We start from the raw sequence: 72,089 nt of genomic DNA, 5'->3' as shown, positions 1-72,089 counted from the left end.
AAACAGTTCCAATACAGCGTCGACATGGCCCCAGACCGCATTTCCCTTTCAAACCTGAAAAAGAAACCAAGTGAAAGTTTCAGGGAATATGCCATTAAATGGAGAGAGCAAGCGGCTCGAGTTAAGCCACCCATGGATGACCACGAGCTAATAAATGTCTTCCTTCAAGCGCAAGAGCCAGATTACTTTCAGAACATGATGTCCGCAGTTGGCAAATCCTTCTCGGAAGCAATCAAAATGGGAGAAATAATAGAGAATGGTCTTAAGACAGGAAAAATTATAAGTCAAGCAGTTTTTAAAGCTGCAACTCACGCTGTCCGGGTTGAGTCTGATAATTTTTGCGACACAAATGAGAAGATTGAAGAAATCATGATGACATCAGGGTCAAGAAGAGGTCCTATGAGAACATCTCGAAGGTATGAGCAGCCTCCTAAAGTTATCTATAAATCCCCTGAGCAATATTATCCTCCTCAGAACCCATAGCACTCTATTGTTCCGCCTCAGTATGTTGCCCGGCCACAAAAACTCCCCTCACAAAATCTCCAGAAGCCTCCACATAACTTTCAGGTGCCCTATAACCCACATCCAAGCCAGAAGTATAAAGGGGAACGAAGGTTGAAAGATAATTTTACACCAATAGGAGAGTCCTATGAAAGCTTATTCGAGAGGTTAAAGCATCACGACATGATTGCATCTATTCCTCCAAATCATCTGGACCCACGTGCAAGAAGCTTTGACCCTTCTAAAAGGTGTGAATACCATTCCAATGCCCAGGGGCACAATGTTGAAAGTTGTCGGGATTTGAAAAAAGAAATAGAAAGGATGATCCAGGAAAATCTGATTGTAATCCAAGGTAATGACACCCAGAATATCGCGCAGAATCCTTTACCTGCACATCATGATGCACACTTTATGGGGAGGATGCCTGGTAACATGGGATTTTAGAGTCATCCCGAAAAGCCGCTAACCGATGATAATGATATCGAAGTTGGAAATGGTCTGGACAATACTGCAAAGCTCAGTGGCTAAAGATGCCAACTTTGATAAAATGGGAGGACGCTCTGTTCCTTGGTTAGCAAGAGAGAAGCTTGTGGTGGCTTATTTTGTTGTCATTTCTGTTGTCCGGATTATTCTTAGGGTTGTAATCCGAATATTGTCTTGAGTCAAACCTTCTTATTTTTCCATTTTGTCATATCAGTTTGTTTAAGTTTTGTCAAGGCTGTGTTAGGATTTTATTCTGCTTGTTTTGTTTGTTTTATTATTCAAACCATTTCGCCAGTAGTCTAATACAAAAGCCGGTCTTTTATTATTTTCAGTTTTCTTTTGACTAGTCCTTTTATCATTTTTATTCAAGCGCCGATTCTAGTGACATGACATGTGCACACAGTTTGGGCCTGGTCTTTAAAGTTAATCATAAAACCCTGGAGAGGTGATCAAAGCATTTAAGGGAAATAAGAACAGTTTGAGATTATTTGAAGCCCGAGTCATGTGGAACTGGGGCAAGTAAAACTTAAAGAAAACCGTTAAATGCAAGATTCGCCAAATTGGCATGAGGGTCGTTCATGAGAATGAGAGTGTCGCCCAACGGTGCTTTAGAAATGACAAATGAAAAAGCAAGTGTTTAACATAATTGTCAAATCCAGCACCATCGGAAGAGACTATAAATCTATGATCAATTGTGTTGTTTGCATTTGGCATGTTTTGAAGACTGGAATGACGAAGGCATTTTGTTCTGCTATCTAAACACTTTATCCTTCGTTACCCCTTTTGAGCCTTATTTTATTTTCTTTCATACCCCTCGTTCGGAATCAATAGCAACGACTAGGAAATACGAGCCTAGAAGGTAAAAAAAAACGAAAAAAAAAAATGAAAAAAAAGAGGAATTGGGAACTACGTTTGACCTGATTCCTCAAAGAGGATACGTAGGCGCCTCACGGCTCGGTCATAGGGTGCATAGTGTGCATGGTGTGCATAGTGTAACAAAAAAAAATAATAAATAAATAATCCCCAAGCAAGAAACTGGGGCAAGAGTTGTACTCGTTGTAAGCAAAATTGGTTCCGAAGGTTGTAATTTTAAAACCCCAAATTTATTTTGTTTTTGAGCCTTTTAATACCCTTTCTTTCTAGCCTATCCAAAACCCGCATTACGGTCCAAAGAAAGACCTTCTGATCAGTCTTCAAAAGATGTCAAGTCAGACAAATGAGAGTCTTACCGGCGAACATAACATTCTGTTCCACAGCAGAAAGGACTCTAATCTCCAGCAGAGAGAGTCATACTGGCAACACTCCAAATCCCCAGCTAGAAAGTGATACAAATGAGAGAGTCTTATCGGTGAAAATCGTCACGGACACCATAAGGCGATGAAAGATGAGAGAAAAACCAAAATGAGAGAGACTTGATGGTGAAAACCTTTTGGGCACTACAAGTCGAATAAGATTGGGAATCAGATGGAGGATAGTCAAGGGAAGATCTTGAAAGACGATTGACGACGGAGGATAGGCCACATATGCATGTCATGACCATTAGAGTCGGTGTCTGCGTTTGATAGGTTTTTATTTATAGTTTCTTTTGTTAAAGAGTCATCTTTTTCCGTTGTCTTTTATTCTGTTCCCTTTTATCTTTTCCTTTCATAGAAATTTCCCCAGTAGAGTCTGTTTGGTCGGAACCAGTAGGAAATGACTTCAAAATAGGCCATCAGCTTTCCAAGATAAGATCTGACTAATACATCCAAGTGATATAGTCAGGAAGGAACAAGCGCGAGGCCAATGTCAAGAAAGATATCCCCAGCAAAAGGGAATTGACAAAAGGATCAATGAGTATCAAGAAGGATATCCTTGCCAAAATCAGAGGTTATTAAACCTCAAGGCCAAGGCCCATGGACAAACAAGGAGAGCAATAAGCATGATTTGAGAAATTCATGCGAGACTAAAAGGTCGGGAAAATGCAAGTTTCCGAGCCATGTCACGAAAGAAGAGGGATATCCCCAGCAGAAAAGGATTATACCCAGCAAATAATATCATCCCCAACAAGTTTTGGAATGCAGAGCAGGGAAGGAGAAAGGGAAAAGTCATCCCAGTGAAGTATCACAACCAACTACCACGCTTTAAACTAACAAATTTTGTTTGAGTTAAAACAGGTAAAGGAAATGGCATTGATGTCGGAAATGCATGCCACAAGAAAGATTGTCAAACTGGGGCAGAAAATTTTCTTTTCAGTTAGAAAATTTTCTGGAAAATCAGGTACCCATCTGGGGAAGAATAAAGATAACACCAAGGAAGTGGTCTTTGAACCAGTGTTGCCCCAACAAAATAAGTTTCAATGGAGGAAGTTATCCCCAGCAGACAGAATAAAGGGATGACGCTTGTGCTCAGAAAAGCAAAAAGCCATTATCATCCCCAGCAGCTTCCAGAAGAATGAAGCATCGATTTAAAGGGATAAAATTCCCCAGCAGCATTATCATCAACAACGTTATCCCAAAAGATAACACTTTTATCCCCGGCTGTGTTGAGAGAATATAAAAAAAAACAAATTTGAAGGAGGGGAAGAAAGGAGACTCCCACAGTGGTATTATCCCCAGCAAGCAAGAACAAAGCAGCGCAAAGGAAGGAGAAAAGAAAAGAAGAAATTACGAAGGTAAGTTTCTCAAATCATTGATCTTTACTACATTTTTCTCCTAGGATAAAAAGTCCTAGTCTGATGAATTTACCTCCCGATACAATCTTGGTCCGATGAAATTTTTCTCCCAAGATAAGATATCAAATCTTAGTCGGATGAATCTTTCTCCTAAGATCACAACAAATGGACCTAGTCTGACGATTTATCTCCTAGAGTCAAAATCTTGGTCTGATGAAATTGTTCTCCCAAGATAAAATCTTAGTCGGATGAATCTTTCTCCTAAGATCACAACAAATGGACCTAGTCTGACGATTTATCTCCTAGAGTCAAAATCTTGGTCTGATGAAATTGTTCTCCCAAGATAAAATCTTAGTCGGATGAATCTTTCTCCTAAGATCACAACAAAATGGACCTAGTCTGACGATTTATCTCCTAGAGTCAAAATCTTGGTCTGATGAAATTGTTCTCCCAAGATAAAATCTTAGTCGGATGAATCTTTCTCCTAAGATCACAACAAATGGACCTAGTCTGACGATTTATCTCCTAGAGTCAAAATCTTGGTCTGATGAAATTTTTCTCCCAAGATAAAATCTTAGTCAGATGAATCTTTCTCCTAAGATAAGATATCAAATCCTAGTCTGATGAATTTTCTCCTAGGATAATAATAATAAAAAAAATGAAAAAATTGGAAAAGAAGTCAGGCGTCCACCTGGAGAATGAGGATGAAAAATCGAAGAAGAAATCAGGCGCCCACCTGGAGAACAAGGGAAAACAGTTGAATTATCAGAAATCAGGCGTCCACCTGGAGAACAAGGAAGGACAGTTGAAATAGCAATCAGGAATCCACCTGGAGAACAAAGAAGAAGAGTTGAAATATCAGAAGTCAGGCGTCCACCTGGAGAACAAGGAAAAGCACCAAAACTGGGGCAGAAAATTTTCTGCCATTGTAGAAAATTTTCTCGGAGGAACGAGGAAATTAATTCAAGTTTTAAGAGATAGCAAGACAACACGATTCGAAGAAAAACAGTCGGAGGTAAGACAATTCCAAGATTTTGAAAATGGGATCATCCGCACTCGAATAGGATATTATGGGTTCATCCGCCCTCGAATAGGATATTTTGGGTTCATCCGCCCTCGAATAGGATCTTTTGGGTTCATCCGCCCTCGAATAGGATATTGTTGGGTTCATCCGCCCTCGAATAGGATATATTGGGTTCATCCGCCCTCGAATAGGATATTTTTGGGTTCATCCGCCCTCGAATAGGATATTTTGGGTTCATCCGCCCTCGAATAGGATCTTTTGGGTTCATCCGCCCTCGAATAGGATATTGTTGGGTTCATCCGCCCTCGAATAGGATATATTGGGTTCATCCGCCCTCGAATAGGATATTTTTGGGTTCATCCGCCCTCGAATAGGATATTTGGGTTCATCCGCCCTCGAATAGGAGATATTTGGGTTCATCCGCCCTCGAATAGGATATTTGGGTTCATCCGCCCTCGAATAGGATATTTTGGGTTCATCCGCCCTCGAATAGGATATTTGGGTTCATCCGCCCTCGAATAGGATATTTCGGGTTCATCCGCCCTCGAATAGGATTTTATTTTTTAAAGTTGTTGAAATCAGGAGCCCCCTCTGAAGAACAGAATGGCGATGTATTGGTTGAAGAGAGGAATGACATTCATTTTTAAAGTTGTTGTTGAAGTTGGGAGCCCGCCCATAGAACAGAGGCATACATTTCAGTCTTTAATTTTCAAGCATTGAACTTGGGAGCCCGCCCAGATAACAGAGGCATACATTTCAAGTCTTTAATTTTCAAGTATTGAAGTTGGGAGCCCGCCCAGATAACAGAGGCATACATTTCAAGATCAAGTCAGAGGACAATAAAACAGAGGGTTACAATAGGAATCCCCAGCAGGAAACAATAAAATTCCCCGGCACCGGGAAACAGAAGGTTGCAACAAGAGGTCACAGCACAAACTCAAGTGCATGTGTCAAAAGAAGAAAAGTATCGGAAGAAATGCAAGCAGACAAGGAAGCAAGGCAACAAAAACAAATTGTACTCTAGCCTAGCTTCTTGTTTTCTTTTAAGCACGTTGTAACAAGGAGATCGGTAAGCAGTAGTAATAGCATGCAACAACAGTAACAGTGCAGTCCAACGGTAGTCCCAGATACCAAAGTTTCCCGAACTACATTGACTTGATTCCTGTTTAGCCCAGGATATGTAGGAAACCTTTGAAGCAAAGGTTCGGTCAAATCTTTTTCAAAAAAATGCTTCAACGGAGTACGCGAATGGGCAAAAATCGCTCGCTTTATCTTTGCACGAAAACCCTTCATGTCTTCGGGCAAAGAGGGGCAGCTGTAAGCACGTGATTTTTTCCCTATATGAGAATTACGCCCAAAAAATTCAAAAAAATAAAGCAATTTTTCTTGGTGTGCAATTTTGCAATTTTGTGATATTTTGAATAATTATTTGTATTTATCTGTGCATGTTTATTTGCTAAATTAATAAAAAATACAAAAATATGTCGCATTTTGCATATAGGATTTAATTCTACAATTGTTAGTAATTAAATTTGTTTTACAAAAATTAAAAATTACAAAAATAGGCATCGTTTGCATTTTTAGCATTTAATGTCCAAATATACAATTTTATGCTTAATTAATACTTAATTGTGCGTTAATTGTTATTGGGAGTTAATTTGCGCTTTTATAACTTAATTTAGTTCTTAATAATAGTTTAAGTATTTTTATAATTTAGTTTTAGAGAAATAAAAGAAGAAAAAAGAGCGAAAATATAAAGAAAGTCGGAATTGGGCCTCTTCTTCGATTTCAAGCCATAGGCCCAAAAAATGGCCCAATCTTCCCTACGACCCAGTCCATTTCGAACTGGGTCGACCCAGTCCATAACCCAAAATACCCAAACCCTTTTGTCTTACATTTTACAAAACAAAACAAAACAAGAAGACAAAAAACCCTAAAAAAATTCTAAACAATCCGCCACCCCTTCCCTATCTTCTTCTTCTCCAAATTTCTCCAAAGCTCATCCATGGCTTCCCCCTCAAGCTCCCATGGCAGCCTCGTCCTCATCTTCTTCATCGCACCATGAACGAGCAGTCCCATGGCTGCTTCTTCTTCTTTTGAACACCAACAACTCCACCATCGCACCATGAACGACCCCAAGTTTTCTTCATCGCGCCATGAATGACGCCAAGCTCAAGCTCGTTCATGGCTGCTTCCTCACAGTCCTTTTCATCCTCTTCGTCGAATAACCAGCCTCGTCTTCCACCCGAAGTAACCCCAGTCACGCCGGAAAAAACCCTCGACCAACGAAGGAGGAACCCCATCGCTGCGGTTTCCCTCCCTCCTTCCAGCTGCCTCGCGACTGCTGCTGCCATGGCCTCCGCTTCTGCTGCTGTTCGGCATCGATCAACTGCTACTGCTTCACCAAAATATGTTGACAAAGCTCCTCCATTGCCGCAACGCTGCCAGCCCGTCCGTTACTGCCTTGTCTGTTGCTTCAACGACTTCCATGGCCATGTTTCGGTTCTTTCATTGCCATGGACACAGCTAGATTGCTGCGCACGTTGCCATTTCTGCTGTTCCTTCATCTTCTTCGTGCTTCATATTTGTTTTCAATCCGGTTAGTTTGGTTTTGAGTCTATTTCGTTTTTATATTTTTTGAAGTAAAAGCCGATAAGTATTTGATTCTTGTTTGTTTTGTTTATCGTTTGAATTAATTTTTAGTTCATGTTCATGTTGATTGTTAAATTAATTTTCAGATTTTAAAATGGAAGTTTAATTAGTTGTTTTCATGTTTGTATTATTGTTTAAGTAAGTATTTGTTAGTTTGATGTTTGTTAGATTCAAATTGAAATTTAATCAACTATTTCTTCAATTTGTTTCATGTGTTTATGTATTGTTAGAAATTGTTAATATTGTTAAGTTCAAGTTTAAGTTCATAATTGTTTCTTCGTCGATCTTGTTATTTGTTTAAAGAATTTAGTTGTATTAAAGGAATATATTGTTTTAATCGTTTAATCCGTCATGTTTGTTGTCTTAAAATAGATTCATTCATGTTCATACTTTGTTTGGATGATCTTGAATCCGAATTTTGTATAGTTTGATTTCTTGTTTACCATTTATGATTATTGCTTGAATTGTTCTCATAATCTTGTTTAAAGTTTAATATAAGAATTGTTTGTTGTAATGTTGTTAGAGTTGATTTTAAGTTCAATATGATTGAATTTAGAAATCTTCATACTTTGTTTGTTGTTGTTGTTGAATCCGAAAATAGGATTGTTTGTTGCTAAAATATTGTTCAATCAAATTTTAGTTGTTCTTTGTTGTTCAATTCGTGTTCATGTGATTTGTTGTTGAAATGTTGTTAAAATCGTGTTCATGTGATATTGTTGTTATGATGTTCATCCATGTTCATATTGTTGTTTGAACATTGTTAGAAATTGATCATATTGTCTATATTTTGGTTAAGTTTGATTAATTGATGTGTTATAGCTGATGGGTAGTTTGGTAAATTTGTAATACGTTCAGGGGTAGTTTGGTAATTTCAGTAAGGTCGGAAGGGGTAGTTTAGGAATTGTACATTTTGAAATTGTTTATTTGAAGCATGGGGGACAAAATGAAATGGGGTGGGTTGTGATATGATTATTTAATATAAAGGGGGGACAAGATTTAAATTAAAGGGGAATCTTGCATTATTTTAAATAAAGCATGGGGGACAAAATATAATGGGGTGGTGTGATATGTTTATTTAATGTAATGGGGATGAGTGGAAAGATAATGGGTTGGGTAGAGAAAAAGTATTGATTTTAATTAATTAAAAGGTTTATGAGATGTGTTATATATGTGAAGTCTTGAAGACAAAGAATGGGAACAAGAATACAGATAGAGAGAAAAAAAAACTGATAGAGAATAGAAGAGAGAAAAAATTCCGAAAAATATTTAAGTTTTCAAAATAAAAATAAAACTAAAAAAAAATCTACTGCTTTCTTTCTTTGTTTGAAATTAGTATTAATGGTTGTTGTTTCATTTAAAGCTTAAAGCTTTTGTTTTTGGGATTACTACTCCACCGGTCTGTTACTGGGTTGTTACTGTTGCTGGGCAGTTGTTGCTATTGTACTGTTATTATTGCTGCTGATTCTCATCATCATTTTCTTTTGCTTCCAATATCAGGTACATATCTGAAAATTCATGTCATGAAAAGCTTCAACATGGCAAGTAAATGAAGTTTGATTATAAGGATGTCTTCTACTCATTTAAATTTTATTAGTTTAAGTTTCAGTTTTGTTTTAGTTGGTTAATATAGTATTAAATCAATTGGTAGATTAGTTCTCTTTCTTAATAACAAATGGCTTAGTTATTTTAGGAACGCGATCAACTCATTTCTTTTAATATATGAAATAATGTCAATGATTTTTTTACAAAATATAGAGTTAACGTTTGCAAATATTCGCATAGGCAGAATATAAGAATTGGTTTATTTATCTCAAACCAATCTTCGTAAGCAAAATTAACCAAATAATTATAACTTTGGACTAAAAACAAGTATATGAGAAGGATATGGGATTTACAAGCACGAATTGCAACATTTTATGTCAAGGATATGTAGAAATAGAATTCGCATTAAATGTTCTGCAGAAACTATTAATTTGTTTATCAAATTAATTCTTTTTTCCAGTTTTATATGCGATTCAATTTTTGGATATGTTAATGTTGTATCCACGATAAAAATGGTAGTATTTTTAGTTACATGTTTGTTTCTTTTTCATATCATTAATTCTTTAAAATTTGAATAGTTTTGAGGTATATAATTCATACGCGTAAAATAAGACTTGTAGCAACGCCTAATAAATTTTGAATTCTTTGTCAAGAAATTTGGTGGCATCCCAATCGGTAATTCTCCACGATTCTTACATTTAAAAATAGATAGATGCAATAAATATTTATGGAAAATCTATACTACTATTAAGAATCTTTTGCGTGATTAGGGATGCGTTCGCGTAACCTGATTATATTTCTAAAAGCAATTCGGATTATGCGTTCGCGCAACTTCGAAAGAACATTTAATAAAAAGGGGGCTCTTCGGAGAATATCAATATTAATTTCATATAACTCGAGATGTGCGGTTCAATATTTAATTATACAAGAGCGACGAACGTTCATAATTTTATTTTAGCACAATTTCGAACTTAAGTCTTTTTTTTTATATAATAAAAAAATTTCGAAAAAAAAAAATAAATAATTAATAATTATTATATTGTGTATACGTACGCGTGACACGATTTTCACGTTAAAAAATATTAATATATAAAACGAATACACGTACGCGTGATTCGATTCGAAGAAGGGTCTTTAATTATAAACAATTTAAATAGAAGCGGTAACAATAAAATCATGCAATAAAAATGTATTTAATAAATCAAAATAATCAAGCCAAATATAACAGTTGAGCGACCGTGCTAGAACCACGGAACTCGGGAATGCCTAACACCTTCTCCCGGGTTAACAGAATTCCTTATCCGGATTTCTGGTTCGCAGAATAATAAACAGAGTCATATTCTCCTCGATTCAGGGATTAAAATTGGTGACTTGGGACGCCTTAAAATTCCCAGGTGGCGACTCTGAAACAAACAAACAAATCCCGTTTCGACTGTCCTTTAATTGGAGAAAACTCCCCTTGTAACCTCGCGGGCGCGGAAAAAGGAGGTGCGACAAGAGACAGTAAAGAAACATGTTGTTGGTGGTTCAGAAGCTTAATTAGAACATACCAGTAAGATGCAAATGCAGAGAAAAAATAAGCAAGCTTCCCACAGCCTAGCCTTGGCTTTCAGCCGGCTAGGTAAGGCAGCAATACAAGTAGCAACAGAGAAAAGAGAGAGATTTTAGTGGAGTGTGTGTTTAAACTCAAGTGTTTTATGCCTTGTATTCGTGTGTTTGAAAGAAGAGAAGGTGGGTATTTATAGTTTTGAAAGCATGTAAGAAATAAGGCAATAAATGCACATCTGGAAGTAATCAGCAATCAGAATCAATCAACCAAGTGATTCCCCTTTAATTGAGGAATCACTTTTTTAACGGGGCTAACAGGTTTAAAAGAAGGAAAGAAAATCAGTTTGTAGGTCGACTGGTTATTACCATAAAAGGAAGTAGTAAAACATTGAGTACACAATAGAGTCCAAGTACAAAGATACACTTGTTTTGGGGAAAAGATTCAGCAAGGTAATAAGTAAGGAAAGGGATCAATCACTTTAACAGGCGAATAAAATTAGAGTTAACAAAAAGAGAAGTTTTGAAATCAGTCCCAAAATTGAGAATCAATCAAAGAGGGGCCTCTACATATAAATAGAGTACACAAACGATGGACATGTGCGAGGCCAAACTATTGGCAAAAAAAACATCATGCAATAGTAGCACAAAGTTAGTAGACAGCAAACATTCGAAGAATGATAGTCACGTAGGTCAAGTTTCATTGAATCAGTAGTATAGAGAAAAGAAAAAAAAGATAGAGTATCAGAAGCATGCAAAGGGTCAAGTGCGAAAACCCTTCTGAAAAGCATAATCGAGTTTCAAAGATAGTAAGAACCCAGAATCAAAGGAATCACATAAAGAAAAGAGATGTTGAATCAAAGGAATCACATAAAGAAAAGAGATGTTGAAACAAAGGAACTTCAAATCAAGTCAGGTATTCCAACGAGCAATTTCAAACCCAAAGACATAGGTTTTTCCTTAATAACATTCAAGCTTAGAAGATGATAAACAAATAAATCGCACAAGCAGTTTCAGAAACTCGAATAGACCCCAAAAGAAATTAGGGTTTTCAACATCGATCGAGTTTAAAGATGATGAACAAATAAATCAAACAATATTTAGCAAATAGTCTCAGAAACTCGAACGAATCCAAAGAAATTAGGGTTTTTATCACCCATCGAGTCTAGTTATGATAAAAAAGTAAATCAAACAAATACCTAACAAATAGTCTCAGAAACCCCAAAAGAAATTAGGGTTTTTATCATGCTAAACTCAGAAAAGATTTTGAAAAGAAGAACTTGAAGGAAATCCCTAATCAGAAAAAGATGAAGAGTCTTTTTTCTGAAAGCAAAATAAAGAAGCTTCGAGAAGGCATTTAAAAACTCATAGCAAGCATAGATCTAAAGTGAACCTGAAAGAAGTTGATAAGCTCTTAGAGATTAGGGTTTCAGAAGAACCCCAAGTGACGAGAAAGGCCTTGAAAGCCATCGATCTAAACAGGAGAGTCAAGGGTTTGACTTGAATGACCATGGCTGGCCGGAGAAAGGTCAGAGACGACCGGAGAACAGTCATCGAGCAAAGACTGGACCAAGACCCTTTAGAATCTAGTCATGAGACCACAGAAACGAACACGTAGAAGCTATGAGAGGCTGATACAGGTCTTAGATGGTCTTGGAGAGCCATGGATTAGGGTAGATTAAGGTGGCGGCGGCCAGGGTTTGATGTTGTTGTAGAGAGGATTTAAGAGTGGGATTCAAAGGCGACATATTGTGAGAAATGGATTAGGGTGAAGGGGTCGTTTGGGTTTAAAAAGGAAGAGAGTAATGAGAGCCACTGATCTACACGATCAACAGCTGGGATTAAGTGGGAGTCTGGGTGGGTCATTTAAATGGGTAAAGGGTCGGATTTGAAGGGAATTGGGTCGGGGTAAAATTGGGTTCAAATTAGGCTATAATTGAAAGGTAATTGGGCTAGTTTTTAAATAGCCAATTATTCCCATTTATTTTATAAAAATAGCAAATTAAATTCTGAAAATAAATTAAAAATACTAAAATGATTTAACACATATAATTATCAAATTAAAAATATTGGACTTAATTTTATAGATATAAACGCAATTAAATCTAAAAGAGGCTAATATTGCAATTATATGCAATTTAGCTTTAAAAATACTAAATAAATTTGTAAAAATGTACAAAAATTATTTTACTATATTTTGGCATAAATATGAAAATCCAATAAATGAATTAGAAAAATGGTAATTTTGGAAATATTATTGGGTTTTTATGAATAAAATAGGGGAATAAATTAGTTTAAAAATCTTTAAAATTTAAAAAATTGATAAAACAATTGGACATACTTATATATACATACATATGCTATTTTGAAAGTATTTTGTATATTAAAAAATATACAGAAAAAATTGGGTATCCACAGTGGATAGGCATTTCATCAAGGAGAAGCTTGAAGAAAGAAGTGTGTGCTTGCCATCTGTGCCAACATATCAGCAACCAACAAATATTTTTACTAAGGGGTTATTTTAACCAAGATTTGAAAGTCTTGTGAGCAAGTTAGGCATGTCAGATATCTACATGCCAACTTGAGGGAGAGTGTTGATTTGTAATATCTGATTATGATTGTGTAATCAAATCAAATCAAATGAGATATGTTGATTTGTATTATCTGATCATATAGGATCAAATCATATCAGCTAGGTTAGGAAAGTTTCAGATTCTTAGGGATTAGATTAGATTGGAAATACCTCTTTGTTTAGAATCAAGGGATTATTTTCTTTTTTATTGATTTGTTTTCTCCTATAACTTGTGTATTCTTTGACAGAATAATACATACTATTTCGATACCAACACTAACAGATACAAAGAATGTGGTACTGCAACGACCCGACCGGTCATTTTGAGCATTTGCACTTCGCTCGGTTGTTTGAGGGCATGAGTAGCTCCGTATGAAGTATTATGACTTATGTGGATCGTCGGTTTTGATTTTCAGGTTATTCGGAATTCAAGTTGGAAGAATGATTCTCAGCTAGAAGCTTTAAATTTTAAAGGTTTGACCAAGTTGGACTTTTTAGTATTTGACCTCGGATTAGATTTCAGATGGTTCTGTTGGCTCCTTTAGGTAATTTTGGACTTAGGAGCGCGTCCGGATCGTGATTTGGAGTTCCATAGTGGAATTTGGCTTGAAATGACGAAAGTTGAAATTTTGGAAAGTTTGACCGGGAGTGAACTTTTTTATATCAGGGCCGGATTCTGATTCCGGAAGTTGGAGCATGTCCGTAATGTCAAATGTGACTTATGTGCAAAATTTGAGGTCAATCGGACGTGATTTTATAGGTTTCGGCATCGGTTGTGAAAGTTGAAGTTTCAAAGTTCAATGATTTCGAATTGAGGTGTGATTCGTCGTTTCGATGTTATTATGTGTGTTTTGAGGTCTCGAGTAGGTCCGTGTCATGTTATCAGACTTGTTGGTATGTTTGAATGTGGTCCCGAGGGCTCAGGTGAGTTTCAGATAGATTTGGGTTGTGTTGCGCTCGTTTTTTTATGTTTCGACGTCGTTTCTTCAAGCATAAATGGTATCACATTGAACAAATGTGCTCCGATTTCTGTTTTGATTAAAGCATTAGATCCGTATCGTAATTACGGAGACATAGCAAAAATAATTATCAAATTTAGACATCGTATGAGGATTTTATGGTCATTTTACTAAGAATTGGGATGCCAGATTTTTCAAATTAATTACGAAATTGCCACTTCTGCGTATTTAAAAATCTGCACTATTTTCAAATATTGAAACCAACATATCTCCTTCAATATAAGGTGAAATTGAGTGATTTAAGAGCCTAACTTGACTAGAATTTCACAAAGAATCCATTGGAGGCATCAAAAGTAAGTTTCGAGATCTTTTCACATAAGAAACGAGGCAGAACAGTGTTAAAACGAGTGTTTTGTGTATTTAACATATTTTGAGTTGGGAAACTCGGAATTGGGCAATTTTTCGAGACACTTTTCAGCATATGAATTGGGGTAAGTGTTCTATGCTCGGTATTAATTATATTTCATGAATCTATCTTCGATTTTAGCTTTTGGTTGATGAATTTTAAAGAAGAAATTGGGGGTTTTGGCCTAAAGTTTCATAATATGAATTTTTGAGTTTTGAATACCGATTCGGAGTCATATTTGAGTGAAACTAGTATGGTTAAACTCGTAATTGAATGGGTTGATGGATTTCATGTTTTTGTCGGGTTCCGAGGTGCGGGCCCGAATTAGAATTTTTGGACGATTTTGGGCTTTTGATTAAAGATTCGACCCTTTTCGATTGGGATTGGTTTCTTTAGCATTGTTTGATGTATTTGAGTTATTTTTTATTAGTTTCGAGTCATTCAGAGGTCGGAACACGCGTGATGGGATTCTTGGAGCATCGTTTGGCTTGCTCGGTGTCGGAATTGGCTTGTTTAAGATAAGTAACTCTTCTAAACTTAGTGTTGAGGGTATAAAACCCTAAATTATGTGCTATGTGATTGGTGTTGAGGTGACGCACATGCTAGGTGACGGGCGTGTGGGCATGCATCCTGTGAGTTGTGACTTTGTTATTTCCATGGAACTGAATAGTAGCCCTATTTTATTGATATCTGTGTTTTCACCATGTGATAAGATAAATGAGTTGTACATCACGTTTATGCTTTATGCTGATATTTTTGGGACCCCTAGCGGTCGTTTCTTGCTGTCATCTCTTTAATTTCATTGATATTTCATACTCAGTCACATTCATACATTCATATAATATCTCGGTCTCGATTGTTATTTATGGATACATTATATCATTGTTTCGGGTCAACTTTTATGACATTGTGAGCCCGTGGGTGAGACTGGAAAGATTGATGATTGAGTGAAGCCGAGAGCCTGATTATGAGAGACAGTTATGGGACCGGGCTGCACGTCGCAGCATATTTTATTGATTATTAACTAAGGCCGACGACCTGATTGATTTATGCCATGATTGGCTTACTATAGCGCTTGGGCTAAAGGAGACTCTCCGGAGTCTGCACACCCTCAGTGAGCGTGGTTGATTATATTCAGGGATAGATCTTCCCTTGGTATGGAGATGGATCTTCTCCATGAGGCTGGATTGGCATGTTTCCTTGGTACTGGGTGACTTATAGTCAGTAATGTATATATTCCGGGATGAATCTTCCCTGGACCGTATGGGCGATATACAGTACCGAGTGGTTGATTATGATGAGTGAAAGGTCTGATACAGTGAGGTGGAGTATTTTGAGAGTGCGAGCACATGATTCATCTTTGAGATACCTGGCATTGGCATGCATATATGATATACATGCGTAGAGATACATTTTCCTCATGTTGTATGGTATTCCGTCATTCATGATATTCTACACACATTGATATGTGGTCATAGAGAGGTATCTCACACTTGCTATCTGGAAAGAAAATGAAACATCTTATTTATAATGAAAAGGAGTTTTGGAAAAGAAAATAAAGTTTTTTTTAACTATCTCATATTTCACGACGTTTTCGGTAAAGAATTTGAGTTTTCACTAATACTCTTGAAAGCCAAAACTGTAGACATGTAATTTTTGACCCGCGCATTAGAATTACCCTTAATAGTCCTAGTATTTTTAGAATATTACTTGAGCTTATTTCTATATGATTTCACTTTATTATTAATTTTAATTCTATTTTTAAATGCACAAAAATTGAAAAAATACAAAAATAATTTCTTCTTTTCTGTTTAATTCAGGTATTAGGTATTTTTAGAAAGATATATTTCTTTTAACTTATTTTTTTTATATAATCTTTTAAAAATACAAAAAATAGTTTCCACTTTGGTTTTTAGTTTTATTTTAATATAATAGTTTATTAAAATTAATAAAGAGTTATTTTATATTTTTCTATATAGGTATTTTATATTACTTCATAACTAAATTAAATTTTCAGCTTTTCTTAGCCCAAATTAGTAGAATTTCAGAGCTCAATTTAAACCTAGGTCCAAAATTTAACAACCCAATACCCCTGACCCACGCCCCAAGCCCAAACCGGACTGACCCGTCCAATTAACCCGTAACCCGCCCCATAACCCATCTGACCCATCTCCCTCTTTAGTTTAATCCTAGCCCTTCATATACTTTCCATCCAATGGCTATAACTAATTCTTCAAGCCATATAAAACCACCTTTATAACATTTTACACCTAAATCCTAACCCTACAAGACACCTAAACCCTAGCCCTACAAAAGTTCACCCAGCTGCACCACCCCTCTGCCCGCCGCCGAAGTCACCGGAAAAGGATAATCCGGCGACGTGCCTCTCGCTGGTCCCCCATGGTCCCCCCTCTCTCATCTTCTCCTTCTTCCACGTCACCTACCCGTCAAACCTCATGATTCCTTAACTGATTCACGCGTTTTTCACTCTTTTTGTTTTTTGATAGAAAAATGGGATCTATATATAATAGGCTCATTTTCGGTTGTAAGGAGAAGGATTAAAAAAAACTAGGTTTCTTTCTTTGGGGATTTTCGGACTTTCCAGTTTTCTCTTTCTTTCAGATTTCAAACAAAAAATTAAAAAATAAATAAATAAAATACATTTCTGCTTCTTCTATTCCAATTTTAATGGTGATTTTCAAAAATGGAGATTTCTGAAATTTGAAGCTGAGTCGAAGTGTCATTCGAGTTCGCGGTTCCAGAATCGTTTGCCGTTGCTCTATTCGTTTCTAGTTGAATTCATCATTCAATCTTCTGCTTGTATTCTTCCTTCCACCGGACAGAAATATATTGGAAAATTTCATTTCAGGTATCCTCTGTTTTTCTCACTCTTGTTAGTCGATTGTGTTGGTCAAAGCATGACGGGAGCCTAGGATTAAATAATCAAATTATTGTTAGTAGAAGCGGATTTTTGAGAACTGCAGATTGTGCTGAATCCAATTGAAACTTCTTCATTACATGTGTTCTATTTTTTTACTCTTTGTGATGAAATGCCTTGTGATTCAGATCTGCCTCGATTCAAAGTGTCCAGTTGAAGTGTTATTTTGACTTATGATAATCTGAATTGATGAGTCCTATTTTGTACTGTTAGAACCAACTGGGATAGTTCTTTTTGCTTTTGTCAAGTGCAAAATTTTCATGTTAGTGCGCATTAATCGCTTTGGCAACGACTTTGCATAAATCAGTATATTCCTTGGATTTAAATGAAATCGAATTCATACTGCTTTGCCATTAAGGTTTCATCCTCCTCTTCTATGCTTGTTGGTGATAGCATCAGATTGGTTTGTATAAATGTCTGTTTTATTATTGAATGTTGAAAGTTGATTCGGGCTTAAGTTGATTTTATTCCTGTCAGTTTAGGTGTGAGATGACGGCTGGAATTTCTTTGAACATGTTTACCCTAACCCCTCTAAATTGTGCCACGAATTTCTTGCCTTAAGCGAGCCAGATTGGTTTTGTTTTTTGGTGTAAAAAAATAGAAAGCGTTCCAATGCCAAATGCTGTTGAGTCAATGATAGGTTTTTGCTTGGGGTTCTTCATTAGTCTTTTGATTATCTTTGTTAAAATTGAATGCTCAATCCATATCCTGGAAGCATGTTTTAAAGTCATTGTTTGAAGCTATCTTATGTTCACTATGGTTCACTGTTTGTGCGTAAGTTGTTGAACTCTTTTGGATAGATTCACTGTCAAGCAGATTAGGATATTGAATCAAATTTGGAGATATGAAGTTCATCCAGTGATATTGCTTTAAATTTTGAAATCAGCTTGTAGTTAGTATCGTGCCTCGATTAAGTTTAATAGGAAAATTGTTTTGGATTCTTGTCCATTTTTGAAGTACGTGTAAGTGCAAAAATCTTGAACATTAATTGGGTTAGATGATTTCGTATGCTTGGCAGTACAGTTTTCATTTGGTTTCAATTCTTTGCTATTTCCCTATTTGGATTTAAAATATTTGAGTCGAAATCATCTGGATAAGATTAACGTGGTATCTGATTTGCCTTGTCTAAGATTCCGAACCATGGTTTAAGAATAAGATTAATTGGGTGATGTCAATAAGCTTTAGATGGCTCTTGTCATGCCTTGATCTACCGTTTCTTGACTTATTTGTTTTTTTTGTTTTGTCAAATTGTTATCTTTCCCTCCTCTTCTATGTGTTTTATATGTTGAGTACTATCTTTGTGTGTGTAGATAATTGGAGTAAGTTATTTTGGACGATTGATTTATGGGGTCGTGTGGTAATGAGGTAAACTAAGAAATTTTACAGGAAAAATCAGCATGCTGTTAATTCATTCTCACTTAGCTTTCTTTTATCTTATTTTATTATCCTATTGTTTCGAGTGTTAGGAGCATGTTTTAGGCTGACCACATTTGGGTAGCCAAATCTTTAGGGCGTTTATGTTTTAGTTTTGTTGAGGCGAGAGGTTGTCCCTTTAGTTGATTATATTATCCGGGGAATGCTCCGAAATACTTTGTAAATATTCTGGAGGCCGTGACGAATTTGTGAAGGAAGCATGGTGTAGTATTTTGTTTTTATTCTTATTTTTATTTCTATTTTTCTTTTTATTTAGGCAGGGAAAACCTTGAAACTTTTTGTGTTCGTCTTCTTTTGTGTATTTTTACCTTAATTCGAATATTTTAAAAGCCAACTAGATCATGTATGCAAACGTACTAGTTACGGGACTCGGGGAATGCCTAACACCTTCTCCCCGAGTCAATTGAACCCCCTTGCCTGAATTTCTGGTGCAGACTTAGTTTGAAGTCCAAAGTGTTTTAAAAGGAAAATTATTTTTAAAAACGGTGACCTTGCACACCGAAACCAATGTCAGGTGGTGATTCTGAGTTATTTCCTTTTGAACACAATTTTGTCACTTTTTAATTAAAAACTCTTTTGAGCTTTACAAATCTCTTTATATATTTTAATGGGTTAAGTGAGTTGAAAAAAGGGGTGTGACAGCTCTGGCGACTCTGCGCGGGGGAGTTGTAGGTTCGAGCGGATATTTGATCTCGTTGGCTTTTAGGATATTCGGTTGAGGTGTTTGTTTGTTTTTATTTGCTTTGTTTATTTGGTTTGTTTGTCTTATTTCCTGTTTTGTTAGTTATTTGTTTATCGTTTTTCCTTATGTGTTTACCGCTTTATAACTGTCATCATATGCATTACCCGGTCAATTCTTTCTGCAACAAGTCTTTCGGAGTATGTTTGAGCTCACATGACCTTTTTGTGAGTCACCCGTGTTTTTAAGGGGGTTGGCGTGGAAGCGTGGAATGGGCGGACAGCTAGAGCAGCCGCCATCGACCACATGCCGCCCCGAATTGCCTTGTCTAGTGAACCACAAACATAGGTCAGCCTTTAGGTCATGCTTATGTGCATCATATCATTTAAACCTAGCAGAGTTCGGTCTCAGGCACCGTGTCCCATTTTAGGAGGCCTATCCAAATTATGTCAAAATGGGCTTATGGCCCAAAAGGACATTTAATCATCCATATGTGCTAAATACTTTATCCCTGAGTTACTTCTTTATTTATATGCTTTACATTGTTATGAACTGTTATTCGATATTGGTGTTGGACCCGACCTATGTTTCAGCTCATCACTGTTTTTAACCTGAGGTTAGGTTTGTTACTTTTTGAGTATATGAGATCGGTTGTACTCATATTACATTTCCTACACAGCCCGTGCAAATCCCGGATGTCGATGTTGCTATGTTCAATGGTTGCTGGATTTGAAGGCGTACCTACGTTCCTGCTGTAGTTGCCTTTTGTTCACGGTAGCCTTAGGCTATAAAATTCTGTTTATGTACTTTTTAAGCAGAATGTGTTTTCTTCATATCAGCTTTGTAAACTCTAATTTTAGAAGCTCATGATTTATACTACCAGTCCTTGGAAAATATAATAGATCCAAATAATTTATTTATGTTTAATTGACTTATTAACATTATTGGATTTTGGATCGTGACAGATACAAATGTTGCATAAGAAGATGACAGTATCTTGGGAAATAAATACCACTTGTGAGGATATTTGGAAGTTGATGAGATCTTTCGAAGGTATCAACATTATATATATTCCTAGAACTTAGAATGTGCTAGCTCGTAATCTAGCTAAATCATCTATTTCACTTTTACGTGTGGTTTCTTGGGATTCTGTTTTTTCAAGTTGGGTTGTAACTGATGCAGTATAGTCTTTTGAACATTTCAGACATGTTATGAAGTAATAAAATTCATTTGTTTACGGAAAAAACATTTGGAAGCAGCAGCTAACTGGACTCGAGAACATCTGTGCCTGAAAGATAAACAAAATCATGAATGAACTTTGACTAATCGTGTTATAGTATCAGCCAGTGACATATCTTTTTGTTGGAGACATGTAGTGGTATTCCCACACATAAACAGGAGAAAAGAGATTAATGGTGATAGCTAATCTGTTGCTGATTGTGATAAAGTTCAATTGAACAAACGCCTGTGAAATTCTTCAGGACTTACTTCTGTATTTAAATATTACTCTCGACATTAGCATATAATGATGAAATAATTTGCACTGAATATCTTCCTACTACTTGACCAAAAAAAAATTACAAATTGATTAACTGCAAGGACGTTACAGAAAGCAATCCCAGATCTTGCAACTAATTATTAAAGAACTCCTATTTATCTGAAGAGGGTCGTGGCAGGCAACTTAACATGAGTTTTTTTTTTACCAGTTAAACATAATATATCACTGAGTAATCAATATTACATTTGTCATTCCTTTGGCGTATCTTGAAAATGAGGTCATTAGGCAACTTTTAAGCATGTCTGAAGAAGAGTTGGGCTGCCAAGTAATGGCCTATTACATTACCATGTGATTCAATCATCATGGGTTATTATATCCTTTCAGTGATCAATAAAGATGTCATTCCTTTGGCGTATCTTGAAAATGAGGTCATTAGGCAACTTTTAAGCATGTCTGAAGAAGAGTTGGGCTGCCAAGTAATGGCCTATTACATTACCATGTGATTCAATCATCATGGGTTATTATATCCTTTCAGTGATCAATAAAGATGTAGATGCTGGAGTTCTACACAACACATTCTCCTCTCAATCACTACTAGAACTCAGGTGATTTTCGTCCAAGGCTTTTCGATCGAAATCGGTCGGAAATAAGAGTATTTGGTCGCAATAAGTCAAAAAAAAAGTGCCTGATAGCATAAAAATAAAATTTCCGACCGATTTCGGTTAGAAATTGGTCAAATATTTGGTCATACTTGTATATTATGTACAAAAATAATTATTTATTAAAAATTTACCAAATTTTCGACCGAATTCGGTCAGAAATTGATCAAATATTTGGTCATACTTGTATATAATGTACAAAAATAATTATTTATTAAAAATTTACCAAATTTTCGACCGAATTCGATCGGAAATTGGTAAACTATTTGGTCATACTTGTATATAATGTATAAAAATAATTATTTATTAAAAAAATTTCAAGTTTCCAGTCGGATTGTTCTTTCAAATTTTGTCATATTTCAAAATTTTCAAATAATTCGATCGGATTGTTCTTTTGGTTGTTCAATCCTATTGTTATTTGAGACCAACATTCATGGTTTTGCTCTTTCCGTTATATGCTCTCCAGTTTTAGCTATTTTGGGTTTTGAATGGCATTAGTTCAACACCTATTAACTACTAGTTTTAGCTTAGTTTATCAGTGGTAGAATCGAACAATATGCTCACTTTTCTCCTTTTCTTTTTTGTTCTCATTGATAGGAGTATTATTTAGTATGTAACTTCCTTGAGTTGAATCTCTGAAATAAAAATGGAATACTGGCAGGATTAGCATGCCACTTATTTCATTCACCTAATCAACTATGGGCAAACACTCTTATTTATAAATATAAAAACAAACGTATAATACAAAATTCATCTTATATTTGGAAAAATATTATGTTAGGTTGGGAAAAATGCCAAAGTAGCATTCAATGGCAGGTAGGTACGAATTCAAAAATAAACTTCTGGACGGAGCCATGGAATGCTTCGAACACCACAGTTAGATCTTTATTACATGGTCCTATACCTTTAGAACATACTACAAGGACTATCAACACTTACAGAGATCATAATAATTGGAAATGGGCAGAAATACCTTTTCACATTACAAACTCTTTTAAAAATGAATTCAACAGGATTAATGTACCTATCTACACAAACAAAGCGGATACTATCTCTTGGGGACTATCCAACAATGGTAAATTTACTGTCCAATCAATGTATTCACAATTACTACAGCAGGATTTAAAATTACAACAACACACATCCACTTATAATTGGATTTGGAAGATTCAAATACCACCCAAAATAAAAATATTCCTTTGGCTTGTAATGCATAACAGGTTGCCAACAAAAAAATACCTAAATCATATAGGAATCACAGTAGATGACCGATGTCAAATATGTAATATAGATCTGGAAACTATTAATCATATATTTTTAGAATGTTCTAACATAAAACATATATGGAATGACTTGGTATACCAAACTTTATCAACAATATAACTACATACTCTCATCCATCAGGTTGGTTAATGAAACTCATTATTACAAAGTACAACAACATGCCTTACCGTATAAATAGCAAAACTTTTATTTCGTACACATTATGGGATATTTGGATTAATCATAACAATCACAATTTTAATAATACACAACAACACATATCACTTAAAAAAAATTACTAACCATGCACTGAAATTTACCTATTTAGCTGCAAAGGTAGCAACAACCAAAATCCCTATAATGCAACCTATCAAATGGATACCCCCTAAACCAAACTACTACAAATTAAATACGGATGGAGCTATATCAACGTTAACTCAGAAAGCAGGTATAAGAGGAACCATACGCGATTCAAATGGAAATTAGATTATAGGTTTTGCAGGCAATTTGGACAATGCCACCATCATCCAGGCAGAACTAAAGGCCCTATTCCATGGACTGAAATTGACAAACAGATACAATTTGGTCCCGCTGGAAATAAACATCGATGCATCAGAGGTACTTACAATGTTAAAAAAGGACAACATCATTTATACTAATATATTCACTGATTGCAGGTACCTCTTGGACCAACTGCATAGTGTTACCATTGCACATACCTATAGAGAGGGGAATGAGGTGGCTGATGGTTTAGCAAAGGCGGGATGCAACATGGCCTCTAATGAAAGACCATCTATTTTTGAAGAGCCACCGGATTTTTGTGAGCACCTTTTTGCAAAGGGATCAGGAAGGAGCAACTCGCTTTAGGAAGACAACATGCACACATCAGGAACAAGAGGAGGACATGAATCATAACACTTTTGTAATCTATGACAATGATCAACGAATGACTGCTTCCAATGGAGACAATGTGGTGGATAACAACATTAGAATAGATAGTATTAATCCTTGTAATAGACAACTAGAAAACAACTATATTATCGATGCACAGGCATCACCCTCTCTCTAGTAATTTTATTTATGTTTAATGCAATATTATGTTTCGCACAAAAAAAAAAAAAGGAATAGGTGAAATCTATAGGGAATAATTTGACTGAGTTGAGATGCATAATTTCATGGCAATTCAGAAAATAAAGTTTTTATTCATGTTAGTTTGTAGTTGGGTTGGGGAAAACACAATCGGAATCCATTTGAATTATTTTTGCTGACCATGTCTTGTTAGAGTTAAAGAGGAATCTTTGGACCTTGTATTCTTTCAATCTTTTTCCCCCTACTTTGTGAAGTTCTATAATTTTTTAGATATATACATTATGCTTTCAATTGAATGATGTTAAGGTTTACGCAACAGGATTGTTTCTGGATTACTCAGTTACTAGTGATTAATTAATAAAAGAACTTTGTTTATTGTCTAAAAAAAATTTAAAAGGTTGCAAGTACATGTCACCACTTCTATAGTTTAGCAGTAGCAACTTAGATGAATAATCAAACTTTGGCATATATCATGCTCCTTGACAAACCAAATAACCATATAAAGAGAAAGAGTCACCTTCTTGTTTGTGTTATTCCTCCATCTTCAGGAACAATATATAGGCAATTTCCGCAAAAAAGAAAAAAAAATCAATACTTAGCGAACGGCTATCCACTAAGCAAATCGGTATTCATCATTTACCCAACATTTCAATTTACACAAATTCACACACATGAAATTGAATATTTAGATTCCATAAATATCACTGTAAGTTTTTTCTCATATCCTACATATATATATATATATATATATATATATATATATATATATATATATATATATTCTACTGACCTTAGGGAAAACATGCGTAATCAAGTATTTCTGATTTCTCTTTCTGGTCATGTAAATAGCAACTCTATTAGGGTGATATGATCCCCTTGATTGGTGCAAACATCTCTAGCTAGAAACAAAATGATTAAAGCAACTATCTGATTTGATGCTTGAGATGGAATTTTTTTTTTATCAGTTTCAGGAGATCATCTGGGATAAAAACCGCTGTTAGATATCTGATACTGCCTCCGTTTCAATTTATGTGCACAAGTTTAAGAAAAAAATGAAGAGTTTGTAATTTGTTGTCCTAGACAAGTCTAAATGGAGCCCAGAGTATTTGTGTGGTTATAAAAGCTTCTCATTAAGGATAAAGTTGTAATTTTAAGCTAAATTGTTACCAAATTTAGAAAGAATTCATTATTTTTGGAACAGGCAAAAAAGGAAATGAGTTCACAAACATAGAGGAAGTACGAGAGAGATTTGAAATTTTACAGGATTAGAACTCCTTTTTGTCTCTGTGCATTTTGAACCGTGTTCCAGTCGTTGGTAATCCAAGCGGCCATCGTTGGCACTCAGACTCCTCTCCATCTCTGATAAGTTTTCTTTTTGGGTATATACTACCTCTGCCCTTAAAGTTAAAAATCCTCTGTTTTTATTGATTGATCTATGAAATGAGACATGACACACTGTTTTATGCCTGCAAGTTAGACCTATGCACTTTTCATGCTCCATGTTGGAAAAATTGGTGGTTATGTATATTACTTTAATTTATTGTATAAAAGTGGGGATGGTTTTGAAAAAGTGGTACTTAATGAAGAAGATTTGGGCTTAATTATTTTTAAATGTACCCTTCTTGATGGTCTCTTGGCACTAATAGTGGAAGCTGACCCTAATTTTGGACTGTTTTTTAGTGTCAGCTTCATGTCATATGGATGATGGAGGTTTTAAATTGTAGTAGTAGTATTATTAATTTATTAGTTCTCCACTACCAAACATTCCTATGCAACTTTTATTTATTATTCCATATAGTTTTAGTAGTGTATCACCAAGATTTACATATATATCATGTCGAAACATATGGCTTAATATTGCACAAAATCCTGATTAATTGAGTGTGCTAACAAATTATAATTTATTATGTAACTTAATTCTATAAATTAATTTGAACTTTGATTAATATAATTTATTCGTTCTTTATGTAAATGGAATATCATAGTTGGATGTATAATAGGAATTATCCTAATCGTCGGTTTTTAGGGAGGAATTTATAGAAGGGGTTAAGGAATTTATTACGCATGCAATGTCACTTGAACCGTTTCGAATTGGAGGGTTGATTAGGTGTCCTTTTGCGAAGTGCAAGTGTTCGCATTTTTTTTGGATCGGAGGATGTTAAAGCTCATCTTTATAAAAAAGAGTTTACGGATAATTATTTTGTGTGGACTAGTCATGGAGAGATTGATGGTAGTGATGTTGTATTTCATAACGTAGTTGTTGGTCAAAGTAGTAGGTTGGTGGAGAATAGCGTTCAATATCCTAGATACCATGAAATGGTTGCGGATGCTTTAGGGATGCACTTCGATTTTGAAACCCATGAAAGTATTGAACAACCTCCTAACGAAGAGGCAAAATATTTTTATGAACAGTTAGAGGCCGCTAGTCATCCACTAAGACAAGGGAGTATGCACTCTCAGTTGTCTGTTGCGGTTAGATTATTAAGTATCAAATCAGATACCAATATTTCTCAAGCAGGAATGGATTCTTTCATTGGCCTTATGAGTGAACTAGTTGACCCAGCTTTCAACATACCTGAAGATTTCTATAAGGCTAAAAGATTGATTTCTAAGTTAGGATTCTCATCTATGAGAATCGATTGTTGTGAAGATGGTTGCATCTTGCATATTGTATTATAAGGGTGATGTAGATTTAGAAAGTTGTAAATTTTGTGAAAAATCTCGTTTTAAGCGGCTTTCCAGCGGGAAAGGCTGCGGTGAAGTTGATGCATTACTTACCCCTTATTCCTAGATTAAAGAGGTTGTACGCATCGATGAGTTCCGCTCATCATATGAGATGGTACTATGAAAATAGAAGGCCGCCCGGTGTTATATGTCATCCTTCAGATGGGGAAGCTTGGAAGCATTTTGATAGGACGTATCCGGATTATGCTAGTGAACCAAGGAATGTTCGGTTGGGTTTGTGTGCTGATGGTTTCACGCCATTTTCTGTTTCTGCAACACCATATTCATGCTGGCCGGTCTTTATTACGCTGTATAATCTTCTGCCTGAAATGTGTATGACTAGTCCATATATTTTTTTATAAATTGTGTTATTTCCGGTCCCCGAAATCCAAAGAGTTTGATTGATGTATATTTGCAACCTCTGATTGATGAGCTTAAACAGTTGTGGTATGATAGAGTCGAGACATATGATATATCAACTAAGCAAAATTTTAACTTGCGTGCTAACTTAATGTGGACCACTAATAATTTTCCTACGTATGGAATGTTGTCTGGGCGGATGACTGCCAGAACGTTAGCATGTCCTTACTGCATGAAAAATGGTAAAGTGTTCACTTTAAGACATGGCCGAAAGCAGTCATGGTTTGATTGTCATCGTCAGTTTTTGCCAGTTGATCATGAGTTCAGAATGATGAAGAACGCATTCAAAAAGAATACAATTGAACATGATTTTCCACCTCCAATTTATTCCGGTGAGGAAATTTGGGAGAAGGTTCAGAACTTCACTAAAGTTACTGAGGCCCCACCTTCTAGATTTCTTGGATTGGTGTTACCCATAACTGGACAAAACAGAACATATTTTGGGAGTTGCCATATTGGAAGGATAATCTTCTCCGGCATAATTTTGATGTCATGCATATTGAGAAGAACTATTTTGATAATTTATTCAACACAATGATAGATGATAAGAATAAGACAAAATATAATCTGAAGGCTAGACTGGACTTACAAGAATATTGTAGGCGACCTGAATTACATTTGCAATCTGGGAACAATGGTAAGGTGTTCCAGCCCAAGGCCAGCTACACATTCACTTTGGAACAAAGACGACAGATTTGTGAGTGGGTTACAAACCTAAAAATGCCCGAGGGCTATGCATCGAACCTGGGAAAACGTGTTGATATGGTTGAGGGAAAGCTGACTCATATGAAAAGTCATGACTGTCATATATTCATGGAAACCTTAATCCCTATTGCATTTTGTGGATTGCTTGAAAATATATGAAAACTCATCACAAAGATAAGTTTGTTCTTCAAAGATTAATGTTCTACCACATTAAGGAAAGAAAATCTATTTCAAATGAATTAGAACATTCCTGTGATCAGTAATAAGCTGGAAAGGACTTTTTCCATGTAGTTTCTTTGATGTAATGGAACACCTTCCAATTCACCTTGTACACGAGGCGCGACTTGGAGGCCCGGTTCAATGCAGGTGGATGTATCCATTCGAGAGGTAATGATCAAACCTTGATTTATTCTTGTAATTTTCTTTAATGTTATTGTCTAGTATGACAATGTGCAAGACTATCGGCAAGTGTAAACGATTTGTTAAAAAGTGGAATAGGATTGAAGGATCCATATGCGAAACCTATCTTGCAAAGGAAACTGCCCATTTTTGTTCTTACTACTTTGCCAGTCATGTGTCATGTGACATGTGCTAGAAATAGGCCCAATTGGCACAATGTGGTGATTGAGATTGATACATTATATCCACCAATGTCCATATTCAATCAACCAGGCCGAGGCTCTAAAGATTGAACAAAAAGGGGCCTAAGTAGTATGGAGTACAAATCAGCTTCAAATCATGTGTTGCTAAATTGTCCGGAAGTTTAACCATTTCTAAAGTAAGTGTTGACGTAAGATTAATTTACATGGTCTGCTATTTAATTTGGTTGATACAATTAACAAATAATTTTCAATATGTCGCTTAGTGACTTCATGAGTCAATTTGATCATGGTGTTGTATATTCTACATTTGAGGCATGGTTTAAAGAGTGTGTAAGTGCATCTTACATACTTTCTCACATGTGAATATACATACTTATAAATATACTTGCTCACTTGTGATTTATTTACCCCTATATGTAGGTCAACAATCCAAACAACGATGTTAATCAATTTTTGAAAGACATATCTTGGGGACCTGCACCTACAGTTACGACTATGTCTAAGTATTATGTGAATGGTTACAAATTTCACATCGAGGAATACTCGAAGTATAAAAAAATCAATAATAGTGGGGTGTGTGTCAAAGGTGGTGAAGACAACTAGGATGGGAAAAATGATTATTATGGTATGATCAAAGAGATTCTAGAATTGTCATATTCAGGTAGGCCAAATAAGAAGATCATACTTTTCCGATGCATGTGGTTTGACCCAACATCTAGAAGAGGTACAAATGTACACTCGCAATACAACATAATTGAGGTTAATAAAAAGAGGGAGTATGATCCTTTTATAATTGTAGAAAGAATTAGGCAAGTGTACTATGCTCCATATCCATTGCGGAGGGATAAGGCTGATTGGTTGGTTGTAATCAAAACAAAGCCTGTTGGTAGGGTGGAAGTTGAGAATGTGCTAGATGTTGCTTACCAAAACGATACCTCAAGTGTTAACCAAATGGTGAATGATCAGTTAGAAAATTACTTGGAGCATCCTCAACGCATATTAATAGGAAGTTGATATGGAGTAAATAACATTTATAGAAAATGAGGATGAAGAATCACCTAATAAAAATGAAATAAGTGAAGAGGAAGTATTTTCAGACGAGGAAGGATACGTCGACAAAGACGACTAGCATGTTAGTTTTTTCAAGCGCCCTCAACTTATATAGATTTATATTCTCAATTCTAACATTTTATTTAATTTATGCAAATGACCGGTAGGGGTCGAGGTAGGTCTAGGAAGGATAAAAGGCCTATTGATCATGATGATGGTGCTACACCCTCGTTTCCTTCCACTCCACACTTGCATCCCTCTGCTGCTGATGGCCGACAGCAATCTTCTAGGCACAGATCTATTCCACCACATCCATCTACTCATCATACTATCCACCATTTGCCCACCCAGCATTATTATCACCATTCTCCACCACAGGGCTATACCCTTCTTCCTTCTCATGATCCACCCAATAGTTACATGGGTGCATCCAGTCACCAGTCATAGAGCCATGTGGTACGCCCGTCATCTTCTCCATTTGCTTCATCTCTAGCTAGATTTCATCCATCTAGATTTTAGTCGGTCGGATCGCAACAATGGTCTAGATCGCAGCATGGGTCTAGATCAATGTAGGGGTGTGGATCGCAGCCATATTCATCAAAGACCTCATTTTCCTCTCCACGGAGTTCGTCTCCTAGCATTTCTAGACTTCGTCTTCGGGATAGTAGCACTGAGCCAGATGCCCTCCCCTTCTGCGCACGCTTCAGATTCATCGGAGGGTGATGATCCAGATGATGTGCGTTATGATGGATCATCATCAGGCCTAAGGGCAATGGGTAAAATTTATTTATTACTTCTTTATTATTGCTGAATTGTAATATCTACTCTTGTTTATTTAATGTAATTTCTATGTTGCAGGTTCATTCCTAATACTCGGGTTACAAAGATAATCACTAATATTCTTGGTGCATTGTATTTGGCACCCTATCCGACTTGGAGTGACTTTCCAAAGAGTCTCGTGCAACAGATATTCAACCAATTTAAGGTTTTAATACAATTCTTATATATTTAAGAGTTATATTAATAATATTTTTATCTAACGTTACATACTTTATCTGCAGACTAAGTGTCCCTGGGAGGACCGGTATAACCGTGAAATTCATAAAAATTAAGGGTACAAATGCCATAAGAGACTCTGTGATTCCTTCTGCTCTGCTCGAAGGGTTAAAAAGAAGCCTTCATGGGTTCTACTGGATGTATGGGTGGATCTGCAGAGTGAACAGGGAAAGAAGGCCCGAGCATTTGAGAAAGGTGGGTCCTTGTACTATTTGGGTTCAAGGAGCATGGGGGATACGAAAAGACAACTGGTAATTTCTTAAAATATTTCGGTCTATTTTTATCGAACTATATTTATATATCTCCCAGTTTTTCTTTTTCAAATTAATCATAAAATTCGGTCCACTTGACTTTATATCAACATAGTGTTATCAACATTATGGGAACAAAATTTTTGTGACGAAGCGGCAAAATCATATAAAACACTCCATGCATTTTGGTGTCTTATGAATTCTATTTACATATTTTAGTTTTTTGCTATTAATTATAATAATTAAGATTCAACAATCTTATAGAATATGTTCCAAATATTTAATTTAACTTCTCTACACGTAGCATCTGCTTATATATTATGAGATTGACAGTACTCGATATATCATCAAGAGAATCATATAGTATGTTAGTATTCGTGAACATGGAAACGATCAACATCTGGGTCCATGTCACGCTTATAATTGAATCCAATCCTTTATGTTACTTTGAATTCATGATTAATGCACACTACCTAGTTTACATGATTCTCTACTCTTATTTGCATTTTCATTTGCAACTTCTCCTAACAAGTTATAGCTGAAATCTAACAATGCATGAGAAACCGACCGTAATACATTTATTGATTAACCATGTATTTAGCTTAAATATAGGAAGAGTGAAGCTGAGGTGAGACTAGATGGGAAATGCCTAAATGCAAAAAATTCAAATGTCCGGGCTTGTTAGCAATGTGATAGAAGAAGATTTTACGCATAAAATTAAAGTAGATAAGATGGTTGAAATAGAGAAGTATCACCAGAGTGTCATGTGATAAAAGAATATATACATGCCAAAGTAAAAGACAAGTTTTATTGAACAAATGTAAGACTAATATGATATGAGAGTGAATGTTTTGGCCTTTAAAATCCAACATATCCAGACAATGAATAATTTGGTCTATTTTTATCGAACTATATTTATATATATTAATTTTGTTAACACGTTTTATTATATTTGTAGGAAAAAAACTAGGAGGAAGATGAGTCATGTTGAGTTCTTCATGGAGACTCACATCCGGAAGAAGGAGGCACCGACAGATCCAACTAGATGGGTTGAGGACCGGGCGGAGAATACACACGTAAGTTTCATAACTACTATAAATATTTATAATAATATATAGTTAGTAATTTTTTATCTTCTAAATAAAGGGTTGTTACAATATCAATTTGGAGGAGTACACTAAGAGCTTGCCACCGAATGAGCAAGCGACCGTCCATTTCAAACAAAGAAGCGTAAAGGATATGGTTGGATGTTGTCGGTGGTCCTAAAAAGGGGATAGCATACGGTCTTTCAGATAAATCATTTCAGCGCTACAGGGCAGGATTGCAAGGTATAGGGACTTCCGCCCAAGGCGAGGCGATTGATAGGTCGACTATATTGTCTATGGAACAGAAGATCGCAAAGCTGACAGCAGAGCTTGAAGAGACCAAGGCTAGAGAAAAGAAGAGAGATGAACAATTTGGTACCCTTCAAGTTCAGCTAGAAAGGAGGGACGAACAATTTAATCTCCTTCAAGGTCAGCTGACCGATCTTCTTGCTAGTGGTGTTTTTCCCATTCCCCGATCTCGTCCTCCTTCCCCATGTGCCGGCGATGAAGGTTCTAGGAGTGAAGATGGAGATGATGCTACATAAAAAACTCATTGAATGTTGTGTATTGTTAAACAAAGTTTTGAACTTGTCAATATTTTGTTCTTGTTGGTTATTTGAATGATGATTATATTGTTATTAAATATTTTAGTAGTTATTGTTGTGGTTATTAGTTGTTGTAGTTGTTATTAGTTGTTGTTGTTGGTTAATAGTTGTTGTTGGTTATTAGTTGTTGTTATTTTGTTAGGTTTTCAAATTATGGTTGAATGACAGCAATGTTAGCTGCCATTATAAGATATATATTGGTTTAAATTGGCAGGTGATGTAGCTTAAAAACAGGCATTTTCTGCCCAGTTTTTACCCAGATTTCCAATCAAATTCGGTCGGAAATTATTTTTTCCCAGAAATTCATAATTTCCGATTGAATTCGGTCGGAAATTTCAAATAAATTCTCCAGATTATTGAAATTTCCAACCAAATTCGATCGGAAATTATGAATTTATATTTATTTTTAAATAAGTTAACAATTTACAAATAAATTAATAATTTTTTTTTAATTTTCCGACCTATTTTGGTCTGAAATTTGAAAATTAAAAAAAATATTTAATAATTTCCGATCGATTTCGGTTGGAAAATAAAGTTTGACAATCAGTCAATGCATTGAAATTTCCGACCAATTGCGGTCGGTACACATTTGCGACCATCATTTTCCCGTCCAATTAAAATCAGTCGGAATTTGGTAGGAAATTATCAATTTCCGACCGATTTCGGTCGAAAATTGCGGATGGAAATCACCTGATTTCTAGTAGTGAATATCTTCATATTGCAGTTCAACTTATTCGTTGCACCAGGGTTGGAATAACCACCAGCTTCTTGTGATAGAATTTTATGGACTTGCACATATATTGTATTATGAATAATTGTGTGTTGGTTACTCTCACTATAAGATGGCCTATATTAAAGTGATCTACCATGGTTTAAAGTTAAATAGGCCAAAAGGATATCTTATAAAGTAAGGGGTCTTATGTGTAGATACCCAAATGTTATTTCTAGCTTAATAATGGGCTAAATTGGAAATACATAAACTTGTGCAACTATTATATGGGTTATGGCACCCAAATCAGATGTAGGGTTTTCTTTCTAACATCTGATCGCTGGAAAGAGTAGAACGGCTTACATCTTGGTTTGGAAGACTGTAAACCAAAAGATTTAGCGATCTTTGTGGTCATGATTCAAGCATTTACGCACTTTCGATCATGTACTTTACACATTGAAATAAAAGAAGATTTCGCCTTCCTATTACGCATTTTCTTGCCTCTTAAAATCTGAATCGTAAGAGCCCACGGGCTACCACTACTCGGGGACTATCGATACCAAGGGCTACCCCTATTCGAGGACTGTCATCTAAAAAAAGTTCGGACAACCCGGACTACCAAATTCCAGAGGCACCAAACCTATTTAGGCGGTGCCTAAATACAAAAGGCTACAGCTACCTTAAAAATTGCTCGGAGACATCCGAAACTCCTAATCAAAAAGCAAGACCTTTATAGAATCACGAAACCTGCAAAAAGGTTACCCTCGGTAAAAGTATCATCTAAAATCAATTAAGCATCTTGAAACCGGTCACACCGAGGTCTCAAAACTTCGAACAAGCAAAGTTGTATCAAAGTCAGGCTCCGTTCGGACCCCCAAAAATGAACGACCTATAACTACATTTGATTCTATGCTAAGCGTCAAAAACATTACATGAATATAAATTATAAGAAGATACTGGAAAAGTAAAGACATGATATTGCCAAATTGGGAAAATTTTATATATATCAAAACAAAAGAAAAAAAAAACTAAAAAGATGCTAAGGCATCTATGCCTGGTCTTCACCACCGAAATCATCGGAGCCCTCGGATCTTTCAGAGCCCACGACATCCTCGGGATCGTGGAGATCCTTTACCTCGGCCTCGAATCTCTTCTCTTCCTCGATCTCGGTCGATATGTCGAAGCCTCGAGCATGGATCTCCTCGAGGGTTTCCCTTCGAGACAGCCTCTTTATGTATTCAACATTTGCCTTTAGGCGGATCTCGGTTGCCTCCACGTCGCCTTTATATTGGGCTACCATTTCTTCGGCATCGACTGAGGTTATGCTTGACTTGGACTTCAGTGCTTCATATTCCTTACCGAGGGCATCCCGATATGCAAGAGCAGAGCTTAGTTATGCTCGAAGACTGTCATTTATCTAAGACCATTTGCCAGCTTTCACTTTAGCCACCTGAAGTTGGTTCTCCACCGATGCTAACTCCGCCTTTGCAGCCTCCTTCTTCGAGGCCAGTCAGTCCATCCTGCCCTTCCACACTTCGTTCTAGACCTTGACCTCATCCATCTCGACTCGCACCTAGTCGATCAGATCCATCTTTTGTTGGACCTGCGAAGTTGAGTTGTTAGTCATCGTGACTAGATGCTCGTTCTTATCTTCAAAGACCTTTACCTTTTCAACCAAGTCGGTGTGTTCCCACTTCAGGGTCGAAGCTTCCTTCTAAGCCCTGTCTAGCTCGGCCTGAAGGTCATTGACGACCCCGTCCTGTTGCTCACTGAGCAACCTGTACATGTCCTTTTTTTGCATCTGCTCTTTAAGCTCGAACTTGAGCTAGCTGATTTCCAAGCGATACTAGAAGAAGCTCTTATAGTGAAGCACCGAGGCCTATAAAACAATGACAACAGTAAGAGACATCAAACCTTTGGGGAATTCATAAGGAATTGTAAAAGTATTGATGTCTTACCCGATTCAGTGCATGATGTGCCTCATTGAAGAGACTTGATGCGCCCACCTCATTCATCTTTGCCTAGTCCTCCTCGGTCACCAGGCATCAGAGGTAGTTGTCTAAGCCTACTGGAGCGGATAGAACCCGAGCATCCTCCGACACCGTAAGAATGATTGTTCTCTTATGGTCGAGCGTCGCTCGGTACGGGAAACACTTTCACCAGTTTTGGGATTGAACTTGCCCTGCCAGTTTTCAAGGGGACATCCTTCTTTAGGATCTCCAGGTCGCCTAACCCGGAAAAACCTTCCACAGTAGATATGTCCATGCCATCGAAGAATGGGTGGAGAGGGTCATCCGCACCGTAAACTCCTTCGCTTGACTTTTCCTTACCCTCTTGAGCCTCTTCAAGCATGGACTTGGTGTAGGAAGGCATATCGATGATGTCTATCACGCCGGTTGCCTCCTTCGGAACAAAATCGGCTTCTCGGAAGGTTACAACCCCCGTCTCAACTTTGGCCTCTCGAGTCAGAAGGGAATTGGCCTCGTGGCTCCTTTCCTCGGTTGCTGCCTGCTACCCGATAGGGGTCGATCCATGAGTAACAAAGATATCGTCTTTTTCAGACTCATCCCTGAGCCGGTGAAGTGAGTTTGAGTCCGGTACCCGGGAATTAGTATTCTTCTCGGGCTTACGAACCCGAGTGGCCGCTCTTTTTTTAATCTTCACCTCAGGGTCCGAGGAACCTGAGGATTTTCTTGTCCTCTTCTTCTCCCCCACGGCAGTCCCGGGTTGTCCCGAAATGGAGGGATCAACGGATAAGGACGCATCCTCGTCCCCATCCAGTGGCCTAAGTTCGGTGGTCTTAGGAAAACCTGTGACAGAAAGGAAAAATGTCAACGTTATGTAAGTTTGGGGCGTTTTAATAACTATCGAGGGAAAAGTCTTACCATGAGAACGAGCCTACCATCTGCCCTCGAAAGTTTGCGTCATGCGTGCTCATAGTAGGACATCTGCTTGTAGATTCCTTCGATCCACTCCTTGAGTCGAGGGACCAGATTGGGAACCCGAGCAACAGCCGCACGACCGTAAATACTGGTGATAAGAAAAGAAATAAAGGATGGTTGACGCTTATGGAAAGACTATGCTAACGAGATGTATTCTACTTCTCGGGGAATGGCAGGAACTAGGAGGGGATGAGATCTTCAGTTTTTACCCGAACAAAACACCCTTGACAACCTAGGTCTCGATCCTTGTCGATGCTCGAAAAGGGAGACTTATTGGCTCAGCAAAAGAGCTTGATTAGTCACCCTCAGAAAATTCGGGGACTATACAGATGGAGTAGGTGGCCGAGGGTGAACCAAGGGGATTCAGTTTTATTCATAAAATAACATAGGAGGATCACGATCCTCTAAGGACAGGTGGATTTGCCCGAGGCACACCTCGTACCTCTTGCAAAAGGCCAGGATTACTAGGTCTATCGGGCCCATCATGAAGGGGTAAGTGTAAACACTTAAATACCCCTCTACATGGGTAGTAATATGGTCCTCAAGATCGGGGACAACCATATCTTTGCCTTCCCATTTACACTCCTCTCGGACTATGGGAAGGGTATCTTCAGTAATGAAGCATATGTATTTCTGTGATCCTTCGTCCCCGGTCTTGTTTTGCGAAGGCCTTCTCGACCTTGAAGTCATCGTCAATTGAACAGCCCCCGAGCATAAAGCTTTGCATCCACCTCGGGAGAAGCCACCTCGGGAGAAGCCACCTTAATATCTATGTTCGGATAGGAAGATGAAGGAGCAGCCTGATAAGGAACTGATTTGGAAGTTTTAGGCATCTTAATTTGGGAAGTATGCAGATTTAGAAGAAAAATATGAAGATTTGAAGAAAAAGTACGAAGGTTTAAAGAAACAAGTATGGAGATTGAAGAAAAGAGTATGAAGGTAGGATGAAGATCTGGGTAGAAATCTAAGAACAAGTATGAAGATTTGAAGATCAAAGATGAAGATATGAAGATTGGAAAAGGTTGAGAGCCGTTAGAAAATTTGAAGGTAAAAGCTAGGGCCGGAAAGTGAAAGAGGTATAAAAGGTCAAAGTTTTTATAGGAAAAAATGTAATCAATACGCGACAATTCATATTCGAATGTGATCACCTCATGGTGGACATGTATCCGAAATCAGAACGACGTGATTGATGGGACGTTTCGTCTTATCCGTCATCTCGGTTATAACATACGAAGGAAGGAACCGGGGTTCAACTATCATTTCTTGTAGAAACGAGGAGACTATACGGGTGAAACCGGGGCTAACGCATATCCCGATTTCCTGGTGGGTCAAACGAAGCTAGGATATGACTACATGAGATCAGAATCGAACCTGGAAACTTCTCGCATCAAGGCCCGACAAAGTGCTCGCCACCGAGCCTGATAAGACAACACCTCCTCGAACCCAGAACGAGCCACGAGACCTCGAAAAGCGTGGTAACGGCTGCACACAATTGACAGAGGGCCGTGATATACGCGCCGCACCAGATATCACGGCGCATATCTCGCTCGACGTCGATAGCGGATTAGCAATTAACAAGAAAGGAGGATTTTTACCTTTTTTAGGATTGTACTAGGGATGAAATTCTCCTACTATGTTCAATTAGAATGTATTTAATTGAGTCGGAAGGTGCATATATGCTTTAAAAAGGAAAAAGTTTAACTAATAGGAGTAGGCTAAAACTTTTGGATTATCATACTAATTATTCAACAATGCTAAAAAAATTGGAAAAGGGAAGTAAAGGGAAATGTGTTTATAATGATGTTATACCAATATAATTACTTATATTATTTTTCTTTAACAAAAGACATGATGTTATACCAATATAATTACTTATATTATTTTTCTTTAACAAAAGACATGGACTTAAATACATCTTAGTTATGCATTTAATGTTGAAAACGACATATCTAATCCTTTGAAAAGGATGCGTAACCACTAACCCACCAATGACTTTCTTTAACTTATTTGAGCAATTACAAAATCATCGGTCGGTAAAAGCTAATATATATATATATATATATATATATATATAGATAGAAAGAGAGAGAACAATTAAAAATATACGTTTATCTAATTTATACTGATTTACTTTCTCCGGTCCATAATAAGTTATCAATTTGCCTTTTTATTTTGTTCCAAAATAAGTGTTCATTTATCTAATCAAGAAAAAATTTAATTTATTTTTTCAAAATTACCCTTATATAAGTATTCCTAAAAAGTCTTTTTACTCTTCACATAAAATTATGCCGCAATATTTAATTAATGGTAGTTTAATTATACTAACTACTTTTATCTAGAATTTCATATTTTCTTAATGGGTGTGCCCAAGGCAAATTGGTCACGTATTACGGACTGGGTTCTCATTTTTCTGTGCTGTGCTCTCCAGATTTCAAAAAAAAAAAAAAATATCCTTTGCAATAATTGTCCTCTTAGGACCAATAGGCATCCGCAAAGTTTGTATGCCAATAAATGCAAACCCACCAAATCGGAAAATTACTAATATGCACACCTGCCAATAAATGCCTACAGCAAAATATCATATCAGACGGTTAATATTTCTTGAAAGAGGGCAGTGAAATTTCTCTTTCACCCAAACCCTATTAGAGGACTTTTTTTCCTAAGCGCATGAAATTCATTTTTAATCTATTTAGGGATCTTGTTTCAAATGTTTATTTATTCCATTTTAAAAGAAATTTATATATTTTAAAATTTTGGAAGTTTGAATTGAAAATGCTCATTCATTTGAGAATTAAAGATCGATATTTTTCGCATGATGTTTTAAATTAGTAAGTCAGTCAAGTAGGTAATATCCTAGAGATATTTAGTTCTTTTCATTATTATACTCCCTCTTATTACTTTTGGTTGTCCACTTTTGATTTTGCACTTTCTTTAAAAAAAAAAGTATGTATTTCATAATTTTACCTATAATAATGATAACAGTTCAAAAGATCTTGAGAAATAATTTGGGAAATGAGTAGTTAATGATAAGGGTAAAACACGAAAAGAAAAGAAACAATTTTCTTTATCTTGATTTGCAAAAATGAACGAGTAAAAGTGAAAATATAATATTTTAGTATAATGGACAAGTAAAAGTGAACACAGTATTTATTGAAGAATGTTGATAGAAAGCAACTCCTCACATTTAGCTCAACTGAACAAGAAAATATCCTTTTAATGGTAGTATTTACTAGTCAAACAAGAATTCAAACAAAGATAGAATCTCATGACCAGCTTTGCATTTATTGGTATACAAGTTTTTAAGTTGAAGCAAGAAGAAGAAATTGTCTTATTGTGGTCCTAGCTAACAAAAAATGGAAGAATCTTGTCTGAATTCCAAATGGTTAGTACTATCATACTTCCATTGCTCAATTCTCGTTATGTCTATGGCTGTCTCAAGCTTGGAATTTAAAGGTGATGAACAAGTTTTGTTAGACTTGAAAGTTAGAATAACAAATGATCCATTCCAAGTAATGGCTTCTTGGAATAATTCTCTCCATTACTGCAATTGGACAGGCATAACATGCAACCCCTCCATTGAAAGAGTCATGATTCTTGACTTGAGATCACAAAAACTCGTTGGCTCTATACCGTCTTCTATTGGGAATCTCACGTTTCTCACATCCATAAATCTTAGAAATAATAGCTTCTATGGTGAAATCCCAATGGAAATTGGCAACCTCCTTCAGCTGCAACATCTCAATCTCACTTGGAATTCTTTTACTGGAACCATTCCTTCTAATCTGACTTACTGTAAACAACTTAGATCACTTGCTCTAGAATATAATAGGCTTGTTGGTAAAATACCCGATCAACTCATTTCACTTTCAAAGTTGAATTATTTAGGATTTGGAAGCAACAATCTCACTGGAAGTATCCCATCTTGGATTGGAAACTTTTCGTCGCTTCGTGGTCTTTCCCTTGCCATTAACAATCTTCAAGGACAAATACCTCAAGATATTGGCCGTTTGTCAAACCTGCAAATCTTCCAAGTTTATGGAAATCAGTTGAATGGTACAATTCCTCAATCTGTTTTCAATATTTCCTCTCTTTACTATTTCTCTGTTACTCAAAACTTGCTGTATGGAGAGCTTCCATCAGATATAGGCCTAACTCTTCCAAATCTTGAGGTGTTTGCTGCTGCTGTGAACAACTTCACTGGATCGATTCCCGTTTCTTTATCAAATGCTTCAAAACTTAGTGTTATTGAATTGTCTCAAAATAACCTCACTGGAAATGTTCCTACAAGTTTAGGACAATTACAGTGGTTGTACAGGATCAATTTTGAGATCAATAGTCTTGGGAGCAACAGGAATGAGGATTTGAGGTTTCTTGATTTCTTAGTTAACTGTACAAGTCTTCAAGTTTTAAGCTTTGAGGACAATTTATTGGGCGGCGAACTGCCTAAAACCATCGGTAACCTTTCCACGAGACTTGAAATATTTGGTCTTGGTTATAATAGGATAATTGGTTCTGTTCCTGCTGGACTAGGAAACCTTGTCAATTTGACACGTTTATCGCTTGATAATAACAACTTCAGAGGCAGTGTTCCTGAGTCTTTAGGTAAGCTTCGACACCTACAAGGATTGGAATTGAATGGAAACAAGTTTTCAGGAATTATTCCATCTTCTTTTGGTAACTTGACATCTCTAACAACTTTACACATTGAGGATAATGAACTAGAAGGGAACATACCTCCGGAGCTCGGACAGTGTACCAGTTTATCAGTACTAAACCTTACTGGAAATAATCTTGTTGGTTCCATACCAAAGGAGCTTGCAGGTCTTTTTTCACTTTCAATTTCTTTGGCCTTAGCGAATAATTCTTTGACCGGTTCCTTGCCAGCTGAAATGGGAAAGTTGATAAATCTCAAGGAAATGGATATTTCACATAACAAATTATCAGGTGAAATTCCAAGCACACTCAGCAGCTGTGTCAGTTTATACCGCTTCATCGCGAATAATAACCTGTTTCGAGGAAGAATTCCTGAATCCTTGAAAGGATTAAGAGTTTTAGAAGAAATTGATTTGTCACACAACAACATCTCAGGAGGAATACCAGAGTTTCTTGGCAAACTTCCATATCTTAGGAAGCTTGATCTTTCATTCAATGAACTTGAAGGCAAAGTACCAAACGAAGGGATCTTTGTGAATGAAAGTGCAGTTTCAATTTCAGGGAATCGTAAACTATGTGGAGGTCCTCCAAACTACAATTTTCCTGCATGCCCTACACAAAAAGATCCAGCATCAAAGAAACACATTCATTCAAGGACAAAAGTAGCGATTATTATTTCAGTTACATTTTTATTTCTACTTTTGTGTTCTTTTACTGCTTGCTATATAGTAATTAGGAAGCGAGATCTCAGTGCACGGTTCTCAAGAGAAAGGCAATCTGAACATTTTGATGATGACGAACCAACTTTAGCTAATGATCCATCTTTGGCAGCAAAGATAACTTACCAAGATATATTTAAGTCAACCAATGGATTTTCTGAGGATAATCTGGTTGGTACTGGAAGTTTTGGTTCTGTATACAAAGGACAGTTTCAGGTTTTTGATAAAGTTATGGCAGTGAAAGTATTGAACCTACGACAAAGAGGTGCATTGAAAAGCTTTTTGGATGAATGTAGAGTTTTGAAAAGTATAAGGCATCGTAATCTCCTTAAGATCGTAGCTGCTTGTTCAAGCATCGATTACCAAGGTAATGACTTCAAATGCATAGTATTTGAATTCATGGCGAATGGAAGCCTAGATGATTGGTTGCACTCAAAAAGTGATGAGCAATACCTCAACATTATCCAAAGGCTAAACATAGCAATAGATGTTGCTTCAGCACTTGATTATCTCCACAACAATTGCCAAGTACCAATTGTTCACTGTGATTTAAAACCGAGCAACATTCTACTTGATGAAGAGATGACTGCCCATGTTGGTGATTTTGGATTGGCAAAATTCCTCCTCAAGTCAAATGAATCGTGGAATAAACAGACTTCTATTGCACTAAAGGGTTCTATAGGTTATATCCCACCAGGTATGTCGCTAATTCATTTTGATTTCTCTTGCACAATGGCTATTTCCGAGGCCGATCCAGGATTTAAGTTCTATGAGTTCAATCTTTAAGATTCCTAGCATTGAACCCGTACACGTTATATTTTTAAAGTTATAGGTACATATCTACTATTTTTTGTAATTTTAGCAGATTTTTACACAAAATTTCATACCTCGTGGGTTTAGATGAACCTGGTACCTTCAGGTTGCATCCGCCCGTCCCTTATCAGGTGTCCTAACATGTAAAATGAAATATTTGTGTACTTCAACCTTATATATGTCTTTCCGATGCTCACAGTATTTAATGAAAAAAATAAACTCTCTCAATGTCCCAACATATCATTATCTTGCAGAATATGGATCAGGTGTAAGTGTGTCCACTTTTGGAGATGTTTATAGCTATGGTATCATGTTGCTAGAGTTGTTCACTGGTAGAAGGCCAACCGATGTAATATTCAAAGATGGCCTGAATATTCACCAATATGTCAAAACCACTTTGCCTAGACATGTTATGGAGATTGCTGATCCAGCATTGCTTTTAGCATATGAAGAAAACAGCAAAAAAGAGGACAATGCGAGTGATTTGGAAGAAAAGGCAATACTTGAAGATGATGAGCACATATCCCAGCTAAATGCCAGCACTATGATAGAAGGATGCTTGGTTTCAATCTTGAAAATTGGACTTTTATGTTCTAGCTCATCGCCAAGAGATCGGATGCCAATAAGTATAGCTTTGGACAAGATTCATACAATCAAGAATTTATATCTACAATCTAAGAGGAGAAATAATAGTACCAAAAAGATCAGATGGTAAGTAAGCTTATCAAGGTATTATCTTCAGAATTGTATTGATGGAGGCTAGTATATATGCACAGAACTACAAGTAATAAGAAATTGCATTACTTTAGTTTCTCCTAGCCAAGTCTTTATATATGTTATTCAAAGTACGTTATATTTCAGCGAAGTTTAAATGCTGGATAAAAGGTGATGGATTTGAAATGGAAACTCAAGCCTTCATCATAAATCATCTCGAGCCAACATCACGTGGCCTTACTCGAGACTGGAACTCGTGCAACGCTGCTGACGACATTAGATAGATTGATTATAGAACATTGTTTTGTACTAAATGTAAATTAAGAACTACGTGCGGGCTTGATCCCCTCTTAAGGATTTGTTACGTTGGCGGGGTAAGTAGGCAGCCTGAGACCAAGATGATCTCAGGTGCAGCCCCTTTTAGTTTTAAGAAAATATACTGTTTATGTTTATAGCTTATTAACACTCCTTACAAAGATAGGCGACTTGTTGTATGTTTTTTTGGCAATTGATAACTGGCATCAGTTTTGTAATACATGCCTCGATAAAATGATTGGGGAACTCTATTCTATTTCATTGTTCAATGTGCAATGCTACTCCAATTTCAAACTGTAAGCTCTGTTGCAGATTCATGACTATTTCTTCTGCATCTCATAATTATCTTCCTGTGCAAATCAGGAAGTTGCAATGAAATATTCTGAAGCATGTCTTTTGTTCATTATTGGATTTTTGTCATGTTGTCTTTTTGAGCATCTATAGTCCGGGCAAAAAAATGGAAGCTAGTAGTGCAATATACATGACTCTCTAATGAGCTTCGTTAATATGATTCATCTGCTAGGTTTTAGATATTGGATATTCTATATTCTTGCAATCATTGTTGGAGCTCTAGTAAAGGCATGGCTTATTTTTCCTTTTAACCATGTCAGCTACACTCCCATTTAGTCGATCTTAGCTGAACAAGTAGTCGAAGAAGAATCAAACATTTAAAAGAAGATTGAAGGAGTAACTTCTTGAAATACTGAAGACAATAAGGAAGAAACAAGGCAATTCTAAATAATCTATAACAATCTACTTTTCTAGTAAGAACCTATACATATGACAGGGAAAGTTTCCGGATAGGAGGAAGTGGCAGTCAAGCCAAGAACATCTGTTCTAGGGTTTATGGAGTGAAATGAATGAACTTGTACTCATTGTCACAAATCCAGTGCACTAGTCTTGGCAGAGTTCTCTGATTTTGTATACGTAAAGAAGAGCAAGTGTTTATCGATGAGGCTAGCCTAACATGAATTTCAATTTCTTCTTCTTTGGCTTAAACCATTAAAAGAGTACTAATAATCATCATTGCAGGTGCTGCTCGAGGATTGCATTATCTTCGGAACTTAAAATATACAAGTTTATATGTTCGCTTCATTTGAACTCTTTAGAGTTAATTTTCATATTTTAAGACTTGCACATGCATGATCCATTCATTAGTATGTTTTTTCTGTCGATTGCCCCCATTAGCAGATAGTGCCAACCAAAGGTAAATACCATACAAGTTGAAAACTGAAAGCTGTAAATCAGGTTAGTTTTCAGAAAATGCACTATTCCATCTGTAAAATATGATTCCAATTGCCTACTTTTCACCTGCTATACAATCTACATTGAGCTCTCCTTTACAATAGATGATAATCATGACTTAACAAACAAGAAGCTGCTGGTTTCTCCAATTTGGTGCAATGAATAAGTTGAACAACAACATGAAAATATTGAGAGGAGCCATGCATTGTGTAGATCTCCAACAACTGCACCTTTCTTGATCAATGAAATGATGCAATCCGTGACGACTGAATTACATGGTAACATAATAGGGCCACCACTTGGCAGCCCAAACTCTTCTTCAAACAGGTCTAAACGTTGACTAATGACCTCATTTTCAAGATAAGCCAAAGGAAGCGCAAAGCACCTTTGGTCGGTTATGATACTACAAAATGGCCTTTTCCAACTATAGAGGATGAAGATGTACTACTATTGTCTGCATCACTGCTGTTACTTGGAAGTGAAATCCTCTTTCTCTGTATGGCCGCAAACTTTCGCCATCTCCTGGCCATCTTGATGGGTTTCTTAGTACTTCGTATTGTCATTTCTCTAGAAGAATGGAAACAAGAAAGTCAACTTGAAATTTAGGGACTTTTGATGGATAAATTGATATACAAGAGGCTGGAGACCTGCTTTGAGTTGGAGCTGAAGTTTTTGCTAGTAACCACCTAAGGCAAAGCTAACTGTGTTCGTCGGTCGGTACGATACAGTACGGTATTTAGACATTTCGGTTCGGTATTCGGTTTTGTAAAATGATATACCAATACCGTACCTAATTAAATTCGGTATGGTTCGGTTTTTCTCCTTTCGGTTTATTCGGTTCGGTAACTTCGGTATATTCGGTGTGATTACTAATTAGTGCATAGAGTCATAGACAATAATATTCTTAATTAAAGTACTCAAAAGTACAAAACTAAAAACGTTTATTGATAAAAGTTTTGTCCATTACCAACAAATACCAACCTAGAGAGAGAAAACAATTAGAGAGTTAATTGATGAACTTAGAGAATAAAGAAAAGTAAAATTTTAGATTTCTTATATTTATATTATAATTAATAAAATATGTATTGTGTAATATAATATATATTTCGGTACGGTATCGGTATTTCGGTATTTCATTTTATAATATCAAATATCATACCTAATACCAATTCTTTTTTAAAACTTAAACCAAATACCATACTGAATACCAAAATATCGAATACCGAATACCAAAGTTTTTGATTCAGTACGGTAATTCGGTATTTACCAAATTATGTACAGCTCTAGGCAAAGCCATATGTTGATGCCTATTGCAAATGCTGATATGGGACCTTAAATATGTGGTAGATGCTAATTTGGTAGGATAAAAGATGGCAAGTTTCTTCCTTCAATTTGCTCAACAACAGAAAGGACATATCTGCTATGATATCAGATCCTCTTATTAGGACGGTCTGGGCTAACTCTGAACCGCCTCTATCTTCTTTGAGTCAACCTGAATACCCTCACTAGACACTACGTGCCCCAAAAAAGCCACTGAACTTATCCAAAACTCACACTTGGAGAACTTTGCATAAAACTTCTCCTCACTCAACCGCTGCAATACAACTCTCAAATGCTCAGCGTGCTCCTCCTGACTATGCGAGTATACCAGAATATCATCAATGAATACAATAACAAACGAGTCGAGATAAGGCCGAAACACGTTGTTCATCAAATGCATGAACGCTGCTGGGGCATTGGTCAGCCCAAAAGACATCACAAGGAACTCATAATGACCATATCGGGTCTTGAAAGCTGGCTTAAGAATATTTGAGTCCCTGATCTTCAACTGGTGATACCATGATCGGAGATCAATCTTGGAGAATACTCTCGCTCCCTGAAGCTGGTCGAATAAATCATCAATACGAGGCAAAGGATACTTGTTCTTGATTGTGACTTTGTTCAACTGCCTGTAATCAATGCACATCCTTATAGTGTCATCCTTCTTCTTCACAGATAGGACAGGCACGCCCCACGGTGACACACTAGGCCGAATAAACCCCTTATCAAGGAGTTCCTGAAGCTGCTCCTTCAACTCCGCCGGTGCCATACGATACGCTGGAATGGAAATGGGCTGAGTGCCCGACACCAAATCAATATCAAAGTCAATATCCCTGTCCGGTGGCATGCCCCGCAGGTCTGCAAGAAATATATCCGGAAAGTCCCTCACCACTGGAACTGAATCAATACTAGGAATCTCTGCACTAACATCCCTCACAAAGGCCAAATAAGAAAGTCAACCCTTCCCAACCATCCGCTGGGCCTTCAAGAATGAAATCACCCTACTGGGAACATAATCTGACGAACCATTTGACAAAAAACAATTGCAGATGCGGCTTCCACTCAAGACCCATCAATTCTGTTTCTGCGGAACTAAAGGCGCACCTGTGCTTCCACTTCTGCAGACAAAGAATCACACTTGCAGTCCCCCGCTCGTCTAGCCAATATCCGCACCCGCGGAGAAGTTCTGCTTCTGAAGTTATGCATCTGTGCTCCCATGTCCGCACCTACAGACCCAACTTCCCTAGCCAATCATCGCATTTGCAGACAACTAGGCGCTTCTGCGGCCCAAACAATACAGGTGCGAAAGCACTAGATCTCAGCAGACTCAACAATATAACCAAGTCTCAAATCAAGCCAAATTCAACTCGGAACACTACCGAGGCCCCCATAACTCCGTCCAAGTATACCATCAAGTCCCAAAATATAACACAAACCTATTCGATGCATCAAATCATACCAAACAACATCAAAACTACGAATCACACATCAATTCAAGCCTAATGAACTAATGAACATTTCCCAAATTCAAAATTTGCGTCGAACAAGTCTAAACAACTCCGAATGACTTCAAATTTTGCATGCAATTCCCAAATGCTACAACGGACCTATACCAACTCTCAAAATCATAATCTGAACCCGATATTAATAAAGCCAGCCATCGGTCAAACCTATTAACCTTCCAAACTTTCAACTTTTTAACTTTCGTCAAAAAGCACCAAATCAACCTACGGAACTCCGAATCAACATCTGCATATACGCCTAGGTCCAAAATTACCATACGAAACTATTGAAACCATTAGAACTCTATTGCGGAGTCGTCTACACACAAGTCAAACTCTAGTCAGCTCTTTCAACTTAAGCTTCTAATCTTGGGACTAAGTGTCCCAATTCACTCCGACCGAAACCAATCCAACCACCCCCAGCAAGTCTCATAGCTATAAGTGAACATCGAAGAGGCAATAAATAGGGAACTGGGGATACAATATACAAAACGACCGGTTGAGTCGTTACAAAGAAATATGTTGTAAAGGAAGGATGAAACCCAGGTTGACAAAGGCAATAGATAACTTAAACTTCAACCCCTAAATGTCTCAATGCTCTGAATCATGTAGAGGTGAAGCAGATCTTGATGGATTGACAATGATTTAGTTTTTTTTATCTAGAATTGGGGTTGTATGTCCAATCCTGGACTTTTTAAAAACTTTAGTTTCTTCTGGCTGTTGTAATACTTCCAGTTTTGGTATTGTAAAAATTTTAATTACCAAAAAAAAGAAAAAGAGGAAGCATGTTTACATTTTAATTATGCAAAAAGAGAAGAAAAAAACACGAATGCATATCTTGAGGTAAAATAGAATACTAAATTATACTCCCTCCATTTTAGTTTATGTGAATCTTTTTGTTTTTCGATATTCAAATTATGTAAATTTTGACCAGCATTTTGAAAGGTATTTTTTCATCATATTGATATATGAAAAAATGGGAACTTATATTATTTTTCCTATAGTTTTTGGATATCTAATTTTAAATTTAAAATATTAAGTTAATCTAATCCAATTTAGTCTCAAAGATTAGTCAACTCTCAAAAAGTAAAAAGATTCACATAAACTAGAACGAAGGGAGTAATTACAAGATAATAGGTGAAAAAATTTCGAATTAGACAATAGGTAATTGATTACTAAAAAATTGTTATCTAAAAGAAATATCTGAAATAAAATGTTAAGATATATTAGCAATTACTAAATAATTTTCTCAAATCTAATAAAGTATATGCTTTTCACTTGCTCATAAAAATAACTGTTCAGAATACTTAAAGAAATATCGGAAATAACTCTTAATTTATTCGGAATGAAGAAATTAAGTTTCCTAATAATATTAGTTTCCCTTTTTTCATAGGAAAACAAATATGTACTCCAATCTTGAATAGGAGACGGAATGGAATTAAATCGCGGAATAGGGTAACAAAATAGGAAATAAAATTTTTAAGTAACAAATACTTACAGCTATGTTACACTACACAGTAGACGACTATTCACAAATTTATTATTCTGACAGAGAAATTGCAGCAAAAACCTAGTTTAATCTAATGACGAAAGAAGTAGAAGTAGAAGTTAAGTGGAAGAGAGGGAGAATGTTGGGAAAAAGAGGGTTTGGCTTTGTTTCTTTAGCTTCCATTGATAATACTACTGATTACGCTGGTACTGTTCGAATTCCATCACCGATTGCTGTAAAATCTTGCATGTTAAGTCGATCACAGTCACTTCAAGATGAAAGGGAATTCCTTCGGATGTTTGAAGACTCTGCTTACGTTATTCCGTGATTTGGTGTTAAAGTCACGTTAGAAGACATTATACTCCTCTACAACTTATTGTTAGAATATGCCTCTAGTGGAAGTTTGGTTGATCGGTTGAATTGTTCAGGTAAAGGAATGCCAGAGATTGAAGTTAAAAAACACACCAAAAATGTCATTTTAGGTCTCAGTCGCATTCACGGCGCGGGAATCGTTCACTGTGATATAAAGCCTCATAATGTTCTACTTGTTACTCCTACTGATAATACAACAGAGATTGACAAGATCACTGATTTCAGGCTTGCTATGACTTTGGAACAGAGCTGGACGCAAAAGCAGGGATTGGGAGGAACTAAAAGGTATATGGCACCTGAATCCGTGCTTAAGCAGGTGTACGGTCCTGAGGTTGATATATGGGTTCTTGGTTGTACTGTGGACGAGTTGATCAATGGGAAACCCCTCTGGGAATTATCCAATTCTGATGCTAAAACTAATGATGTGTTACGCCAGATTGGGTATGAGGAACCAAATTTTGAGAATGCAAAACTGTCAGCTGAGGCAAAAGATTTTGTGAGATGTTGTCTGGTCAAGAATCCGAGTTCACATTGGACAGCCGACATGCTGTTGAATCATTCCTTTTTGAAATTAGCCGAAAATGTCTAGCCTGCAGTAATAATAGGCTAGATTTATGTAATTTGGCGATTGTTTATGCCCCAGCTTAATTATGTTTCAATGTTATAATATAGTTAAATGATGAAAAACGGGCTCTAATTGTGAATGTCACACATTGCATGAGTGAGGAGCTTGTATGAGGCCTTAAAGCTGTGATTGGAGCTACATTGAAGCAAGAAAATAAACCCCTAGGAGCTGAGTATGCAAGAAGACTAGAAAAATAATAATTAAAATGAAGGCCTGGACTAGCGCGATCGTGCTAGACCAGATGGTCGAGGCAGAATGTTAGGGCATTAGCGTGACCATTAGCGCCCACTAGCACGGCCGCGCTAGCCCAGTTCCGGAATATTAATTTTCAGGGGTAAATTTGGAATTCTGGGGGAAAAATCACTTAACCTATAGAAGGTCAAGCTCGCCCAAGGAGGGATTATGCAGCTTTTGATAGCTTAGTGCAAGAAAAGGAGAGGCAAGAGGCAACGAGGAGGATTCAACATCAAGTTCTTCATTTCTTCCTTTTGTTTTTATGATTTGTGATGAATTTGATTATTGTAGTGATGAACACTAGTAGGAGTAGCTAAATATTTACTCTAAGGTTTGATGAAACCTATTGAAGTATGAACTTCTTGATTATGTTAATATAGTTTGCCATTTTAATCTCTATTTGTTCAACTACATACTTGTTGTAGTTAATTGACAGGAACCTCAATTAGCTGTGCCTATTTAATGTGCCTAACTCGGGAGAGAGTGCATATTTAGGTAATTGTTGAACAACACCACTCCCAAAATATATGAGGGATCAATAATTGCGGGTTTAAAGGCGGGGTTATGAATAACGAAGCCTTGGGTGCAATCTAAAGTGAGCTGTAATAAACAAAGCCAGCTAGCGTATCTAGAGAGAGTGCGTCTAGTAAATTATCATGATTACTCGGGAGAGATTTACGGTAAGAGGAGTGCTCATGATTTATAGAGATGATTTGGTGATTCTATATTAAGCATAACCGGAAGGGATTCCATCAATAGGGGAAATCATAGCCTTAGAACCTTCTCTTAATTTTTACAACTAAATCATAGTTAGTTTTAAGCTGTTTAATTACATTCATTCTTAGTTAGTAGAGATACCATCAATTGTTATTGACAACGTTTGGAAAGTTGATTCCGTAGAGTTTAGTACGTTTAACGAAAGTAATTGATAGGTTAATTTCTTGTGGGATCGACTCTGGGCTAAATACTCAGATTATATTTGCAATGTCCGCGTGTCCTTTTTATAAGGCATAGTTGGGCGTGATCATGCAACAAAGACAAGGAAGCAGCAAAGTGGTTACTTGTGCCTTTTGCGTAGACCCCATCGAAAAACAGCATTCAAGACACAGCCACACATTCGCGATTTGATTGTAGAATATTGATGCAGAGTCTGAAGAAACAAGAGGCTAGAACTCGTGGAACGCTTACCTGACAATATTAGATAGATAGATTGATTATAGAACATTGGTTTGTAATATATGTAAATTAAGAACTACGTGAGGGCTTGATCCCCTCTTAAGTATTTGTTCGTGGGGGTACGTAGGCAGTCTGTGACCGAGATGATCTCAGGTGCAGCCCTTTTTAGTTAAAAAAATATATACTGTTTATGTTTATGGTTTATTAACACTCCTTAGAAAGAAAGTTGACTTGTTGTATGTGTATTTTGGCCATTGATGACTAGCATCAGCATTGTAATACATGCCCCGATAAATTGATTGAGGAACTCTATTCTATTTCATTGTTCAATGTGCAATGCTAGTCCAATTTCAAACTGTAAGCTCTATTGCAGATTCATGAATTCGTGCTTCGTCTAGTGAAAATCAGAAACTTGCATGAAACATTCTGAAGCATGTCTTTTGTTCATCATTGGATTTTTGTCATATTGTCTTTTTGAGCATCTATTTTTCAGGCAAAAAATGGAAGCTAGTAGTGCAATATACATGATTCTCTAATTGAGTTTCGTTAATATGATTCATCTGCTAGGTTTCGATATATCTTCTTCTCTGCAATTTGGGCGTTTCCAAATTTCTGCGCTGCACCTTTTGGTTAACCATTTTAGATGTTGGATGTTCTATATTCTTGCAATCATTGTAGGAGCTTCTAATAATAACAAGAATGATGATGAAAAATACAGAAAACTGTGGCTGATTTTTCCTTTTGACCATTCAGCCCCTCTCATGTAGTCAATCTTATCGAAGAAGAATCAAATATTTAAGAGAAAATTGAAGGAGTTGCTTCTTGAAATACTTAAGACAAAAAAGAATAAAGAAAAGTTTCCGGATAGGAGAAAGTGGCAGTCAAGCCAAGAATATATAGTCAAGGGCTTATGGAGTTAAAAGAATGACATTGTCACAAGTCCAGTGGACTAGTCTTCGCAGAGTTCTCTGATATTGTATACGTGAAGAAGAGCATGTGTTTATCGATGAGGATAGCCTAACATGAATTTCAATTTCTTTCTCTTTGGTTTAAACTATTAAAATATTACTAATAATCAACTTACATAACTCTGGATCTTGATAAAAAGTTTGTTAGATTGGCAGAGACCATTGTCACCATTGCAGGTGCTGCTCAAGGCTTTCTTTATCTTCAGAACATAAAATGTAGTTTATGTGTTCGCTTCATTTGAACTCTTTAGAGGTTATTTTCATGTTTTAAGACTTGAACATGCATGATTCATTCATCTGTAAGTTTTTTCTGACGATTGCACCCTTTAGCAATAAGTTCCTGTTGATAGTGCCAGCCAAAGGTTGAGAACATGGGCGGATTTAGGGGGCGGAAGGGGGTCGCCGGAAAAATACACTGAACATATAAGGCAAAATCTGTTATGTATCTCTATATATTGTATTTTGAATCCCCTGACTAGGGGTGTTCATGGTTCGGTTTGGATCGGTTTTTCCTTAAAAAGAAACCAAACCAAGTAAGTCGGTTTTTCAAATATTAGAACCAAACCAAACCAATTAAATCGGTTTTTTCTCGATTCGGTTTATGTCGGGTTATGTCGATTTTTCGGTTTTTTCGGTTATTTGTCGGTTTTTTCTTAAATATAAGACATATACTACCAAACACATATTTCGGCGACCATATTTTCAACGTAACACTATCAAATCAATTGTCATTTGAGAAATCTATTATTTACTAAAATATATTAGTGATGAATAATTTAAGGACTCAATTAAAAATATATTTGTTTAACATGAAATGGATTCTTACACTTAACAAAAGAAAACTACCAATCAAACTAGAATATAAAGGTAAAGAACTGTACTAAAAGTGCAAATGATTAACATTCACCATAATATTTTTGAAACTTTGTATAAAAATATACATATATATAGGTGTAATAATAAATTTGAAATAGCTACTCCTAGAGTCGGTTTGGTTCGGGTTTTTTCGGTTATATTTTGATTAAAACCAAACCCAAACCAAATTTGATCGGTTTTTAAAATTCAAAACCAAAACCAAACCAAACCAAACCAAAAAGTATCGGTTTTTTGATCGGTTTGGTTTGGTTTTCGGTTTGGTTCGATTTTTCGGGTTTTTATGAATACCCCTACCCTTGACTTAACTAAAATGCATAGACTAATGGTCAAGAGGGTTCAAAAGCTTTGTTAGGTCACTAGTTCAATTCCCTTTAGCGACAATCTCTTCTAATATTATAATTTTTTCTCTTTTGAACTCTCTTATCGGAATTTTTTGAACCCCCTTATGGGAAATCCTGCCTCCGCCACTGGTTGAGAATATTAGATATTCTTTAACACCATGCAAGTTGAAAATTGAAAGCTGTAAATCAGGTTAATTTTCAGAAATGCACTATTCCATCCGTAAAACATGATTTCAATTGCCTACTATTTACCTGCTATACAATCTATATTGAGCTCTCATTTACAACAAGATGATAATTGTGACTTAACAAACAAGAAGCTGCTGGTTTTCCCAATCTTGGTGCAATGAATTAGCTGAACAACAACATGAACATATTGAGAGGAGCAATGTATTGTGTAGATCTCCAGCAGCTACACCTTTCTTGATCAGTGAAATGATGAAATTCATGGCGATTGAATTACATGGTAACATAATAGGGCAGCTACTTGGCAGCCCAAACTCTTCTTCTGACATGTCTAAAAGTTGATTAATGACCTCATTTTCAAGATAAGCCAAAGGAAGCGCAAATCGCCGTTGCTCAGTTATGTATACTACAAAATGGCCTTTTTCAGCTATAGAGGATGAAGATGTACTACAACTGTCTACATCACTGTTGTTACTTGGAAGTGAAATCCTCTTTCTCTGTGTGGTCGCGTATTACTGCCATCTCCTGGCCATCTTGATGAGTTTCTTACTACTTCGTATTGTCGTTTCTCTAGAAGAACGGAAACAAGAAAGTGAACTAAAAATAAAGAAACTTTTGATGGATAAATTGATATACAAGAGGTTGGAGATTGCTTTGAGTTGGAGCTGAAGTTTTTGCCACTAACCACCTAAGGTAAAGTCGTGTGCTGATGCCTGTTGGCAAATAATGATATGGGACCTTAGTTTGTGGTAGATGCAAATTTGGTAGGGCAAAAGATGATAAGTTTCTTCCTTCAGTTTGCTCAACAACAGAATGGACATATCTGCTATAATATGAGGTCCTTCTATTGAGACTTCTCATCAATGTCTAGTATTTTGAGACCTTCAAATGAAGTATTAATTACTCATTAATATATTATATTTTGCTGGTAAAAGGCAAAACCATGTTATGCTGCCTTCCTTATCAGGTTGATTAGGATCTCCTTAATAAGTTAGTTAGTTTCCAGATTTGGGATTTCTTTCTGTAGCCTTAATGTAGTTAATTAATTGGTAGATTTCTTTGGTCAAGAGGAAGATATTCACTACAAATCAGTGTTTTAAAAGGCATTTTTGGGGCAAGCCCTGGGGCGAGCTTCGAGACAATGGTGTAGGGCGAAAGTCTCAAGAGGCGTATGCCTAGCAATTTGGGGTATATGCCCAGGCGTTCGGAGCGTACGCCGGGGCGTTTGAGGCGCATTTGTAGTGAGGCGTAAGCCCCAGAGACTTTTTCAAATTAAAATAAAATTTGTTGAATAACTACTTCATATAATACCCAAATTTTCAAAAGTGAGGTTGTAATTACTCAAAAATTTTAAAAAAGGAATTGAATTGTATTAAATTTAAATGTCAATACCTTTTTTATTGATTGAAGCCCTAATGGTCTTTCCTAATTCTTTATCTTGTCTGCTAGTCTGCCAATATCTTCCAATAGCAATGAATATTCAATTTTTTATACAAATACGAAGAGAACTCCATTCTCCTTCATAGTAGCAAGTTCAAAGTTCAAATTGCATCTTAGTCATCATTTTTGTTCCTCCATATAGAAAAACTTTATTTTTTTCGACTCAAGTTACTTGTGCTTGTAAGTAGCATATAATAGATTGTTTTGACTAGTTTTTCGTGGGGGATGGAGAGCGCGCGCGCGCGCACACACACACACATAGACACACACACACACACACACACACACACACACACACACATATATATATATATATATCACATATTTATAGTTTTCTTCAACTTTTATGAAATTTTACCTATAATTATATTATTTTTTAAAATATTAAAAGTTAAATACTCATGGGGCTTATGCCTCGCTGAGGCATATGTAACACGTCTTGCCTTACACCTACACCTTTTAAAACAGGGCGATCTGCACAGATAGCCACTAACCGCTCATGTCTTTATTTTAAAGCTAGTGTTTTAAATGTCTTTAGTCTTTAGCTACTGGTTTAATAAACTTTAACTGCTCGGACGAAAATACCCTTCTGCTCATGTCCTTAACTTAAGGACTTCAGGACTACATGTCCTTAACTTTTGAACTTGAAACTCTAAGTTCAGGACTTCAGGACTACATGTCTTTAACTTTTGAACTTGGAACTCTAAGTTCAGGACTTCAAGGTTACATGTCCTTAACTTTTGAACTTGGAACTCAAATTTCAAGACCAAGCGTCCTTAACTTTTGAACTTGTAAGTCAAAGTTAAGGACCTATTGTCCTTAACTTTTGAACTTGTAATTGTAAGTTAAGTACTGCTTGTCCTTAACTTTTGAACGTGTAACTGTAAGTTAAGGACTGTCTGTCCTTAACTTTTGAACTTTAAACTCAAAGTTAAGGACAGAGAGTCCTTAAGTTTTGAACTTGAAACAATAACTTAAGGACTGCCTGTCCTTAAGTTTTGAACTTGAAACTATAAGTTAAGGACTGTCTGTCCTTAACTTTTGAACCTGAAACTCAAAGTTAAGGACAACAAGTCCTTAAGTTTTGAACTTGAAACAATAACTTAAATACTGACTGTCCTTAAGTTTTGAACTTGAAACTATAAGTTAAGGACTGTCTGTCCTTATCTTTTGAACCTGCATGTCAAATTTAAGGACTGTTTGTCCTTAACTTTTAAACCTGCATGTCAAACTTAAAGACTCATGTCCTTAACTTTTAATCTTTGAACTCAAAAGAAACAAAAACAAGGTAAGAAGAAAGAAATTACTGTACGTAATTGAGACATCTGCTCAAAAATTCAGAACTTGAAAATTTTGATGATGCAAAAGGAACTACTGTACGTATTGGTAAAAGAAATAGTGAAGCAAAATCAGAAGGATCTCGTGATGGACCTGGTTATGTCCTAGTAATTGGGGCTACTAATGGACCCGATGCTATTGACCAAGCATGGAGGAGGCCTACCGTGAAATCACTGTCACACCTCCTTTTTACGCACCCGCGGGGGTGCAAGGGAGTTTTTCCAATTAAAGGACAATCGAAACGGGATTTGTTTATTTATTTCAGAGTCGCCACTTGGGAGGTTTTAGGGTGTCCCAAGTCACCAATTTTAATCCCGAATCGAGGAAAAGAATGACTCTATATTATAGTCTGCGTACCAGAAATCCGGATAAGGAATTCTGTTAACCCGGGAGAAGGTGTTAGGCATTCCCGAGTTCCGTGGTTCTAGCACGGTCGCTCAACTGTTATATTCGACTTGATTATTTGATTTAATACAAGTGTGAACTTATGTGCAAAATTTAACTTTTAACCGCTTTTATCATTTACTGCTTTTATCAAGAATTGCAACGTTGTGAAAATGTATCTCGAACCGCGTTACAATCAATGTACCCATGGTCGTCGACACACTTTGACTCCGTTGAGATTTGGATTTGGGTCACATCAATGTGCACCCGAGTTTAAGGAAATTAAATTATTAAAGGCGCACCTAAAGCGACTAGCGTATTTATTTTGGGTAAGACCGTGGAATTTTACTAAACGGTCCATCCCGAAGTCTAAACAATTTTTAAAGCAAATATTTACTGAGGGCCCCGCAATTTGTATTTTATTTGGCGAGGCTCATCTCATTCTTATTTTTTAAAATGAATTTGCAACGTCATGGACACGCATCTCGAACCACGTCACAATCAATGTACCCGTGATTAGAAACACATTTCGACTCCGTTGAGAATTGGATTTGGGTCACATAAATGTGCACCCGAGTTTAGGAAGGTAAGATTTATTAAGGCGCGTCTTAAAGAGTCTAACGTATTGTTATTTTAGGAAGAGGCCGTGAAGGTTCATTAAACGGCCAAATCCAAAGTCTAGTCAATGGTTATGTATTTTATTGAGGGCCCCGGCGGTTTGTGATTTATTTGGCGAGGCTCGTCTCATTTTTATTTTAAAAAGGATAAACCTATAGCGACTACATTTTTCTATTAAGTTTGTCTCTAAAATAAAAGAAAAATCTCCTAATTATTTACATGCTGAAAAACGCAACTTATTAGTTATTAAGTTACGGCTAATGTGAACGGAAAATTGCGATCGCGTTTGTACAAGGAAAAACTGCTTTCATTCCACATTTTATTATTTGCTAGAACATGAGATAAATACACAATAATATCAAAACAGATTAACTATTCTTCGATTAATGTAAACTAACATTATTAGATGAAGAAATCATACATATGCAGCCTCATTACTCATTAATTAATCGACTACATTTTTATACAAAGAGAGGAAAATTAATATTCAAACACAGATCCAAACAAAAGAATTCAACAGGAACAGGAGCCTGATTAATATTTCATTTTTCGCTTCAAGCCAAGAGTGTACAAATGTGTACCTGGAAACAGCAGTACAAGAACAAAAGAAGTAGGAGTCAGCAACAGTAATAACGCGGCAACAGCAGGTTCAGCAACACCGCAAAACCAGTAACAACCAGTAGAATGACCCAGTAACAGATTGAAAACTCAGCCGTGCAAAAGTACAATCACAATCAAAGCAGAAGAGAGAACAGATGCAAGAGGCAGTAGTTTCAGATTTTGAATAACCCTCGAGAAAAGCAAACGGAAATTATTCGAGTGAAAATTCAAATTGCATTTCTCTTTTACTCTCAAAATATTTCAAGTATGTCCGCTCTCAAAATGTAGAAAAATGTTTTATGTTCTACCTCACGTATTAAAACTCTCTCCCCAAAATCCTCTCAATAATATTCAAGTTCTCAAAACTCTCTCAAGAAATCCTCCCAAGGTTCCAGTTCTCCTTTAATGTCAAGAATAGTCCTCTATATATAGTAAGACAAGTCTTCCATTCCCAACCCCAAAATTATTCCCCCAATGACATGCTTTGTCCCACTACTTAATGTTTTCTTTATTTTAAACTTTGTCCCCCATGCCTACATTAAATAAATACCACATTCCCAACCCATTACCATATGTCCCCCATGCCTATATTAAAAAAGTACAAGATTCCTCCCCATTATGTTTTGTCTTGTCCCCCATTACATTAAACAAGTACATCAAAAACCCCACCCCATTATATTTGTTCCCCATGCTTAACATAAAGAATCAAAATAATGTTTAATTACCAAATTGCCCCTCTGACACTATTGCAATTACCATTCTACCCCCGAATGCAATGCAATTTACCAAAACTACCCCTCAGCTCTAAACAAACAATTAATCATAACTCAACCAAAATATAGTCAAGATGACCAATTTCTCAACAATCTTCAACAACAATTATATGAACACGATGAACAACACAACTCAAAATTAATGGAATGAATTAACCATATCGGGAACCAATCCTGGTTAATTTAGACCATGAATGTATGAGCAAGAACACAACAATACGAACAACAAAACACATGATTCAAACTAAATTAACAAATCAAAGACAAACATAAACTCACATTAAATCACTGGATTTAAACATGAACTTCAAACAAAGATGAACATGAATTAAATCTATTTTTAGCAACAAACATGACGGATTCTAACGATTCAAACAACATTAATATTTTCTGGAAAATACATAGCACATGAGACAAATTGAAGAGATAATTAATTAAATTCCAATTTGAATCTAACAAACATTAAACTAACAAATATTCACTTAAACAAACATGAAATAAACATGAAAAATAACTAATTAACTTCCATTTGAAATCTGAAAATTAATTCAACAAAACACATAAACATGAACAAAACAAAAGATCAAATATCTAACCATAGATATGAACAAAACAAACATTTTGCCGATTTTAGATTCGAAAATATCAAAACAAAATACGGACAAAATAAAACTCAAAAAAACTACTAACCGGAGATGAAAAACGACGGATTCGATTGTATGAACTGTTTCGACGAACCTCAGATGGGAATAAATCTGCCCGGACTCAACGACTAACTCGACGACGAACTTGACTTTAAGAAGCACGTCGAGACAGTAGCGGCAGTCGACACAGCAGCAGCAGTCGACGCAGCATCAAATGGAGGAAACGGAGAAGCAACGGCGACAAAGTCGACGGGGAGGTCGACGGACAGCTGCTCAATATTGAGGCGATGCAATGGTGGTTGATGACGCAGCAGTGATTGTTGCTGTTTCAAAAGAACGAGGGGTCGTGGGGGTGGTGTTTGGACTGAGGGTTTTCGGACAAGATGGTGCAGCAACCATGGCTGTCTTGGTGGAGCTGATGACGTGGTTGACTAACGTGAAGATGGAGAGGGAGCTGGGCCGACGGGATAGTGACGACGCAGCAGCAGCTGCGACGTGCAGCTGGGGACGAGGGTGATGGTTTGGGTCGTTTGGTTGTCGACTGGTTATGGCCGTAGATGGTGTTTGGATGGTGTTTGAGTGGTGTTCGACGAGTAGTGGTTGACGGAGAAGCTGGAGGTAAGGCAGCCAGTTCGTCGGGTCCGTTTGGACGATGAAGCTGAAAGCAGAAGAAGCAACTACGGCAACCATGGATGGAGGTCGAAGCTAAGGAGGCAGCAACCATGGGTGTCGAGCCTCCAGCTCGTCGCCGGGGAAGACGAACCAGCAGCGACTGGTTGTGTGCGTGGAGGAGATGGAGTGAAGCAGAAGCGACGACGCACTGGGAACGGGCTGGACAACGTGTGTGTGTGTGTGTTGGGGGTAAAGGTTGCCATGGATGCTTTCTTGGAGCTTTGGAGAAGAAGGAGCAAAAATGGGTGTGGGGGGCGGATAGTTAGTTTTAGGTTTTTAGGGTTTTTTGTTCTTTTTGTTTTTTTCTTTTGTTTTGTTTTCTGAATGAAAAGGGGTGTTGGGTTAATGGGTTAATGGGGCGGACCGGGTCGACCAGTGTGAAGTGGACTGGGTCGTGGACAATTGTTTGGGCCTGGGGTTGAAAATTGAAGAAGTGGCCCAATCCGATTTTTATTTGTATTTTTGTTGTCTTTTCTTCTTTTTTTTTTCTAAAACTAAATTATAAGAATACTTAAATTATTATTAAGAACTAAATTAAGTTATAAAAGCGAAAATTAACTACCAATAATAATTAACGCATAATTAAGTAATAATTAAGCATAAAATTGTTCATTTGGACATTAAATGCTAAAAATGCAAAAGATGCATATTTTTGTAAATTTTTTAATTTTGATAAAACTAATTTAATTACTAACAATTATAGAATTAAATCCTACATGCAAATGCGACATATTTTTGTATTTTTTATTAATTTAGCAAATAAACAAACACAGACAAATACAAATAATAATCCAAAAATGTCACAAAAATACTCAAAATTGCACACCAAGGAAAATCATTTTATTTTGCATTTTTTGGGAGTAATTCTCATGTAGGGTAAAAATCACGTGCTTACAATCACCTTGGGATTCCAGATGAAAATGCAACGCGAAAGAGAGGAAGAAAGGGTAAAATTGTCTTTTTTCTATTAGTAGTGGCTATTTTTGCTGAGCATTATAATTAGTGGATAAAAATTAAAGACACCCTTAATTAGTGGCTACTACATGCCATTTTTACTTTAAAACACTGATACAAATTATTGCATCATTATATGCTGATGCTGATAATATTTAAATACCGAAGTAACTTTAGAAGAACGTTACTGGTGTTGGTTCAATTGAACTTATTACAATCAGTAATGTCACACCTCCTTTTTGCATGCCTACCCCGAAGGATAAATGCGTGAGGGAGTTTTTCCAATTTAAGTGACAATATTCGAAATGAGATTATTTATTTAATTCAGAGTCGCCACTTGGGAAAGGTTTGGCTTTTGGTGTCCCAAGTCACCGGTTTATCTTGAATCCCAATTCGAGGAAAATATTCAACTTTCCAAATGAAGTTTGCGAACCAGAAATTCTAAGTAAGGAATTCTGTTGACCCGAGGGAAGGTGTTAGGCACCCCTGAATCCCGTGGTTCTAGCACGGTCGCTTAAATTGTTGTAATGGCTAAATATCTGATTTTTATATATGTTATGACCTGTGTGCTTTTATTAAGTTTAAATTGCTTTTATTATTATTTTTTAATAGAATTGCAACGTCGTGAAAACGTATCTCGAACCTCGTCACAATCAATGTACCCGTGGTCATAGACATGTTTCGACTCTGTTGAGATTTGGATTTGGGTTGCACAAATGCACACCCATACTTAGGGAAGTGATTTTATTAAAGACGCGCCCTAAGCGATTGGCATATCGTTATTTTGGGCAAGGCCGTGAAACTTTGCTAAACGGCCCGTCCCGGAGTCTAAGCAACTTTACAAACACGTATAGAGGGCCCGACAGCTTGTGCATTTTTTTGGCGAGGCTTGTCTCATTTGTTATTTTGTTTCAAAAGAATTGCAACGTCATGGAAACGCATTTCGAACCACGTCACAATCGATGTACCCGTGATTGGTCGACGCATTTTGACTTCGTTGGGATTTGGATTTGGGTTACATAAATGCACACCCGTATTTAAGAAGGTAAGATTAATTAAGGCACGTCCTAAAGAGACTAACGTATTGTTATTTTAGGAAAAGGCTGTGAAAATTCGCTAAACGGCCAACTCCGAAGTCCAACCAATTATTGTATACGTTTATTGAGGGCCCCGCGATTTGTAATTTATTTGGCGAGGCTCATCTCATCTTTATTTAAGGCCAAATCCTAAAAGACTATGATTTTCTGTTTATTCTTGTCTCAAAATAAAGAAAAGGCCTGAACTAACTAGCATGCTCAGGTATGATCATTTCAATTAATATGTCAAGGGCAAATAAGCCCTCAAATCATTGGGCCTTAACTGGATTTCCATCCAAAAGGGACTGCGCCAGCTTATAGTCGACATATTTATTCACAAAAATAAGCTTGTATGTGCATAACCAGGCTAAACTTTGGTATTTACATGAGCATGTACACATGGAGATTTGGTGTTTCTGATTGTATAAAATTAGCCCATCCTTTTACGTTTCTTTGCAGCGAAGATTGGGACAAACAAAAGTAATCTACGTGTGATTTTTACCTTTTAAAAAACCTACAATTTATGTAAATGGGTTCCGTATCAGACTATGAAGCATGGAATCAATACAGTTTCTCGTTAATTCACAGAATTAAAATTAAGGTCTCATTCAATGTTTATGCTTGATCAGACGTTAGTTCAACTAAAGTTTACACAATCAGAGCCAACCATACTGAATCTGTTATCATTACATATTACACTACATCAATAATGTCCCAAAGGTCCCAAAACAGTCTAACAAAAGTCCAAATTAGACAGTCAGGGTTTGTTTGCACATGAATTGGAATCGAATTATATTAGACTCTAGTATCTATTTAGCTATTACTACATAACAATCCAAACAAACACATTTCAGGAATCAAATATGCGAGCATCTCTCATTTCATCTTCACTTCAAAGTTACATCAAAAAACTTAATTCGAGTGTGTACCTGGATGTTGAAACACAAGAAGAAGAAGAAGAAGATCAGCAACAGCAATATGGCAGCAGTAACACAACAAATAACAACAGCAACAACAACAATATCAACCAAGCAGAATAAATCCCAGTGAACGAAATAGAAATAAACCAATGAAACAGTACCAATATCTAACCAAAACAGACTCGAGAGACTCAGTTGAGACCCGGAAATACCAATGTTAATCACAGGCAGAAACAGGAGAAGCCGAAACAATAGTGGAACAATAGTTTCTGATTTTCGAACAATCAAAGAAAGAAGCTTGAAGCTACAATGGAACAATATCAGTTAGTGCTGATTTCAAACAGTGAAGAAAACAGAATTTTCCCAGCTTCAATGGAACAACAGAGGTTTTTCTTTTGCCCCTTTTTTTTGCTTATTGTCTATCTAGGATTGAAGTCAAGAAATGAGCTGCCTGGTTCCAAAAATAGACCTCTCTTTTGTTCTAACCCCCCTTTCTTGCCCGAAATCCAGTCTATTTAAAGACTAGGGCTGGCCATTTTTTATTCAAACATTTCACTTTTAGCCTGTTTTATTCCCTCCTCATGTGCATTTCTACCTTTTTATCATTGAACCCATGCTGTTCCTGATTTCCCACCAGTAAAATCACTAAGCCAACTCAAGTAGTACCCTTTTTCACTAGTTAATTCAAAAAATCTGTCAGTCTTTTAACTGGCCATTTCTATTTTAAAATTAAACCCCATGCTCTTTCTGATTTCCAGCCACTAAAGGCACTTAACAACATTATCACTCCCACTATTGATCCCTATTTTATTCATTAGCTTATTGGTATATTAGCATTAAACTGACAGACCATTAAAACTTGAACAATTTGCAGGTTTCTAACATCCCAACTAATTGACGACATTTATCCAATTGACTATATGAATTACAACATACAAGTCAATAGCTAATGATTAGAATCGAACAGTATACATAGGTGATTCAAGTTGTACTGACAAAACAAAGAATTACCCTGGAAACTAATTAATCGATCAAACTCATTCCAATCGATTATATAGTTTAAACAAATACACTTATCAATGAACAGACGAAAATTTCGACCAAATAAAAGGTCTGATTTGGAGAAGAAAAAGAACAAAGCAAAGAAATTGGAAATAAAATCATTCTAAACAACAAACGAACAACAGAACAAACAAACAAAAATAGATTAAACGGAAAGGGAGAAAGAATACCTCAAGTAACTAGGTGAACTAGGTCCGAACTTAGACTCGACCTTTTTGAGGTCGAATGGACCTTAATCAAGTGTTCTCAACGGAGAACACTTCGACTAAGGTCTATTAGACCCTCAAACCTCTGCTAATTTGGACAAATTCCTGGTTTTTGGATTTCTAGGGTTCTTGGGGCTCAGATTAGGGGTTCGAGCTTTTCTGGTTCGATTCGAACCAAGCCAGGCTTGGTTTGGTCACGAGGGAGGTCAGGGGAGTAACTGGTGTGCATTTGGGATTGGTTAGTATAAGTTAAGGTTTGGCTCGAATCTTCAGATGAAGATTCGAGATGATGTAGGTTGATTCAAACCAAACAGTTTGCAGATTCGTGTCCAGGGGGTCGAGGTGCACTAGGGGTGTTAATTTGGTGGTCACCGGCATCGTTGCCGCCGGGTTTATGGTGAGGGGATGGAAGGGCGGCGCTAAGGTTTGTAAGGGGGAGTTCGTCTCTGAGTTCAGAGAGACGAGAATGAGAGAGGGGGGTCTGGCTTAGGGGGGCATGGGGTAAGGGATTGGGGTTATATAGTTAGGGGGAGATCTGATCTGGGCCGTTAGATCATTCAGGATCAATGGCCTGGATTGATCAACTTAATGGAAACGACGCCGTATGGGTTAAGTGAGACCGATGGGTCTCTGGGTAAGACGGGTTGGGTTAAGGCGTGGGTATAGAGACGTGATCTTGGCCGTTGATCAATCTGAGATCAACGGCCCAGATCAAGTATGATCAAAACGACGCCGTTTGGACATCTCTGAGATTGGCTGATCTGGACCGGGCAAAAAACAGTGCTTTGGGCCTGATTTTGGGTCCAATTTAAATGTCCCGATTTCGATTTGTCCAATTTTAACTCATTTCTTTTCTTCTTTTAATTCCTTTTCTAAATACTAATCTACCAAAAATCCTAAAGTAAGTTGTAAAACTACAATTATATTAAAAAGACATTAATTGACTCATACAAGATCAAACATTAATTAAACAAAATCACACCATTAAACAATAAAATGACAAAATTACCAAAAATAATATTTTTGTGATTTTCATTCATTTAAAAACCAAATACGATTTAATTAATTCCTAATAGTAGAATAAGATCCTAAATTTACACGCAACATATTATTTTTTATTTTTAATTAATAAAAATAAACAATCACAAACAAAAACTACAAATAACTATCCAAAAATGTCACGCAAATTCTCAAAATTATACACAAAGAAATTTTTTTTTTTTTTCGATTTCTTTTGGAGTAATTGTCGTGGAAGCAAAATCACGTGCTCACAGCTGCCCCTCTTTGTTCGAAAGCACGAAGGGTTTTCGTGCAAAGATAAAGTGAGCGGATACGAGCGATTTTTGTCCGTTCGAGTACTCCGTGCGAAGCATCCTTTGAAAGATTTGACCGAACCTCTGCTTCAAAGGTTTCCTACATATCCTGGGCTAAACAGGAATCATGTCAATGTAGTTCGGGAAGTTTTGGTAGTTGGGACTACCAGGAGCTGTGGTTTTACTGTTACCGATGTTGCTGCTGCCGCTACTGCTTGCTGACCTCCTTATTAGACCAAAAAGGGAAAAACGAAGCTAAGCTAGCTATGCCTATCAACTATGATTTACAAGATTCCTATCTATAATTCTCTTGAAACTTGGTCTTGAGTCTTAGCTGATTTTGCTATAGACTTCGATCTGAATCTTGATGCTCGCAAGTTGTAGGCGCTTGTTTATTTCTGCAGCATTGAGTAAGACAGGATTGGCGGAGCTTGTGACTTCAATCAGATTTCGAACAATTCGCACCTTTGTTTGCTCCAATATTTGAGCTTATCTTCTTTTCTTTATTCTAGATTGAGACTCACTCCATAGGTCATCTTGATCCCCGTGCCTCGAGGTCAAACCTGCTCAAGCATCAAAACAAACAAACGAACGAAATTTTTCTGCAGTTTCACTAGGAAAATTTCGTGAGTTAATTGCTATAAATACAGAATTGATGAGGGGATTGGAAACCTCAAGTCTAAAAAGTGCAACTCAGGGATTGGAGCCCTAATGTTTGTAAAAGGCAAAACGCTCAACTCAGGGATTGGAGCCCTAATATTGGCTAAAAAGGGAAAACCGCTCAACTCTGGGATTGGATCCCTAATGTCGGCTAAAGAAAAATCGCTCAACTCAGAGATTGGAGCCCTAATGTCGGCTAAAGGAAACTTGCTCAACTCAGGGATTGGAGCCCTAATGTCGGCTAAAGGAAACTCGCTCAACTCAGGGATTAGAGCCCTAATGTCGGCTAAAAGAAAATTGCTCAACTCAGGTATTGGAGCCCTAATGTCGGCTAAAGAAAACTTGCTCAACTCAGGGATTGGAGCCCTAATGTCGGCTAACGGAAACTCGCTCAACTCAGGGATTGGAGCCCTAATGCCGTCTAAAAGAAAATTGCTCAACTCAGGGATTGGAGCCCTAATGTCGGCTAAAGGAAACTTGCTCAACTCAGGTATTGGAGCCCTAATGTTGGCTAAAGGAAACTCGCTCAACTCAGGGATTGGAGCCCTAATGTCGGCTAAAAGAAAATTGCTCAACTCAGGGATTGGAGCCATAATGTCGGCTAAAGGAAACTTGCTCAACTCAGGGATTGGAGACCTAATATTGGTAAAGGCGACTAGGGAATGGAGGCCCTATGTCTAAAATCTCAACTTAGGGATTGGATCCCTAATGTTGGCAAAATGTGACTAGGGAATGGAGGCCCTATGTCTAAAATCTCAACTTAGGGATTGGAGCCCTAATGTTGGCAAAGGTGACTAGGGAATGGAAGCCCTATGTCTAAAATCTCAACTTAGGGATTGGAGCCCTAATATTGGTAAAGGCGACTAGGGAATGGAGGCCATATGTCTAAAATCTCAACTTAGGGATTGGAGCCCTAATGTTGGCAAAAGGCGACTAGGGAATGGAGGCACTATGTCTAAAAGCTCAACTTAGGGATTGGAGCCCTAATGTTGGCAAAGGTGACTAAGGAATGGATGCCCTATGTTTAAAATCGTAACTTAGGGATTGGAGCCCTAATATTGGTAAAGGCGACTAGGGAATGGAGGACCTATGTCTAAAATCTCAACTTAGGGATTGGAGCCCTAATGTTGGCAAAAGGCGACTAGGGAATGGAGGCCCTATGTCTAAAATCTCAACTTAGGGATTGGAGCCCTAATGTTGGCAAAGGTGACTAGGGAATGGAGGCCCTATGTCTAAAATCTCAACTTAGGGATTGGAGCCCTAATGTTGGTAAAGGCAACTAGGGAATGGAGGCCCTATGTCTAAAATCTCAACTTAGGGATTGGAGCCCTAATGTTGGCAAAAGGCGACTAGGGAATGGAGGCCCTATGTCTAAAATCTCAACTTAGGGATTGGAGCCCTAATGTTGGCAAAGGTGACTAGGGAATGGAGGCCCTATGTCTAAAATCTCAACTTAGGGATTGGAGCCCTAATATTGGTAAAGGCGACTAGGGAATGGAGACCTTATGTCTAAAATCTCAACTTAGGGATTGAAGCCCTAATATTGGTAAAGGCAACTAGGGAATGGAGGCCCTATGTCTAAAATCTCAACTTAGGGATTGAAGCCCTAATATTGGTAAAGGCGACTAGGGAATGGAGGCCCTATGTCTAAAATCTCAACTCAGGGATTGGAGCCCTAATGTTGGCAAAGGTGACTAGGGAATGGAGGCCCTATGTCTAAAATCTCAACTCAGGAATTGGAGCCCTAATGTAATTTTAAAAATAAGTTGATATTGGGGATTCTACACTAACCCCTTTTTTGGAATTTTCTTCTTATTTCTCTTTTCGTTTTTTTTAATTATTTTTTGTTCAGTAAAAATGCAGGAAAGAATTTGGAGGAAACTTCCCTTTTGGGTTGATTCCTTGCTGCAAAGCTGTTTCTTGCACTTGTGCATTTCTTTTCCCTCTTGGTTGCACCTGCTTCTTGCACGGTTGCTTTGGATTGCACCTGTTTCAATTTTCCAAACAAAGAACAATTGTCAGTTTGAGAAACGGTGGTTGGTTCGGTGGCCTTGATCATTCCAATTGCTTGGTCCCGACCTCATTTCTGTTGAGAAGCTTCGCCATTGATTGGCTTCAAAGGCGACCCCCTTTCAAACTGATAAGACTCAGATTTCAAGATTTCATTATGACTCGCCATTTTGTTCTCATTCCGCTTTCCAGACCTTTGCCTTTGACTTTCTTCTCTCTTTTTTAATGCCTTTACTTTGGAGGTAATCAAACATCATGATCAGTCGGGATTGGACTGACGCACCACTGAGGTTGGGTATTTTCTTCACCTCTTGCCAGACGGAGCTCTGTGAAACCGATCCTGCCACCTTTTATTTCTAACACATTTTGGAATTTAGGGTTAAGCCGAAAGGGATTAAAGAAAAGGTAAACAAAGAGCGGAAAAAATGATTTTAAAAGAGAAGCGTCCCTTTCGGGGGAAAAGAAGGACTTATGTGAGGTGCATGTTGGCTTCAAACTGATATGACATGCTTTTTGAACTGGATGCCCGAACCTTACGAACTTGCATTTCCTCATGAACCAAAATGGATCTATGTTTCCCAACCAGGGAACCTTGTCAGAACTTCTGTGATGAAATCATCTTTTCGGCCGACAGCGCCCTTTGCGGGTTTTCGCTAGTCGACCTCTCTCATTTCTCTTCTCACCATCGCCCGATAGTACCTTTTGCGGGTTTTCACTAAACGGACTCTCTCATTCTTGGTTTCTCTACTCTCGTCGCCTCGTGGTGCCCGAAGGTTTTCACCGACAAGACTCTCTCATTTTATTTCTCTCAATTTTAGAATGCATCACCTTCCAACCCTGATATTTCTTGGTTTCCCCCGTCTTTGGCAATTGATCTGAAGGACTTGTACTTGGTTTTTTGGTAAAAAGAAATGTGGATGAAATTGCAACTTCGGAACCATTTGGTGTGCCCGTGGTTGAACCATTATAACATCTGCCCCAGTTTCAACTTCAGGGAAAATTGGATTTTGTTTTGGTGTGACTGAACCCCAGAGAGAGGCTACCTACGTATCCTTTTGGAATCAAGTCAGACGTAGTTCAGGAGAATCATTTGTGTGTTTTTTTTTGGTTTCCACGGTGCTTTTGGAGTCCAAAGAGGGTAGCCAAAGAAATGTAACCGGCTCAAAGGGTTTGTAGAAAGAGTTGATAGTGTTTGGGTAGCGGGAATAAAAGCCTTTATCATCTCAAATGTGCCAACACATCACCGAAGTAAACTCAGACATAGTACCTTTTGACTGCATCCGCGTTCACAGCTGTTTCAGGATCATTTCTTTCAATATCACCCAGATATAACGCTCCTCTTGGAAATATCTTCCTGATGATGTACGGACCTTTCCAATTAGGAGAAAATTTTCCTTTCGCTTCTTGGTGATGTGGGGGAATGCGCCTTAATACCAGTTGACCTACTTCAAAATTCCTGGGTCGCACTTTCTTATTGTAAGCACGGGCCATTCTTTGTTGGTACAACTGCCCGTGACAGACTGCAGCCATTCGTTTTTCGTCAATCAAGGTCAACTGCTCCAATCGAGTCTTAACCCACTCGCTATCTTCAATCTCTGCTTCGACAATGGCCCGGAGCGAAGGAATTTCTACCTCTGCCGGTATCATAGCCTCGGTCCCATAAACCAACAAGTATGGGGTTGCGCCTACTGATGTGCGCACTGTAGTGCGATATCCCAGCAAGGCAAAAGGTAACTGTTCATGCCACTGTCTGGAACTCTGGATTGTCTTTCTCAAAATCTTCTTGATGTTTTTGTTTGCCGCTTCAATAGCGCCATTGGCTTTGGGCCGATAAGGAGTGGAGTTCCTATGCATTATTTTGAACTGTTCGCATACGTCCTCCATCAAGTGACTATTCAGGTTTGCCGCATTATTTGTGATGATAGTTGCAGGAATACCAAAACGACATATAAAATTTGAATGTACAAAATCCACCACGGCTCTCTTAGTGACTGATTTGAGAGTGACAGCTTCGACCCATTTTGTGAAGTAATCAATAGCGACCAATATGAATCTGTGTCCATTTGAGGCTTTTGGCTCGATTGGCCCAATGACGTCCATGCCCCAAGCAACAAATGGCCAAGGTGCAGACATGGGATGCAGTTCTGTGGGAGGTGCATGAATCAAATCACCGTGCACCTGACACTGATGACACTTTCGAACGAAACTAAAACAGTCCTTTTCCATGGTCATCCAGTAATAACCCGCTCGAAGGATTTTCTTTGCTAAAACATACCCGTTCATGTGGGGCCCGCATACTCCCGCATGTACCTCATGCATGATTCTTCCAGCCTCTTCTGCGTCAACACATCTCAACAAATTGAGATCCGGAGTTCTTTTATACAATACCTCGCCGCTCAAAAAGAATCCACTCGCATGCCGCCTAATAGTTCTCTTTTGATCTCCAGTAGCATGTTCAGGGTATTCTTGTATTTTCAAGAACCTCTTAACATCATGGTACCATGGCTGGGTACTTGGTCCCGCCTCGATTACATTACAGTAACCGTGTTTTTCCCTGATTTGGATTTCCAAGGGATCGATGTGGGCATTGCCTGGATACGGTAACATTGAAGCTAAGGTGGCAAGTGCATCGGCTAGTTCATTGTGACACCGCGGGATATAACTGAACTCTATTGATTTGAATCGCTTGCTGAGATCCTCCACGTGCTGTCGGTAAGGAATAAGCTTGACATCTCGAGTTTCCCATTCACCCTGGGCTTGTCGGATAATCAGATCAGAATCCCCCAAAATCAACAAATCTTCAACATCTTGATCGATCGCCATATTCATGCCCATGATGCAGGCTTCATATTCAGCTGTATTGTTCGTGCAAAAGAAACGAAGTCTAGCTGCAGCTGGATAGTGTTGACCAGTGGGTGAGATCAAGATTGCCCCAATTCCTACACCTTTGGCATTTACAGCCCCATCAAAGAACATCTTCCAAGCATGAGCATCTTCCGAGACTACTCCTACGGTATTTATCTCTTCATCTGGAAAATAAGTATTCAATGGTTGGTACTCATCATCAATCGGGTTCTCAGCCAAATGATCTGCTAACGCCTGGGCTTTCATTGCCTTGCGAGTGACATAGACTATGTCGAATTCAGTAAGCAAGATTTGCCACTTTGCTAATCTCCCAGTAGGCATCGGTTTCTGGAATATGTACTTCAAAGGATCCAACCTGGTTATGAGATAAGTAGTATGAGCTTGGAGATAATGTCTCAATTTGTGAGTGACCCACGTCAAAGCACAACACGTTCTTTTCAACAAAGTGTACTTGACCTAATAAACAGTGAACTTCTTGCTTAAGTAATAGATTGCTTGCTCTTTCTTTCCAGTTATGTCATGTTGTCCGAGGACACAACCGAAAGAATTTTCCAAGACCGTCAGATACAAGAACAGGGGTCTCTCTGGCTCTGGCGGGACCAAAATTGGAGGATTTGAAAGATATTCTTTGATCTTGTCAAAAGCCTCTTGACACTCAGCCGTCCATTTGATTGCTGCATCCTTCCTCAATAGCTTGAATATGGGCTCACATGTGCTAGTCAGTTGGGTAATGAATCGACTGATATAGTTTAACCTGCCCAATAGACTCATCACGTCTTTCTTCGTTCTTGGAGGAGGTATATCTCGGATAGACTTTATCTTTGTTGGATCTAACTCGATACCTCTCCTGCTTACTATGAAACCTAGAAGCTTGCCCGATGGGACTCCGAAGGCGCATTTAGCCGAATTCAGCTTCAGGTCGTACTTTCTCAGCCTCTCAAAAAATTTCCTCAAGTCTCGAAC

The 72,089-nt window shown here is 37.3% G+C and overlaps 1 protein-coding gene, 2 long non-coding RNA genes and 1 pseudogene across 3 annotated transcripts; 3 read left to right on the top strand and 1 right to left on the bottom strand.

The window, feature by feature from the left end:
- The first annotated feature begins 16,606 nt into the window (after positions 1-16,606).
- Positions 16,607-20,933, top strand: LOC104214648 (uncharacterized). The gene is made up of 3 exons (XR_707977.2): positions 16,607-17,203; positions 20,351-20,438; positions 20,590-20,933. It is a non-coding gene; the product is annotated as an uncharacterized lncRNA (long non-coding RNA).
- Positions 20,934-23,273: 2,340 nt separating this feature from the next.
- On the bottom strand, positions 23,274-25,258 carry LOC104214647 (uncharacterized). The gene is made up of 3 exons (XR_011400530.1): positions 25,156-25,258; positions 23,525-23,666; positions 23,274-23,396 (listed from the first exon to the last, which is right to left on the bottom strand). It is a non-coding gene; the product is annotated as an uncharacterized lncRNA (long non-coding RNA).
- Positions 25,259-39,262: 14,004 nt separating this feature from the next.
- On the top strand, positions 39,263-43,518 carry LOC104214646 (probable LRR receptor-like serine/threonine-protein kinase At3g47570). The gene is made up of 3 exons (XM_009764347.2): positions 39,263-42,112; positions 42,483-42,939; positions 43,090-43,518. Exons 1-3 carry the CDS (start codon positions 39,397-39,399, stop codon positions 43,097-43,099), a joined length of 3,183 nt encoding a protein of 1,060 aa, XP_009762649.1. The 5' UTR covers positions 39,263-39,396; the 3' UTR covers positions 43,100-43,518.
- Positions 43,519-48,907: 5,389 nt separating this feature from the next.
- LOC104214649 (mitogen-activated protein kinase kinase kinase 20-like) lies at positions 48,908-51,186 on the top strand (annotated as a pseudogene).
- The last annotated feature ends 20,903 nt before the right edge of the window (positions 51,187-72,089 follow it).

The sequence above is a fragment of the Nicotiana sylvestris genome, chromosome 6 (assembly GCF_000393655.2).
Source record: "Nicotiana sylvestris chromosome 6, ASM39365v2, whole genome shotgun sequence".
Lineage (NCBI taxonomy): Eukaryota > Viridiplantae > Streptophyta > Magnoliopsida > Solanales > Solanaceae > Nicotiana > Nicotiana sylvestris.
This window is presented reverse-complemented; position numbering and strand designations above follow the sequence as displayed.

Bases quoted from the DNA above. Each gene is read 5' to 3' on its own strand.
- LOC104214646 (XM_009764347.2), top strand. From the start codon at position 39,397: ATGGAAGAATCTTGTCTGAATTCCAAATGGTTAGTACTATCATACTTC. The intron at 42,113-42,482 runs GTATGTCGCTAA...ATTATCTTGCAG, and splicing joins TATAGGTTATATCCCACCAG to AATATGGATCAGGTGTAAGT.